Source organism: Labrus mixtus, chromosome 17, assembly GCF_963584025.1.
Source record: "Labrus mixtus chromosome 17, fLabMix1.1, whole genome shotgun sequence".
NCBI lineage: Eukaryota > Metazoa > Chordata > Actinopteri > Labriformes > Labridae > Labrus > Labrus mixtus.
Genome location: NC_083628.1, coordinates 13,070,135 through 13,131,082, shown reverse-complemented (window position 1 = coordinate 13,131,082; position 60,948 = coordinate 13,070,135). Strand labels below are relative to the sequence as shown.

Here is a 60,948-nt window from a genome sequence, read left to right as displayed (position 1 = left end):
AGCAATGCTTCAAATAAAATAAAATAAAGTATTTTTATATATATGTTCTTAAAATCAGCCTTAACTTTGTAAAAAAAAATGTCAATATAACAAAATATGGACATTAATGCCATGGTCAGTTTATTCAAAGTTGTGGTAACTGTCACAAACATATAAAACACTTGTGATGACTCGTCGGTGACAGCTGATCAGAAGACGTCGGACAGCCTGCGTGTCATATGATCTAAATATTCCTGTGCCGGCCGTTTCTCGCGACACCTTCCGGGTTACCCGACAGTTCGCCTGTGCTGCACTGTAGAGCCAGGACTATTTGCAAAGGTCAGTCGAGTTATCTGCCACTTACCCTTCTACTCTCACTTTTCAATGTGCAATTGTTTGGTTTTTGCAGTGAAACGCTTGTGCTGCGTGCTTTACTAAATCATACGCCGCAAAACACGCACGAAAGCAGATGTGTGTATTTTACCCGCTAGCACGCTGAGCTATCTCATTGTAGCTTCACCTCCTGCTAGTTTGTGCAGCGAGCAGAGACAGAAACAGACAAGTGTTGCCCGCTTTGTTATTAGTCCCTTTGCTGTCAGACCTTAAGAGGAGCTACGCTGAGCACTAGCTGAGTTAAAACACGCCTAATCCATAAGGATTTATGCTTCGCTTTCGTTGGATGACACAAGTGAAAATAAAGCCGCCCTAAGGAAGTCATTGATTCAAATGTTGTTGTTTTATTGGGTCATAACAAAGCCGTCAGTCAGAGGTTTATGAGAGACCTTCAAATCCTGACCCGGGTTTAGTCTGGGACATCCAGGACAAATCAACAAACTAATTATAAGAGTTAGTTTTTGCATGTTTTAAATGTATGTAGTTAACAAAATGTAGACTGAATCATTTTTTTTTTTGAGACCGCCACTTTATTTGGTGACGTGGTAGTTTCAGTTTTTCTGTGAGAGACTTGAACTCACCACCGCGAGGCTGCAGAGATAAGTGTTTATATCACGGATTGTAACGGTGTCAAAAGTCTTTCTCATAGTTTGTGTCGGTCAACAGGAAATACAACTATAATTTGAAAATGAGAAAAAAAAAATAAAAGAAGCTATTCTTAGTTTTTAGCTCTTCTAATGTAAACATTTTGCTGCATGTAGGTTTTCTTATAAATGGACTATTGTAATTTATAATGCACGTCAGCTTGGTCACGTCCTATTTAACAATTTTCTGTCAATCTAATAAATGCTGAATTCACAAATCAAAGCTATTACTGACATAACATAATACATTGTTAACCTACTGAATGCTTACACACCTGACCTTCTCTTTGTTTCTGTGTACTGATGTTTTGTACTCAGATTGTTGTCGTTGTTTAGATGCAACAATATACTGTATGTCGATGCTTTTTCTGTACTATGTTAAAGTCTACACAGAGGTCAGCTCAACATAAATGGTGTAACTGCACAAGATGTAACAGGAAGGGGCAACAGTTCATTTATAGTGACGGCAACTTAACACTTTGGACATTAATAGTAAACTGGACTATTTTCATTTTCTATGTATTTGTTAAGTCTTAAAATGTGGGTAAAAAACAAAAACATTCCCAGTTTCCCACATGTCAGTCCTGAGATTCCCATTAAAACTGAGATATGTTGTATTTCCCTTCATGTAAATAAAAAAAGAAAAGAGAAAACCATCTGAGGACTTTCCTGATTAATTGATAATCAAAATTATCATCACATTTTTTTTTTTGTAATTTGCTCATGAATTAATTGGCTCATCATTTCAGCTCTTGTTTCAGCAGAAATGGGTTGCAGGGAAGTTTAGTGAATATTAGTTAGTGTGACGAAACTGCCTCTGTGTGCGTACAGATTATCAGATTGTATTTTACTGCCAGAGATTTCTAGTTCAAACCCTACCACACCAGTCTTGCGACCGCAGCCTGTCCCAGTTTCTTTATCTCTTCTAAGTAAACCCATTTTCAGGATAGATGAAGTGGACCTCTGACAGGTAAAGCATGTGTAGTATTTTGGTACAAATAAATGTCGGGAAGTTTTTCTCAGAGAAGGTGACCTGTAGTATAAACAGAGGTCATATATATGTGTGTGTGTGTGTGTGTGTGTGTGTGCTCTATAAAGGAAAAGTGAAGGACAGGTTCGTTCATGTTATTCAAGTATAATTCAAAGCTGATAAGTATTTTTTGATATATTAACAATCTTAACTCCCTCTCAATATTTCCCTTGATATTCTTCCTTTTTCCTTTATTGGTGACATTACATGACACAATCGTTAACTAGTAACATTAAGGACAAACGTTACGAAACATAAGAAAATCTTTAAAGTGAGTCAGTAGAGAAGGGTAGCCAAGAAAAAAGAGCAAAAAATAATGAATGGATCCTATTAGATACATTGAAGAGGAAAACATCTAAATTAATTCCTGTAATAACAAGTCAAAGAAACTTAATACAGCATACTGTGTGTTGTTGGTAACGTGTGTTGTTGGTAACGTGTGTTGTGTACATGTCTGGATGCGTTTCTTTAAGGCAGAGATATCTTTTTTTGTTTGTTCTGTGATTTGGACAACTTTGTGCTCTATTCTTCTTTGCCCATAACCCCCCCTCTGTCTTCTCTCTCTCTCTGTATTCTCTCCCGCCTCTCCCTCAGGAGGGGTGTTCTCTGTCCTGTCGAGCTCCTCCTGGTGTGAGAGTGTCGGGTGTGTGTGCACCATGGCGAGTCTCCTCCGTGTTGTGGCAGCTAGCTGCTCGTCCCCGGTGTTCAGCGCAGTCTCCTGCGCGAAGCTGCAGAGCGGCCGTTCAGTCAAAGCGTCATGCGTTCGCTTCTTCAGGACCCATCAAGCTCTGGGACGATGTGCTAGTCCAGGTAAGACACGGGACATTTAAATCTGGTTTGAACATGGGCGATAGATAAACATCATTACAATGCACACTTTATATGACAGCTGAGTCGTTCTCCTCTGAAGGAGGCAAAAACCAACACAATGATGTAACAATATAGTATGACCGAAAGGTTTGAATGAAGGACTTCCACTGAGGTCACATGATCTTCAAACTGCACCGTGACAGAACACCACTAAGGACTTTCTTGGGATGTGTGCAGCATAGACGGCAGAGCGGTTGTTATGGTACCAGTGTGTTACAAGGACATTTCAACTTTTCTCAACTGTTCTAACATTTCCACCAGTCGCCTACTCTTCTCTGATCACACTTTGTATTCTGCGGTTATATTTTGAAATAAAACAAAATATCTGATACTCCATTGACTTATGTGAAAACAGCTGACACAAGTGTTAAAATAATTCCTGGCTAACATTGCATGCTTGATAGTTTTACATGATACGATAGGAAAGGCTTACATTGTTGGCTAAAGGTAAACTTGGCTAGCTAACGGTAATGTTAGCAAATGTAGCCATTCCTAGCTTACATTTATAGTATGTTAGCAAGGATTAGGTTGAAAGGTTAAACGCTAATGTTAGCTGTTATGACTTGACTTGATTTCTCAGCAATTATCAAATATGTTATTTGACCTAAAAAATCTGGCCCTATTTTTCTCCTTTTCATTTTCCTTCTCAGTCACATATCATTAAGAAGTGTTGATGTGATCAAACAATGTCAGACTTCTTAGTAATTGGCAAACCTGAAATACAACAGCACGTTATTGTAACAGGATTGAAAACTCCCTTCTTGAGCAGCATGACTCATGCTCAGAGAAAAAGAGCCTCTGTGTCGATGTGGTGAAACCTCGATCAAACCAGACTGACAAGTGTCGGTTCCACTTACGAGCTGCTGCCATTTATATTGTGCTCATTAGTCGACCGATTCACATGTGACCTGAACAGGAAAGATCAAACATAATAAACTGATTATTTAACTCATTCAATTCTCTTTAGGAACTACAGATGGAAACTAGCATTTTGGCTAACTCCTGCATTTTTTTACAGAAATGTTTATTTAAATGCACTATCCCTGTAAAATAACGTAAAAATAATAATGAAAAAATATTTTTTAAATGAGTTAAAATGATTTTGAAAGTGCTTTTTTTCAGGTTTCACCACTGATAGCAACATGAAAGCAGCACCACCTGTGGGCTCTGTTTGCCTTCTCATGTGCATGTGTATCAGGTGCGCTGTGACAGGTGGCAACATACCCATTACTTAAAAAACTCCCAGCAGAGGTTTTCAGAATAGCAGTGCTATTAGAGAGGCTAAACCGGTATTTTATTCATAATGCTGTCCTTGGTTAGCCGTGGGAACTGGTGAGACATATCTGTCTTTTGGATACAGTTTATGTTGTCATGAGGGTCAGACACATTCATTCATTTTGGTGCATCTTTAGTCACTTTTTAAGGTCATTTTAAGGTTATTCTTACAAAAAGGGATAATCCCATGTTTAGCCAAAATGTAGCTAAATAAAGAAGTAATTCAAAGTTTGTATTGAGTGTCAGTGCTGCTCCCTGCAGCTACACTCGGTCTCAAGGTCACCTGCTGCTGCCCTCAGAAAGTGTTCTCTGTTTTCCATTCTCGAACTCTGTCTCCACTAAGCAGGCAGAAAGTGTGTGTGTGTGTGTGTTTGTTGTGTGAGTGTACTGTAAAAGCCAGTACCAGCTGGATGCAGGTGCCTCACGTCACTGTGTGCTCTGTTCTGAGTTGTGCTGCAGTCTCTCTCTGTGTGTATGTGTAGGCGGGTGTTTAAGGGGTCTGTGTGACCCTGGTTCACGGTGCAGTTCAGTTAGCTCCAGAAACAGCTGGCAGCGTCTATTCTGGACACACAAGTATCAGCTGACAGGGTCACAGACGAGTAGAGGAGAGGAAGAGTTATGTTGGGACCTGTAGAGGGCCTATAGAGGGACAGTATAGACGGTTGATGCTTAGAGACTGGATCTGTGAACGATAACATGGACAGAATGACTCCCTCCTTTATGAACTGACTATGTTTGGCATTCTCATGCTTTGAGCGTTGGTGTATGTTTGTTTGTTGAATGTGTTTGACGATGTAAAATTATGCATTTCCTGCATCATCAAACGTTAACATCATTTAAATCAAACGTTGTTTACATCCATGTTTGCGTGCTAGCAGTGTCCGTCAGCCATGGCATCATATGAAACAGCAGTTTTCCCCCATCTTTACGGGTATCAAGAGTCAAACAAGCAAAACAAAATGTTTATTTATAAGGAGATATAGGAGCCTTTCACACTCTCGCTCTTTGAATATTGCAGGGTTTTTATGTAAATGGTTGCTGATTGGGTCACAAGAGAACAATCCTCAAAGCTCATCGCCCAATGTTTAACAACCTTTCAGGGAAACTTGACATTTAACCAGGAAACCAAATGAAAACACATCTAAACATTTAAATGATTAAATGTGCTCATATTGTGACTTGGAATGCCTGGACAGTAGAAAGAGCCCATTGGTGAACATTAATGGATTCTTAGCTCAGGGTTTGCCTGTTTCTGTTGGTGACTATTCCCTCTGCCAGCCATCAGGGGATGAACTCTTAGGAAGCCCAGTATGCAAGGGCTCTATTTGTGGCTCTGGTGTGGACTAGTAGCAAATCTCAGCTGATCTAAATCCATGACAAATTAAATTAATGAAATTGAACGGTTCACACGAAGCCTTGAAAGTTGTGTTCTGCAAACCAATGTTAACACTCTCCATCTTGAATCTAGATACTGAGATGTATGCGCTTATCCCGTTGTTATCTCTTCAGTGACATGTTCAGATAAGCAGGATCAGCCTAGTCACTGCTTCATTTGTATTTTTAGGATTAAGGTGGTTGGTCGTCTGTGCATGCTATACTTTCTCTGCTTCTCTGTAATATGATACCCATAGAACAGACTGCAGCCTGACTGATCTATTAAGCTGATTGGGGGACCTGAGTGCTAAATGTGTTGGCAGAAATGAATAAGAGATAATTAACATACAGTGGAATGTTGGGACTCTGAGCTTTGATTTTATGATATTGAGCCCTTAATAAAACTATTAGATGGGTCACAGGGTGCGAGGAGAAGCAGCCTGTCAGAGAAAGAGCTGCAGTGGAATTTTCCATAAGAGCCGACTCAACATGTGACCCGCCTGCTGCTCGGACACAGACCTGAAGAAGAGTGCTAAAAAACCAGGCTGAACAAACTGGCTAAAAATAATATATCCATGCTTTAGTCATACTAATACTATTGTTTTTATTAGCTTGAGTCTGTTTTTCTTTCTTTTTCAACTGCAACAACTATACATACACTCACATTACAAGCTTTCCTCTTTGTTCTCACTTTCTGCTTTGAAAGCAACACTTTGCATCTTACCGTCTGATTTCTTAGACTTGTTTGAGACTACATTACAATGTTTTGTTGCAGCCTGTGTTTATACTTGTGCCAAGTTAGCTGTGAAACTTTAAGGCCTAAGTATACTTGCTTTTAACTACGTGTACTCGAATGCATGACATCAACCTTGCATATACTGCTGTGGTTTGGAGCTTTGATTGTGCACATCCTCAGAAATAAACACACACGCGTCTGCGAGATAAGATAAGATAATCCTTTATTTATCCCACAATGGGGAAATTTACAGTGTTACAGCAGCAAAGAGCAAAGATTGCAAACAGAAAGTGAACACAGTACAATTTAAATAAAAAATAAAAATTAAGGGTAAAAAAATTGATACTAAAAAATAGATATACAAAATAAAAAATAGATCAGCTATTTGACAAAAGTGTAGTCTGTAATATTCAGTGTAACACAGACATGCACACAGTGCACATAAAGTGTAACACGTTATTGCACAAAGTGGTTTGATAAACATTAATATAACATTAATATAACATTATTATTGCACAGAGTCAGAGTGAATTGTCCAGTTGTGTGTGTGTGTTTTGTGATCTACTGGGAGCAGGCTTGGTTAAACAGTCTGACTGCAGCAGGAAGGAAGGACCTGCGGTATCTCTCCTTCTGACACTTGCGGGTGGCAAAGCCTGCCGCTGAAGGAGCTGCCCAGAGCTGTTACAGTTCCATGCAGGGGGTGGGAAATATGCAATATGCAAATCACCGCTAGAGGCAGTGTAGAGTTGTATGGTGATGAGACCGGGAATTACAACATCGGAGAAACCAGTGAGTCACTACAACAATGGCGGAAAGTTATGAAAAAATGTTAAGAGCTCAAGTCTGCAACTACCCGCACTATGATATGTAATAGCTGTTGCATAGCAACAAACATACATGCTAAAATAGCTTGCAACAGCTCATCTCTACTTCTGGATTTGACGTTGGATTTATGTGGTGCTTCCTCAAGAGGACTCCTCCTGTAACACACGTTCTACATCGGCAAATATATGAACATTTACGTTCACGACGCAGCAGCTTGTCTATGAGTACTAGTAATAAAACTATACCAAACTATAGTCTCAACTGAGCCGGCTGAAGATTGTTTTTGCTCTTAAAGGGTCATGACCTCTTCAGTCTGCATAAAGGCCATTCCATGTACAGAACAATATTTATAGTAAACACAGTTTAAAGAAAGCTCACGGTCATCTCCTTGAAAATGAAAGGGTGTCTGCATGGAACAGTATTGTACTGTGCTGATTTGATCTTATAAAAAACCCATCCTAAATGATGTTGTCTATCCTTAACTGTGTGATCCAGCTTTAAAAAAGAAAGCTGAAATAGTTGTAATGTTCCATTCAATCAACCACACAGCTGTCAGGCTATCTGTGTCTTGTTTTCTTATTGTTCTTTATGAGTTGAAATAAGCTCAGCTGGTCACGAGTCTGTCATGAATTCATTTTCATTCATTTAACTTTGAAACTTTAATGAATGAATAGAAGGGCAATCATAAATCTATCGTGTATTCTTTCTCTTCCTCTCTGCAGGTATTCCATACAAACAACTCACAGTCGGTGTACCCAAAGAAATTTTCCAGAATGAACGCCGTGTTGCGATTTCCCCCGCTGGAGTCCAGGCGCTCATCAAGCAGGGCTTCAATGTTGTGGTGGAGTCGGGAGCTGGAGAGCCTTCAAAGTTCCCTGATGAACAGTACACCGAGGCTGGAGCATCAATCAAGGACATTAAAGATGTCCTGGCATCAGATGTGCTGGTCAAGGTACAGTGGAAAAGTAAAGGTTGTGGGGAATTAAGAAGATCATTCTCTAGAGGTTCATCAAGGCCATTGAGAAGCAGGAGGAATCTCGTAATTTTGAACGATGTTAAGATTGCCATACGTGTTTTCCTGTGTTTTTCTGTCAACATGGACTGTTTTAGCAACTAAAGTAGACCTGTATGAACACTACTCCTCTCAGACACCAAGACTTTACTACTGCTGAATTAAATTTCTAAATAATGATTTCCTATTTTCCACATCAGAAACCCAGTGGACTAAAAAAATCAAGTTTTTATTTATTATAGCATGAAAAAGAATCATTTTATGAGAATTATTAGTGCAGTCGTTTTCTGGTGCCTGTATATATCGATGTAATATTGCCATAGGTCGTAGAAGGATACTATGCTTAATAAAAAGTGTTTTATCCCCACCTCTCCTTGCTTTGTGCAGAAGGAATGGAGAGTATGAATTTGACTCAAAATTAAAACAAATGATGGTCAGATAGAGGAAAAGTACTGAATGTTTTTTCTCACTGTCTTAGTCCCAGATTGAAGAGATTTAATAGAACAGAATACCTTTAGGCCACAGCATTAAGATGATATTTAGTTTTCCTTTTATTGGCTGGCTCCTTACCCAATTTCCCTTCTCTCAGGTCCGTGCTCCCATTTTCAACCCTGATTTGGGCGTCCACGAGGTGGAGTTGATGAAGGACGCCGCCACTTTGTTCAGCTTCATCTACCCAGCTCAGAACCCCGAGCTGATGGACTTGCTGTCCCAGAAGAAGGCCACCGTCGTGGCTATGGACCAGGTGCCCCGAGTCACTATCGCCCAGGGTTACGACGCTCTGAGCTCAATGGCAAACATCGCTGGGTATGTACACTCCGTTGTTTGTTCTTACGTGATCCATTTATGAGAGGCGGATAGAAACATAGCTTAGATCTCAAACCCATGAAAAGAAAAGAGGCGATAATGAATTTTCCATTTGGGTTCAATCATAACAAGATAATGTGTGTTCAAATGTATTCTTATCAATGATTTTTAATTTCCTGTTATGTGTCTCTGTCATTTCAGCTACAAGGCTGTTGTGTTGGCGGCTAACAACTTTGGTCGCTTTTTCACCGGACAGATCACAGCAGCAGGGAAAGTACCACCTGCAAAGGTGTGTAGTGTGTGTGTGTAGTGTGTGTGTGTGTGTGTGTGTGTGTGTGTTGGTGTGTGGTGTGTGGTGTGTGTGTGTGACAACAAAAGTGATGTCATCAGTGCAAATGGTTCAATGCAAAATATCTCTTTTGGTAATTCTACATTCCTTTTCATTGTTGTTTATGTGATTAGGTTCTGATCATTGGAGGAGGTGTGGCTGGATTGGCAGCAGCTGGTTCTGCCAGAGCCATGGGAGCCATTGTCAGAGGATTTGATACCAGGTTTGTGTTTATTATGATACTCTATGAAATACATTCAGGCCGAAAGATTGCATTCAAATAAAAGTGCTGAATAAAATTTGTCATAAAGGTGCATTTATTTATAAGAGGATGAAGAAAAACAGTTGTTAGACAATGAGATAAATCTGATTCCCCCCAGTGGCTTTAATCTTAATAAACAGTTTGAGAATAAAATGTAATATTTACTAGTGGTTTCTCCAAATTCAACACAAAAGGCTATTTTTAAATAGTAATTAAACCCCCAGACCATCTTTTCCAGCTGAAAACATCTGTATATTGGTATTAAGTAGTGTTGTTGATCAATTCTGGTCCAAACATTGAAGTACAAAGTATTTAAATCCTACATACATGTGAGAAATATGCATATACTGCCCCCTACAGACTGAACCACGGCTTCTTCCAACAAACAGAATTTCAGTTGTGTTGAGCTTTTTGAATTGTTCTTGTTTGATTTGTTTATTAAAAACAGCTGAACATTAATGTTGCCTATGAACCTGGTTTGCAATGGAGTTTGAATCATTTTGATTGCCACAATAAAGTAGCAACATTAAGTATAAATAGTTCAATAAAGTGACTATTAAAATGTGGTCTTGCCACTCAGTAGACTTTTAATGTGAAGGGATTAAGACTTCTTTTCTTTGTTTGTATATTTCTATTAAAGTGCTATAAAACATTTACAACAGTGTAAACACACAACAACTCTGTGACTTCTTGAAATAAAAGGCGTCGCGTGTTTTCAACTGTTTGATGGAATGCAGCAGTAGAACATTTCAGTTCAGCAGGAGCTAAATATGGTGAAAATAAAGTAAGCAGTGAACCCTGAAGCTGTTAAGAATAATATTAAAATGATCTGGATTACATCCTTGCATCTTAGGAGAAAGAAAAACCCTGATGTAATGTACTTAGAGTGCTTTAATGTCTTATTACTGTTCTTTTACTTTTAGTTATGAACGTTATGTTTTCTGGGGGCAGCATTATCTCAGTCTGTAGGGTTGTGAACCGCAGCGTCGCCGGTTTAAGTCCCGGTGCAGACCAAAATATGGAAGTTGGTCTGGTAGCTGTAGAGGTGCCAGGTCACTTCCCGAGTTCCGCCGAGATACCCTTGAGCAAGGCACTGAACAACAGCTCTGGCACGCTCCCTGTGTAGAAGCCTCACTCTGACATCTCTCCATTACTGCACATCCACAGGTCCTGTTTGTGCATGTGTGTGTATTTTGGGCCGATGTGTGTGAGAAGCAAGTCTCTCAGGAACAGAATTTCCCTCAGGGATTAATAAAGTATGTCAAAAAAAATAAAGATTTGCAACTGTACGGTACAGTTTTATGCTTTGTATCAGTTTAAAAGAAAATCAAAAATGACACTCGAATGTAAAATGTATCAATACCATGCAGCATGTGTTCCCTGTAGCAGCCTGTTCTAACAGGGACATGTTACGATTCATGAGTCACCTCTTTCTCTCTCCTGCAGAGCTGCAGCTTTGGAGCAGTTCAAATCTCTGGGTGCAGAGCCGCTGGAGGTGAACATGAAGGAGTCAGGAGAGGGCCAGGGAGGCTACGCCAAGGAAATGTCAAAGGAATTCATAGAAGAAGAAATGAAGCTGTTTGCCAGACAGTGTCGGGAAGTGGACATCGTTATCAGCACTGCTCTTATCCCTGGTATGCACAGAAGCACAGACTCATGCACAATGTATGCAGTACATAGATTTAAGATGGAAGTACTCAGGGCAGGTAGTATTGTTATGAGCTAGCACCGGCTACACATATAAATACAACAAATCGCTAGCCCTAACCTAAAGTGTGACACAGTGGTCAAGAGATGACGGGACAGAAAGGACTGGTTCTCAAGACAGGAAAACATAAGGTTAGGTCAGCTCACCTATACGCATACCTGATCGCACCGGACGGCTTTGTGATGAGCGACGAGCCCAAGCTTCGACTATGAGTTCAGTTTTGTTTGTTGTAGTTGGATCACATAAGATACGGCTGGTTTCTAAAACAGGTTCACGGGAGTGGGTCAGCTGTCAATTCACCTGAGTCCTACGTCATTTAAAGCAACACAGCACCGCTCTGTGCCTATGCTCTGTGCGCACCTCAGGAATGGTGCGTTCAAGACTATCGGACAATCCAGTAAACACAGCTTAAACCCATTCTCTATTCTCCCCATGAAAACCAGTCCAAAGTAATTTACGAAACAGACAGATGAGGAAGAAGAAGAAGAACCTTACTGTTTCCTAACAGTATAAACAACAAGGACAAATAATGGAATATTGAAGTTTTCCACAAGAAGATTTCCAAGAATATTTGTCCATTATCCTGCTTTTGAAAGATTTAGTACTTTTAATGGCCCTGAACCCATTGCATCTGTGAAGTTTCCATTTCCATTGTACCATTACAGGTAGGAGGGCGCCCATCCTGATCACCACACCCATGGTGGAGAGCATGAAAGATGGGTCTGTGGTGGTGGACTTGGCTGCTGAGGCTGGAGGAAACATTGAGACCACAGTACCTGGAGAGCTGTCAGTATACAAGGTCAGAGCAAACATTACAAACACAAAACTGTTATGTTGATTGTCTTTGAGTGTCTTTCATCTCTTCTGTCCTTTCAAACTTGTGTTTCTGTCCATATGTCTTACAGGGAGTGACCCACATCGGCTACACAGACCTGCCCAGCCGTTTGCCGACTCAGTCCAGCACTCTGTACTCCAACAACATCACTAAGTTGATGCGAGCCCTCAGCCCCGGCACGGATAACTTTTTCCTCGACGTGAAGGAAGTGTTTGACTACGGCACCATGGATCACGTGGTCAGAGGGTCTGTTGTCATGCAGGTATGATGTGTCATATGGGCAGCAGCCTAGCAAATATGCATGTCTATGCACTAAAGATATTTTGCCTAAATGTCTCTGTTAATACACAGAAAAACTGAGGATCCTTAGGAGCATTTAGAAAATGACTGCAGGTCCATTCATGGTCACTAGATGTCACCCTTATGACACGTTTCTTCTTCTTGGCCTCCTTTAAAAACATCTTCATTGTTTGTGTTGAGTATCTTCTCATTAATCACAAAACATCATCATCCATGTTTAAGTATTAACAGTGTTAAAACGCATCAACATAACAATTCTAGTAATAATAATAATTCTTATACTAAATTCCATAGTGTGTATTATGCTCTACAAGCTGCCACTCACTAACTCATTGTTCAGAAAGGAATCTGTTCCTTCTTCCTTGTTCCTTATTCCTTCTGTATAACGGGACATAAATGTTCCTGTAAATCAAATGAAGGAGTAAAAAACAACAACGTGACCGGTCAATCAATCGATCTTTATTTGTATAGCGCCAATTTATACCCAATGTTATCTCAAGACTCTTTCCAAAAAGAGCAGGTAAAAGACCTTACTCTCTCTTATACTTTTTACAAACTCACAACATGAATTCACAATGAGCACTAAGAAAGTGGCAAGAAAAAACCAAGACAGAACCAGAAAGAACCAGACTCATGTTGTGTCAATCTGATAGAGGGAGATATAGAAAGAGAGAGAGACGGATAGAGACAAACAGAGCAACAACTGCAGCAATGAATACAATAGATTAATAGCTACAATGTCAGTAATCATGATTAAAGTATGTGTGTTATTAGCAGTGACAGGTAAAAGTGATAATAGACTGATCAATCTAATATAAACATTACTAACTGTTAAGATGATGAAACGTGGAGGACTGATTGTATTAATTATAGAGGTTGAAGTTGAGCAGCTGAAAGATTTACTTTCATATTTATAATTATGATTTTAGATGTTCTGATATTAATAGTTGTAGCCCTTAAATGATTTATAAAAATAACAAACGAGAAGCACTCTCGACAGTTAAACACAGTAAAAGGTGCACGACCGCAACAAGACTAGAAAGAGACGAAAAGTCAGCACACAAATGTCCTTCAGGTTTCTTTTATCCGGGTAAGGCAGCAACAACAACAGCAATGGACGCCTTCAGTCCTTTGCGTCCGTTGCGTCCGTTGCTGCTGACGTTTGTGTGCTGACTTTTTGTCTCTTTTTAAATTATTTATCAAATATTCATCACTCAGTTAGTAATGCTTGTATAGTTTCATGATTAATAAAGCTTTTCTTAAGTAGTTCATCCAAATGTAAAACAAGTGAACAGAAAAATGGAAATGTTTTTGAACGTGTGTTGGTTTTGACTCATTTGAGGTTTGTACTTTTGTAAAAGAGAGATTATTTTAGTTCTGGAAGAGCCTTTAAAAAATGTGCAAAGCTTTGACCAGCTAAGGTGGCTACTAGTGGTCACACACTCACACACACACACATGTACGGGTGAACATTGTTAAAATAAGGAGTCTGATGTTGTCTGAGAAATAACACAGTGCAACCAGGAGCAGCTGCCAGTCCAGCTCCTTTCTGTTCCTTTTGCCTTAAGCACCTGCATTTGTGCCAATATTTAGCATATTAAGTTCCTCATGTTTGGCATCGAAAGGCTCTTTCGAATTTAGAAGCAGCGTAGCGAAAGGCTTTACAACTACTAAACTGTAGGAACACTAATATAAATATTTGTTTTCCTTTCATGTATTCATGTTAACAAACATTATATTAAGTACAGACTGTAAAAGTTTCACACTGCAGCGAGCCACTGTAGATTTGGCTGTAGTCATTCGTCCTCCATGTGTTTCTTAGTAAGGTGAACCAATAAGATTGATATCGATACGAAGCCTAAACCATTACTTTTATCTTGTTAGACTTATAAATGATGCTGAAATGCAGATACTTCTTACTGTACCTGCTGGTCATTAGTTTGCTTACTTTCATCTTGACATCAGGGTCTAATGTTTCACATATTTAGCAAGGTAACAGAGTTCATTGTGCAGCAGCAGGTAATAAGATCAGAGAATAAAGCAGACATCAAATCAGCTCTTAACAACTGTCATTTGATATTGTTAACTTTCACAATTACTCTCATTTCCACCATGTTTTTTTTTGCTGTTGTTCCTTTCCTGGGAAGTGTAGATAACTACAAGTTGTGTAATGAATACAGCTGTTAGGGAAGATTGATTCAACTCTCTGATTGTCTTTTTCTGCGATATTATTCTCTGTCGTCTACAGAATGGAAAGAATCTGTTCCCCGCTCCTCAGCCCAACAACGTGCCAGTCGCAGCTCCTCCTAAACCCAAGAGCATCCAGGAGCTGGAGAAGGAGAAGGCTGCACAAGTCTCCCCCTTTAAGGCCACACTTACCACCGCTGGCATTTACACAGGAGGTCAGTGGATGTTAAATTGTGATCTTCCAGCTAAGAAGAGAAATCTGAACGATGCTATTCCACATCATATAGCAAATATAGCAAATCATATCATCATTTCCAACATTTACTCTTTTTCCATCGCCCCCTAAGGGGTCTGAAGGCAGGTCGAGGTCTGCCCTGAGGTGAAGGGAGGGTTAATAATCCGCCTTAAAGGTCACCGCTGGAATGTGCACAGGAGGCGTGAAGCGACACACACACAGACACCCTGTTAGTGTCAGGAAGTGTGCATTGTAAAAACAGCGTCCCACTGAGAGTGTGTTTGATGTATCGCTTAGAGCGGGTGTTTCCCATGGTGTCACACAGCACCCAGTGTAGGTGCACCTCATGCAGTTAATGTGGTTTCACACATTGTTTAGGGGCTGGAGTAGTTTCCTACTTAACACCACCACACAGCTGCTGATTTGAGCCACTCTTTTCATTCAAGAGTGAGACGCTGCTTTATGCTGGTGACATGCTGATTATTAGTGTGGAACATAAAGTAGACGTTTTCATGCTTACTTAGTTTTATCACAGCTTCGTGAGCTCACCTGAAAGAGAGAGAGTTTGGCAAATGTTGCCACACCTGCAAAGTTAACCAACAGCTCTCTGACTGAACAGTTCACCTTGTCTGTTGAAGTAGCAGGAAGTAAGGACACGTGGGTGGTCAATGACCGACCACATCTCACAGCTGACCAAAAGAGCAACAAGCTTGGAGGGATTTAATGAATCCACACTTTAAGTATACTGTTTAAACTGCTATCTAGATAACTGGATTGGGAAGTGGATCAAACATTTTGCCCGACTCACCTCCTTTTCTTTTCTTATGTGGGAAAAAAAAGTTAAAATACTCAGAGCAATTTCGCTTATATAATATAATCTGTTACTTTAATTTACACTTAATTCACTTAGTTCACTTCATTTGGCTGTCTACTCGCCGTTATATTGTATAGTTTCTGCTGATAATATGTCTACACTCATGCACTTTAACTTATGTCAATACTGTCCATTTACAACTCTGTTTTTGCACATTTACATTTAATCTTCCTATTTAAGACTAGTAATGCTTAGTTAAATCCTGGTTGTATATATTCACATTCTTAGTTTTGATATCTTTTAGTACTTATTTACTTTGTATTTAATATTATATTGTGTTTAGATTTGCTAACATTGTGTTTTTTACTCATATTGTGTGTTGGATAACCTGCTGCTGTAACGCCACAATTTCCCAGTTTGGGATCAATAAAGTAATTCTATTCTATTCTATTGATGATATCTTCTCGATTCTGTGGTGATGACTCAATCCGAAATGTCCCTTGATGGTCTATTAAAGCCGTCTCTAGTTGTAATCCAAGCCCCTCTCTGTTTTTTTTTAAACTTTGTGTGCTCCAGGCGCTGCCACCCTGCTGAGTCTGGGTCTGTCGGCTCCCAACGCCGCCTTCACTCAGATCGTCACAACCTTCGGTCTGGCCGGCATCGTGGGATACCACACCGTGTGGGGAGTCACTCCCGCTCTGCACTCTCCTCTTATGTCCGTCACCAACGCCATCTCAGGTTGGTTGTGTTCAGTGTGTCCTAGTTGTCAGAGACAGACTTCCAGTTAGTGAAGACATTTTTTTTCCCAGTGCATAAGAATGCTGTTACATTCACCCTTTGAGTAAAATGGTTAAAAAAAAGAAAGAAAAATATACCATAGCAGTTAGTCCCAGGCCCAAAAATAACACTATGATCTGAATCAAGACAAAGGATGACATTAATTTTCAAGATTCAATGTGTTGGTATATATTTAATTACATCAGCACTTACTTTAATGCTTACTTTAAATATTTATCTGGATTCATTATAATCTGATCATTTTACATTTCTGGACATACAGTATGAACTGACCTTTGACACCCATGACCATCACATGTGTGAAAAAAGTAGATGTAGATGATAAGATTTCTAATATTGGTTGCTCCCTAAATATGATTCATCATTCAGCTAACTACAGTTAATATTCTTAAGGGAGAAATATTTCATTTATTATACTGGAACGACTCAAAGTAACATTACATGAGTAACAGTTAAACGAGCCTGGCTCAGTTCAAACTGGTTTACAGCAGGTTCCTGTTCTGCAGCACAAAACAAAGATCACATCAGACAAATGACACAAGCAACAATCAGACTAAACGGGGGAATAACTGAAATCAACACATATTAGTTCAATCAATGGTTGCAAGTTTGTCCATTCATCAGGAGATGTTTATGTGCCTGCTTGAAATGCCGAACTGAGGTCGTTGTTGTCCTGATTTAATGTGGGACCTCATTCCAGACTTAAGTGTACGTATGAAAGAAAGACCTCTGACCAAAGCTGTTTTTGTGAGCTGGTACAGGGATCAATGCTTGTGAGAGTGATCTAGTGATGCGTTCCTGACTCGTGTTGGATCTTGGACTGGTCTTGCACTTAGCAAGATGTAATAAGGAGAATGCAACTTTCTCTTCCAGCAGTAGCAAGTAGACAAGTCGCAAATAGAAAAGAAACGAGGAAAAAAAAAAAAGGCTTAACATAAAGAGTGAGCTAGCGAATCAAAGCGATCATGTTCTCGGTCGATTAGCTCCCTGCAGCTACGCTGTTTCTGCACTCAGTCCAAATAAAAACCTTACAGATTGTGTCCTCATTGTCTGCTGCTGCTTAACACAGAGGGGTTAAAGGGTTAGAGAGGTAAGTGCATGTGTGTGTTCTCACCGCTTTGATCACTCTTGAGACCCTCACCGTGGTAGGAAGTAACACTCCCTCTGTGATCTTTGAGGGTCACGGGAGGCCTCTGATCCTTTAGTGTTGCACCCAGACGGACTTTAGAGCTCGACTTCCGAGCTCAGCAATTCAGTAAGTTAAGATAGAAAGTTTGAACTTCCTTTTGAAACTTTATAAGTTACCATCTTCACAGTGTCTTTGTTCCTGTCTTTCACTATAACAGTGTTACAGTGAGTCAAATACTTCTATTGAATTCAAGTATTTGAACATTTCCTCCTAAATCTGTTCTTATTCAGGATCAGTCCAAAAGGCACAAGTTTACAGGATTATCAGTAAATATCTGGAGAATTTAAAAACCACAAAAGAAATTTGTTCCTGAAAAAGTTTCTCCTTTCCTCGGTCTGTCCCTATCCTCCCTGTCCAGGTATTTTCCCTTCAAGCCTGGCGTAGCCTTTATAACCTTTTTTTTTTTTAAATATCTGTCAATGACGGTCTGTAGCTATGGAAACAGTGAGAGCATAATTCTGTTGTTGTTTCGCCAGGTATCGTAAAGACACACTCACAGACACACACACAATCAGTCACAGACATTAGGGAATCATGATGGAATTTAGGGTCAGTTGTATTCTTCACGAGCAGATTATAGAGTTACAGGGAGCATTGACTCTGACTGGTGAGAGATTTTCAATTCTTCAGACGCTGCTCTTATATCAAGTGTCTTTATATATCTGGTGTCTATTAGCAATGCTTTAATCTACCTGAGAGCTCGCTGCCTGTAGCCTGGCGACTACTGTTTGTCACAGAGACGCACCTACAGGACGCCGGCCCACCCACTAAATAGTTGTGTGTGTGTGTGTGAGTGTGTGTGTCTGTGTGTGTGTGTGTCTGTGTCCACTAACACCTGTTGGCTTTCTTTCTGGATAATCTATTAGCTGTGATAGTGAGCGTCCTTTGATCTCCACTTAATGGTGTATCAGCATACTTTTTCATTTAGTTCATGAAAAGAAAGTGTGCCAGATTTGTAAGGTCTCCTCTTAATGTCTGTGTCTCAGATTTATATTTAAGTAAAAAAACAAGCAGATCAGACCTGAGTCATGTGTATCTTGAATTATCTGTAGTTTGTTTTATCTGTGCTCGAGCTTCAGTGATCAGTTATTCAGTCAAATTATTAACTGACTATTTAAACAATCAGATGTTGGCTTATTGAATTTTTCTGGCATAAGTAAAGGTATTGTCCGCTTTTTGTGACATTTAAGGCAGTAAATGAGGAGTTTTTTTCGTTTGAAACTGTTGTTTGGACAAAATCAATTTTGTGAAATTGTGATGATATACAGTTTATTCAGGTGTGAATGAAATAAAAGCATGGGTGGCGCCGGTAGCCAAGTGGTTAGTGCGCATGCCGCCATGTACAGAGGCTGAAGTCCTTAAAAGCGTACGGCCCGGGTTCGAATCTGACTTTTGGCTCCTTTCCCTCATGTCCTTCCTTTTGATTTCTAACTCTATCCACTCTCCTGACTCTGAATAAAACTCTAAAAAAAAAATCTTGGAGAAAAAAAAAGAAATGAAGGGTTGCCTAGTATAGATGAAGCAAGCACACAAGCAGCTACCAGAGAGGCAATACATTCAGGCAGCTCCTAACACAAAAACATGACAACACTAATCCACAAGCCCCTTAAAAAGTTTTTCCAAAGGCAACGACAGGTTCTGTGTAAAGTTAGTCATTAAATTAGTTCAGACATATCTACAGTATAAATCCAACAGAGAGAAACTTTTCCAAAAGTTCAGCTTCATCATGAATATAGAGATTGAATTGCTAACAAACAGGCTAACCTGATGTATCTGTATCATTAAGGCTTTGTCCTTATTGTTGCAGCTTGGGCTGTCTGTAAATCATTCCCTCTCTCTCTCTCTCTCTCTCTCTCTCTCTTTCTCCAACATGTTTTCTGAGTCACTTCAACTTGCACTGTTAAACAATTGCAAAATTCCCACAGGAAAACTATCTAAAACAGAAACCAACACTAGTGTCATTGCAAAGAAACATCAGCTAAGGCTTATGACACTGGCAAAGGATTAACAAGGATTTGTCCATGTTTTTTTTTACATTTTGAAATATTTTCTAAGCATGTAGAAAGGTCTAGGATTTGATTTTAAACACAGTGTGAAGTAAATATTGTGTGAAGCTATTTTCTAGAAATGGGGGGAACAAAAGGAAAGTTACAGAGGTTGTTCTTTGCCTCCTTGAAAAAAAACTTTTTCCTTCACACATACATCCAAACTGTATACCTGTTAGTTCTCCTTTAAGAACACAGCTCTGTGTGAATGAAGGTGACTGGGATGCTGTAAGACATTACATGGCTGATGTTATCAAGGTTTCCTGATCCTCTTTTGATACACCAAATCTCTCTCTTTCACTCTGCTTCCATTTTATCCCTAAAATCTTATTTACAGTCTCGGAAGGAAACAATGTTTTCTGAATTTAAGAAGAGACTTTAAAATGTATGTAGTTATGCATTTGAAACAGGGATCAAAATGAGCTTTTTCATGACTTTTTAAAAAAGATTTTGTATCGTTTATGTGATCACCAAAAGTTTGAACGTCCTGTATAATTGGTTGGGATAGTTAATAATTACTGTTACTTGTTGTTTCGCAGGACTGACAGCTGTGGGTGGTCTGTCCCTGATGGGTGGTGGCTACACCCCGAACACCACCGCTGAGTCTCTGGCTCTGCTGGCTGCCTTCATCTCCTCGGTCAACATTGCCGGTGAGTCACCTGATCAGACACCTCACCACCATCCCTGCCAGTCACAGCAGCCTTCAGCCAAAAAATACCAAATTAGGCTGAAGCGTTGCATGTTTTTTTTTTAATGGATTTTACCAAAATTTGCCTTTGAAACCAAGTGCTGCAGCTGCCCCTTCTACCCACCAGCTTGGACCACACACACAATTCCCATTATACAAACAGAGTGTTCCTGGAGTCATTAGAAAACTCATTATTCTCTTATAGACTTTCAAAACAGTGTTCCTCCAGGCTGAGCCATTAATGTGTTTTAATTTATCCCATTAGCTCACATTTAACACCAGGGGAGATTTTGAGTTTTAACGTGCATATTGGAACATTTCAGCCTCTCTGTTAGAAACGCACCACATCTCTTGTGAGTTTTAAATTAGAGACATGCAGGATACCACAAGGACTCGACTTGAAGGAAAGCCTGTGAGTCTTGACATTAATCCTGGTCTTTCTAGGCTCTGTGGCATTAGTCCTCAAACCACCTGGTAGTCTTTTTCAGCTCTGCGTTAACTTTACCCCCAACAAAAGCATGTTGAAACACCACAGCCTCCATTGACATACCTAATTCCTTAAAAAAAAAAAAATCATTTTTGATGTTTGTCTTGGTTTCGTTTCCACACTAAGTGGTTCACCACATTACCCATAAACCCCTGGGAACAGGGAAAAAAAACATTCCATGGAAAGGGAAGAATCACAATATTGAAATTTAGCTCCTATTAAACAGACCCTGACATTTTTGTGTCTGCGCTGAGGAACAGGTCCGTGGCCGAAGCTTTTTGTTCCCTTTAAGTCGTACAGTCGTTAGATGTGGGAACGAATGGAAAACACCAGGGTCTGCTGAACATTTTGAGCTCAAAATGTTCCGTTTCTCACAACCTCACAAGCTACCAGGTTAAATCAGACTCCATATGTTTGATTGTTTCTGTTGTCTTTCCGCATCAGTGTACATCATGTGGTTTATAAATCACATGTCCTGACTATTCTTCATATGGGGGATTAGTTTTTACATATTTGGTTTTTATGTTTGCGCCCTCTATCTGCACATAAAGCCTATAGTTTTCCATCCATATAGTCTGAGAACTTCCAAGTCTATAACCAATCAAGTCATTTAAAACGTTGATACTGCTACCTACCAGGCGTCCATTGTGCAGTGTTGATTTTCATTTGCTAAATAGCCGCTTAACTAGAGAGCCATTACAAATTGAACTGCTCAAAAAAAGTCATGAAATATGAATTAACATCAGTAAAGATATCTTTGTGTCTCCGCCAGTAGACTAGCAGAGGCTTAAGTCCTTGAGAGTTTTCGACCCGGGTCTGACCTGTGGCTTCTTTCCGCATGTCATTCCCCACTGACCACCATTTGACCACAATAAAGCAGGTTATTAAGATTTGAGCGGGACGTTGTAGGTTAAACATTGATGGCAGTGTTTAATGTAATTTCCCAACGTGAGCATGCTAAAAAAACTGAATTAAGATGAATAACATAAACTCAACATCAGTATTCAAACACTGACAATGTAAGCATGTTAGCCCTTTGATTTAAGCATTGACCTCATTGTGCTAGCATGACTGTAGAGTCTTACTATAGCTTTGTGTTGCAGATTAGCCTCCGTTCCTGCCAGATTTCTAAATACAGTATCATGAGAAACCATTCAGACTAAAGAAAAGGAAAACAGCTTAAAACAATACGTGGATACCAACTTTGTTTAAATATGAACATTCCTCCATGTTGATTTATCGACGCAGATTGGTCTGCAATAATAGAAGTCAGATTATTATTATTATTACATGTTTAAGTAGGAGAGTCCACAGCTAACATTACATGAACTGAAGCGAAACAGGTGCTAGCCTCTGATTCACCCTCGTATGTACACCCTGTGTGTGTGTGTGTGTGTGCACGTGGCTAACATCATGCCAGAGGGAGGAAAGACACACACACAGTAATGTTATCTCCTCCTGTAAAGTGTGAGACACCGTCTGGTCCTGCTCCGACACTTTTGAGGTTTTCTTCTTGAAATATTTACACTAGGATAAAATAGACTCATTAAATTCCTAACATTGGTTATTGGACTTGGCTTAAAAACACCTGTTGCCTAAAAATAAGCCTTTTACATGGACTTGTGGCGCCTCAACTCCCTTCCTTTTAACCTGCCTCAGTATTAAAAACCACATTAATGCATTAAAGCAGCTTAAACCTGAGTTTTGTTTTAGGTCCAGTATTCATTTTTCTCTCTCCCCCAAAGGTGGTTTCCTTGTGACAAAGAAGATGTTGGACATGTTCAAGCGTTCCACCGATCCCCCAGAGCACAACTACCTTTATCTTCTCCCTGGTGGGGTCTTTGTCGGAGGTTACGCCGCCGCCCTGCATTCTGGGTACAACATTGAACAGGTGAGGGAGGCTGTTTTGAGCCGTGTCCACATGCTAAGATCAGGATTCAAATTGTGGTTACCTACCAAAGCTTTCCAAATCCCCGAGCGCAGCCTATTGCTATCATAGTCAGCTTATCATCATCCAAATGTATTCTTTGTTTGCCCAGATGTTATAAAAGACCTCCCAAGAAAATCAATCTGCCATGCTTCTCATTCTGCGGTTCTTCGATCCAAGTCTATAACCCCTTGTTTCCCATGCTTTCTCTTTTTATAACCAGATGATGTACTTGGGCTCCGGTCTGTGCTGTGTCGGTGCCCTGGCCGGTCTTTCCAACCAGAAGACTGCCCGTCTGGGTAACGCTTTGGGTATGATGGGAGTTGCTGGGGGTGTCATTGCCACTTTGGGGGCCCTCAAGCCAAGTCCTGAACTCCTGGCGCAGATGAGCGCAGCCATGGCTGTTGGTGGTACTGCTGGTGAGTCTATGTGTATTTATGTACTACGTAGGAGACAGCAGAAAAATTCAAAATACTTGCAGAATTGTGATGCAGTAGATGCAAGTTTTTGGGGATTCGGATGCCTTCATATTTTCCAAGCTTGGCAAGATTAAGCAGCAGGTGTGCAGAGCGCAGTGACTCTGTGATGTTTACATCAAACACAACATGACTCACTCGCCGCCAGACCCAGGTGGTCTGATGAGACGGTCAGCATCATGTGTTGCTCACTCAGGACAGTTTGATCATTTAAATGCTAATTGTTCCAGTAACAAAGCTGAATCCTAGACTAAACTGTCCGGGCAGACAATAACGCTCCTTTCCAGATACAGCCAGGTTTCCTGTAGGAACGAACACACTGATACACACACACACACACACACACACACACACACACACACACACACACACACACACACACACACACACACACACACACTGACAGACAGGAAGTGTAGACCCGCTCACAAACAAGGGATTTCCCAGAATAGGCCTCATAAGCAACACCTGGTCCCTCACACCGACCCACTTCCCAGCAACCCTCTTCAGTGTGTGTGCACATGCTTGTAATTTGCATATTATTATTTATTTGTTATCTCTCTCTCTCTCTCTCTCTCTCTCTATTTAGGCCTGGCCATAGCTAAGAGGATCCAGATCACTGACTTGCCCCAGCTTGTGGCAGCCTTCCACAGCCTGGTGGGGATGGCTGCCGTGCTCACCTGTGTAGCTGAATACATGATCGAATACCCCCACTTTGCCACAGACCCCGCAGCTAACCTCACCAAGATAGTCGCCTACCTCGGCACCTTCATCGGCGGTGTCACTTTCAGTGGCTCTTTGATTGCATACGGCAAACTGCAAGGTGAGAGACGCACAGTCATGCATTCTGAAGATTTGGATGGACATCAGTGGAAAAAAAAAAAGACAAAAGTACAAACTCACCATAGGTCAGACGTGAGTCAGCTGCACCTTCAGCTGCAGTTATCTGACATCTTTGCTCACAGCATCACCAGTTTACGGACGGTTGAATCAATAAACCATTGGCTATTTTTATGGCTGGAGGTGTCACATCACGTGCACAGGTGTGTGAGACGTGAGTCAGTAATATCCAGTCTATTGCAGAAGTGATGTGAGATTGCTATGAGATCCCTACAAGTTCATATTTAATGTCAAAGGTTGGTGAAAAGAAGACCCATACTGCATCTATATTTGACAGTGACCTATTGGCTTTTTGACACTTTATAGATGTTATTTTGCTCGCACCAGAAAACAAGTGAATGGTGGACAGAACCTCTCAATGTATAATGGAATAGTTTGACATAAGGTGAAAACAAGCTAGTTTGGCTTTTATGTTTTGTTCAGTCTTCAAATCACTCAAATTAGATTTATAATGTTGGTCCCCCCCCCCTCTGTCTTAATGCGAAGCTACGCTAACCGGTTCCTGGCTCTAGACTTTCACACTCTTGCAGCTGTTTTTACTCACCCCTGTAACTTGATGTACCAAACAGTCTGTTTATGTTATTTCAAAATAAAAGCCTGATTTTTTTTTTTTATCTAAAAAAGAATAAAAACAAATTAACATAACATCATAACAGTAGTATAAGGCAACTTACAATTGTTTACACCATTCTTCGTCCACTACAAACAGCCAACCTATAATCTGGAGAATGAGAAGGATCATGTCAATCAGCATTAGAGCAGTGATATTTCACCTTAGCTGTACTCTAGTTGTCAACAAGAAAGGGTCTTTAGACTTGCTTCATACCAACTGCAGCTTGTGGGGTGGGGGGGGGGGGGGGGGGTGGAGAGTTCATTGGGTTCATGTGCTGGCACTAGTCCTGAAAGTTACACTGTAATTGCCATGTAGGCTTCAACAGTTTCAAAAGGGCAAATTATGCATGAACATGACATTCAGCTAATGACAAGTATCAAGTTACGGCTGTTGAAAGATAAATCCAATGAAAATGTCTACATTTGCATGGCTATATAGACCTGCCTGTGTTTATACTCTGTTGATATATAAATGTCTCTATCTGCAGTTTTTAGGGAGTATCCTCATGTATTTTTTCCATCTGTCATCATGTCCCCCTTTCTTTTCCCTCCATACAGGTGTTCTGAACAGCTCTCCCCTCATGCTCCCCGGTCGTCACGCTCTGAACGCTTCTCTCATGGCCGCCAGTGTTGGTGGGATGATTCCCTACATGATGGACCCGAGTTACATCACAGGCATCACCTGTCTCGGATCGGTCTCTGCTCTCTCTGCTGTCATGGTATGTCATGTTTGTGTGTGCATGTTTGCATCCTAATTTATTTAATGACCTAGGTGGAGGCCTAAGAAAGGTGAAACATGCACTTCAATACTGTAGATTGGATTTTTTTTATGCTGACTTTAAAAAGGAATTTTTTGAGTCATCTTTATAATAACAGTCATCTTTATAAAGGAAAAAAAAATGTTTGTGGTAAAAGAAAGCAAAGGTGAAAAAAGAAGGAAGCTTCTTGCACAGGTAATGGTAACTGCCCAAACATCTGAGTTGAGGAGAGAGCTGATAACGGTGTGGCAGCCATAGTTACACACAGACTTGAATTGTAAAACTGCCAAACTCCTACTTTGACTCAATGCTTACATGCTTAACTTCTGAAGAGGTAACAGAAATTGTCAGAGACAGAGATGTCCAGGGTCAACAACACCATATAGATCATTTTTACTTGACATATCTCAATAAGCATGTTGCAGATCAACCTCCTGCACGAGTTGCAAATATCTAAGTATAAAAGAAACTGATGAACTGATGTGGACCTCTGGAGACAGTTAGTATATTATTGGGGGAATTAAGTTTTGAGATTCGTTAATTTTCTGCTGTAGGTACTTGCTCTTAAATTCTGCAGAAAGAGCATTTAATTTACACAAAGAAGTTGAACAGCCTTTTGTCAACCAATGAAACAGATCAGATATTGATACCTTTTCTGGAAATAGGTTCAAACTGTCTTTAGAGGTACTCAGTTGCTTTTTACAAATGTACCAGAAAATAGATGATAATCAGGTGATCCCTGCCCTTTGCACAGTAATGTGACTCTGCTGTTAAAAGAGAGTCATGTATTATACTGATCACAAATATGAATGATGTGTTGCAATGTTTGTGTCTTCGCTTTCCATGCATACTTTTTTCAGGAAAAATCAGTGTGTGATAACTAGCTGTATTAATGGAGGGAAGTGAATTCAGTTTCAGTTATAAATGAATATGTTTCAAACAAATGATCTGTAATCAGCGTTTCAAGTACAGTATAATATATCCTCCAACAGACCAATTGATGATGTGCACCTGTGCAAACTGAAATAAAGTCAAACATTCCTGCTGCTAAGATAACCACAGCTGGCTCTTGTTCAAAACAATACAGATGATAGAGGGACAGAGAATTACAAAATCTGATTGTGAAAAATGTAAGTGAAGCTAAAAAGACAGGTTCCCCTCTAATGGAAGATAAATGTTTTTTTTTTTTTGTTGTTTTTAAGATATCATATTAGTCAGCAAGTCTCTCTCTGTTCTTATGTTGAGAGAATTTGTTCAGACTTTGCATTTGCTGTTGCATTCATTGAATCTTTTGACCAGTCTGGTTAAAACTTCTCCTCTTTCATTTAGGGTGTAACTCTGACAGCAGCTATTGGCGGCGCTGACATGCCCGTGGTCATCACCGTATTGAACAGTTACTCCGGGTGGGCCCTATGCGCTGAGGGCTTCCTGCTCAATAACAACCTGCTGACCATTGTCGGAGCTCTCATTGGATCGTCTGGAGCCATCCTGTCTTACATTATGTGTGTGGTGAGTGGAAACCGTCTCGATCTAAAGAAGAACTTAATATCAGAGTGTTTACCAGAGAAGCACTGCATTTGATGGCCTTATCGTTGTTCCTCTCCCATCCACCAGGGGGTACTCTAACTTTACCAGAGTAGAGACACTGTTTTAAATCTAATTTCAGTTTACAAATAGTTTTTTTTTAAGGAAGGATCCTTGTCATTTTTCTCTAAATGCTGCACTTTGTTGTACAGATAAAATTAATTTCAACAAAACTTAAATAATCATTTACAATAAAAATAAAAAAACAAGAAATCTCTCCCTCTTATTAGGCCATGAACCGTTCTCTGGCTAATGTGATCCTGGGAGGCTACGGCACGTCCTCCACCGGCACAGGAAAGCCCATGGAGATCACAGGGACACACACCGAGGTCAACGTGGATCAGACTGTCGACATGATTAAAGACGCCCAGAGCATAATCATCACTCCAGGTAAGACACAAATACAAGCACACACACACACACACACACACACACACACACACACACACACTCCTACACACACTTCAGAGGTCTTGTACATGAGTGGAAAAACATGGTACTTTGACTCTGCCAGTGTCTTTTTTTTTTTCTTCAGCATTAGCCAAGTTCTGTTTATTTAACCTTTTCTTGACCCAGGTTACATCACCATCTTGCTAGCCTAATTGACAAGTCCTGCTGGAGTGGCCACACACACACACACACACACACACACACACACACACACAATCACACATATACTCTTGGGTTTCTGTGTGGTCGTCAGTCCCTGGTAAATAGACATTCTACAGTGCAGCGTATATATACGCAAGGTCAAGGGAAAATTAGATGGAAAGAGGGTATGCTGGCTTTTTGTTGACAATTCCAATACTACGTCCAAAATTGGCTTCTAGCTCCTTTTTCAGTGTTACAACATTGTGTCCAGCCTTTGTTCAAGCAACATGCCTTTCTTCTTTTCACATGTTTTCAATATCAGACCATAAATATGTGTGAGCCTCCCACTTGGTCAATTACGCTGGATCCTGCCGTCATAAACTCGTCATTGTGTGGCCCACTGACTTCTCAGTCCCCTCTCCAGATTGTTGGGAACTAGTTCCAAAGAGTTGTTTTACTCACGTGGGTACATGTAAACACAGACCAAAGGCATCCATCCTGCAAATTGGCGATTACGGTCATAGCGCTGAGAGCCCATATACAAAAAAACCAACTCTTCTGAGGAAACCTCTGCAATTTACAAGAATTGCGAAATGAAAGCGTTCACATGGTTGAGAAGAAATGGAGCAACATCCAGCGTAGATTAAAACGTCTTTATTTTTCGTTCGTACTTTTCTATCACAAACACTGGAACCAAAACTAGGTTGAGAAAAATGAAAGAGCGGTAATTAAAATGTTTTGGGTTTTTTTTTGCCCCCACAATGTTCTGCAAACATACCACACCGAGTCAAGACGCATAGTAAGATGCCAGACATTTCTGTGAGGAATTATTGAGAAATAGAAACCACTGAAATACAGATAATTACATCACGGGTAAATGCATCAAAACTCAACAGCAAATAGCTAATAACATCAGGTTCAGAAAGTGTACTATTCAAATATATAACTCTTATCTCTGCCCAAGTGTTCAGCCGTCAAACTGGTATTGTTACCTCGAGCCGGCTTTCACTCAGTGCCTTGTTTCCATTTTTACCATTCTCCCTAATTGGAGCCGTCACAGTCACTTTGCCTGATTGACATCTGTGGAAATGGTTAAGACTCTGCCTGATAAACATAAGTGTTTTCCTGGCTTAGTCTGGCCCATCTCCGCATGGTCTGGACCCACTTGTTTTTCTTGTAGGAGAAACTCCAGAGAGAACATTGAAAGCACAGGCAATGACAGAGCTGGTGGTGATCGAGAGGGAAATAAGTGAAAACTATTAAATTGTTGAGCCAAACTGTAGACAGTCAGCCGTGTTTCTCAAAGAGAATTTTTCTTCTCCTCTGTATGCACGGTCTGAAAGCATGTAATTTTTGACTGGGTCATCGTAACAAAACGGTTTCTGACTGGTTGTTGTGACAAGGATAGTAAACACCACTGGACCGTTTGACATGTGTTTGTGTGTGTGACTGTGTGATAAAAATCAAGTACCACACACCAGCATTATAAAACATGAAGGAGGTCCCGGGCTTGGCGTAACGAAAACATATACTGGTACTGTGCAGAAATAAGTGCCAGCTGAGTGCTGAAAGCAAATCAACAGAATTTTTAAAATCTCTAATCTCAAGGTTTAAAAGCGCAGATACGAGGAACTCTTGATATTTTGATTTCCCTCGGCCCTTGTGGACGGAAGCTTTACCCTGATGCTGTAAAGATCTTGATCTGACTAGCTTGAGTATCTGTTAGTATGACAAAAATAAAAGTCGTTACTTTTATATACTTTAAAAAATGTTTTTATTGTGAGCAAATCTGATAACACGTCTAGTGATAGACACTACAGAACTTATAAAACATGGTGGACAATGAAGAGAGTAACAAAGTAATCAGACACATAAAAGCAGAAATCAAATAAACACAAACACAATTTTTTTTACTCAGATTTTACATAATGCATCACAATGAAATAATGTGCATGTGCTCTATATAAGAACTACATCTCTAACATTAGTTCTTTTCAGCATCTGACTTAATTTCTTGAAAGCGTTACACACAGATGTCACAATCACATACAATAATCCCTCTGTAGTTGTTAACAGTACATTCCACTTCTGTGTTAAAAGTAACTTCAATTCTCTACAGCTTTTCCAGCAAAAAACTTCTGATCAAGTTGTCTCTGTATTGTCTCCTTCCTCTGCTTCTCCTGCATCATTATTTCAGCTGTTAAACACCCCATGAAGTTACATGTTCACATTCTTCTGGCTGTTCATCTGTACTGACCTTAGAGTAATTAATTGTGTTGAGACACAAGTCTGCACTGTGCTTTGATATGAGCTCATTACTTACAGCTGTTGTTATTTACAAAAACCTCTTTCAGGTTATGGACTTTGCGCTGCAAAGGCCCAGTACCCCATCGCTGAGCTGGTGAAGATGCTTCATGAAGCTGGCAAAGATGTCAGGTAAATGGCTGAACTAAACAGATTTAGTTAAACTGTAAATGAACCAGGAGGGACAGAACCTTCACCGTAGGTTCCCCCCCTCCCTCGAAACTCACACCCCACACACATTCAAGACTGCACTGACACATCTTCTTTCAAATCACAGCTCAGGACTCACCTCATTCAACAAGCTTTAAGTGTGTGTTTGTATGTTGTTGTTTACAAGACCTGTGTGTAATGTTGCTATGATTGTTAGTTTGTTCCTACTGTGTTGTTTTGATCTGTCTATTTTTTTTTAACTAGCGTACATTGTCTTTGAGTACTTGAAAAGTGCTTTATAAATACATTTTATTGTTTTTGTTCAGAAAACCCGGTTACTTCTGTGTCTTATGCAAGCAGATTTGGAAGAAAAAGTAGTTAAAGTATGAGATATCTTCAAGAACAGGCAGTATGTATCCTTTGGGATTAACATGAGAGTAGATGAAAGTATGTGTAGAATAAGGAAGGTACCATTTACAAGACATAGAGGACAGAGAAGAAGAGGCTGAGGTTCTGGGCTTGATGACAAAAAGATGGGACAGGGCAGATAGGAAGACCTGTGTGTGTGAAGAAAGAATGAGTAAAAGGAAACCAGAAGAGAGGAGACGGAGGACAAGGTGGAGCGGAAGCTTGTGTAATTGCCCTGCCTCAGTTGTTTGATCCTGACTGTTGCAGCTGCTGCTACTTAGAGCATTTGTGCCTGATTAGAGGAAAGTGGGTGGTCAGAAAAAAAAAAAAACCTTTACCCTGATCTCTTCTGCTCCTATTTGTTCTCTTTTCTATGTTCTTTATGCTAATCCACTCTCCTGATTCATCACTTGTCTTCTACTTCTTAAAATGTGTCTTATGGGATTCTTCTAAACCTCTTTCTCACTCTTAATGTCCCACATGTCGCTCTGGATACCACAGTATCAAGGTTTTAAAGCAAAACACACTTTTCCTCCCCTCAAGTTAAAATCCTCTGCGTCGTACCACTGTCCGCTAATGCATGTGGACTGTACGGAATTAAACTAAAGGCAGAAACTGACGCTTTCAATCAGCAGCCGGTGTCTCTAATACATCCCAGAACTGGCAGGCCGTCCTCTCTCTGTATCTGCCTAAACTCGCCAAACAAATAGAAGATAAATCTCCGAACGGAGCTCGGTCACATAGCGAGGCGGCTGGAGCGCTGCATCCGCCAGACTTCAGTAGCTTCTGTTCATTTCCTACCTTGATTACATGACATGGCTAATTGAGTTTGAGAGATATGTGTACACCCAGTGACACATGCCCACACACGACAAATGATGTAAGGTGGAGGAGTGCAGCGGGTGATGTGTGTAACCACACCAAAGCCACCGACATCCCTCCACTCCGAGCCTCCATCTTATTGCCTCTATTTCTGTCCAGCTCCATTTACTTTGACTTCTTATCCCTGATCCATGTCTTTGTCTGGTTTTAAGAAAGCCGCGTTACAGTAAATGATGATCAATAAACAGGTTTGTAGACTGGGGACTCTGCTAAGGTTTTTTTTTTTGGTCCCCACAGGTTTGGAATTCACCCTGTGGCTGGCCGCATGCCTGGTCAACTCAATGTGCTGCTGGCTGAAGCTGGTGTCCCGTATGATATCGTCCTGGAAATGGAGGAGATTAATGAGGACTTCGCTGGTAAGATCCAGTCTGTCATTCTGCCTTTTATACACTTTATTTGCCATACATTTAATGCAGTATTGTTGTGTGTTAAATTTTGCGGCACCTTTTCAGAGAGTTGCCATCAAGGGGAGTATGTGTTAAAAAAAATAAGGTGTTAAAGGAGATGTTTGACAATTTGGGAAACGGACTTATTTGCTTTCTTTTCCAAGTGATGGGGGAGAAGATCAACGCTATTTTAAGTTGTTCTACACTATACAAGAATAGACCCAGAAGACAGCTAGCTTAGCGCCAAAGTGGCTAACGAGGGAAAGGCAGTGAGAATGATTTCTTCTAAGCTTTGGAAGTGTATTCTGATTGGCTTGTTGTCACAGCTTGAAACCCTGGAAAAAGGGGAGCCATCAGGCTAAGCTAACTGTGTCATCTTAGTCTTGGCAAGAAAATAAGTAGAAGTATTTCCCGAAGAGTAAATAATTCCTGGAAGAATATGCAACATTTTACATATAATTACAGAAGAAATCAAGTATATCATCTGCAAATGTCTCTGATTCATGACTAGCTACAATGAGTGAGAAGCGTGAGTCCCGCTAGCTGTACTGGTGTCGGCCTGTGTTTACATGATGTTTACAAAGACTGTTTTAGTCAAGGACTAGAGAAAAGAAGAATAACATACTCACTGCTTATTGGGATGTCACATAAGTGTGTTTAGATCACGGTCATTCAATGCCAATTTATGTGCAATGTGAAGCTACGAGCTAATTAAAGGGTGCTAACATTAGCCTGCTAACACAACAATGCAGGCCTCAGGCTTTTGCAGCTCGAACTGAGGACAATTTTGTCCGCCGCTTGGGCTTAATGGTGCGTTCTAATTGATAAGTCCTTTGTGCAAACACGTGTGTCACCGGAGGAGAGCGGAGGCTTCAGAATAGCTCAGGTGTCGCCAAACAGCAGTTTGTTGTTGGTGTATGTTTGTGCTCAAGGGCGACATCTACTGGATCAAAAAGACGCACAGTCTTCCTTTAAAACAAAGCTCCAAAATAAAAAAAAATATGGTATACATTTTTTGCTCAACAAAAGTTGATTTCACAAATAGAAATGGAGTAATAATCGTGTTATTGCTTATTAAGTAGAAACCATGTGTTGCATTCTTGATACTTCATACAGTTATATTTGTATTAATTTATTTCTTGGTAAAATTTTTATCTGTTGCATTTCTCTACTTGAAATAACACAATGTTGGGTTTCACACCAAAAAAAAGTTACTGCATGAACTTTTTTCCCACAATATTGATCCCATCTTCTCCAAATGTGTCATGCACCGTCTCCAAATAAATGAGCCATGAACTCGTAAACCATATGTCCAATTTACTAAATCCGGATCAACTTAATGAGATGCTTGATGTGAACTTGTTGTTTGTCTTGGCAGAGACCGACCTTACCCTTGTGATCGGTGCCAATGACACTGTCAACTCAGCCGCTCAGGAAGACCCTAACTCCATCATTGCTGGTATGCCCGTGCTGGAGGTTTGGAAGTCTAAGCAGGTGAGACATCTGGTAAACGTATGTTTGATAATGAGGCTGTCCTGAAGCCCGAAAAAGATAAAGAGGAATGGAGGATTTTACTGGACTGCTTTTTATCGCCACAACTGAATGTTGGAGTCTACACAACAGCAGAGGGGCCTCAATCTGAAGACACACACACACACACACACACACACACGCACACACACACACATATATACAGGCAGACATAAAAAATGCAAACTCACGCTCACACACACATGTTCTAAGGCTCTCATAAACACAGAGACAGATTGTTACAGTTCCAGGTGCGGTCCCATCCTGATCCCATTAGTGGTGACTGTGTCGCTGTGGAATGACGAGATTCGGAGCATCCCACTGGCACTGCTCCGAGATCTGGGATTTATAAAGCGCTCCTGCTAGTTTCCACACACTTTCCCTACGGGGGGAAATCAAAGAGGACAGTCTGTTTAACCACACACACTCATGCAGATGCACACAGAGACACACAGGCAGGTGTATAGCTGAAAACACAGAACTCTTTATGGCTATTTTTTAGTTTCAGTTTCTTATGTAGGCCTATTTATTTTACATTTGAAACACCGACATACGTTTTAGACTAGGCAGAATTGAATTTAAAGCTTCTTCAGCATTAGTGTCTGTAATTTTTTTCATTAAAGGCTTAGCATAACAAGAGTTTGTATGTGACTGTTTCTCCTCCCCCTCTAGGTGGTTGTGATGAAGCGTTCCTTGGGAGTGGGTTACGCTGCAGTAGATAACCCCATCTTCTACAAGCCCAACACTGCAATGTTGCTAGGCGATGCCAAGAAGACCTGTGATGCCCTGCAAGCAAAGGTCCGCGAGTCCCAGAACCAGTAAGGTGGGCCGAAGGACTCTCCGATAACAGCACACATGGATTAGGGAGGATGACGAGTCGGATCACAGCATTAAGATCCTCACTGTTCAACTTGAATGACAAAAATTGAGCAGTGATGATCAATAAAACAAAACAGTTGTTGGCACACCCTTCCTGTCATCTAGGAATAAAAGAAACAGTAACGTTGTTGTAAAAAAAACGTGTGCAGTAGGAGCCAAACAATGCAAATACAGTGAGTTTTAGTGCCGCCACATTGACAATATTCTTCCAGATTGTGTTTCTCTTTGTCAGATCTTTTATTCCTAGATCATAAAGAAGGGTAACCATGTGCATGTGGTCTGTAATCTGGAGAGCAGCTGACATAAAAGTCCTTTTAATTTTAGACACCTGTATTAATGTAAAACAATCGGAGCTGTAGGTACAGTAACATGTTAGATATGTTTAATTCACTTTTAGGATATAGTCAATAGTTGAGGGAAAATGTAAGATGCGTTGGAATAACAAAAGGAAAAATATAAAATGGTGAACCAGCAGAGGAAGAGGGATAAGACGCTTAAGCTCTTGATGTTTTCCCTCATTGTAAAGACTGTTCTATTCCTTCTTTTTCTCCAGAGATTTCTTTTGTTAGAGGAATTCGATGTTCCCTTTGATTGATATGTTTGCTTTAATCGTTATGTCACACTTTCTTCTTCTTTACAAGAAAAAGAAAAAAAGCATAATAGTTCAACATTGTTGTAAAGTTCTTTCAGTTTCAGATTTGTACTGTATTGAGAGATTTTTTGTATTCGGACTAATAATTAACTAAGAACATGCCTACATGATCACTATGCCAACTGTTGGAAGCTATTCATGCCATTTTTTTCTTTTTCTCTTTTTACCTGACTCTTGTGTCTTGTGACCTCCACCTTTGCCTTTTGTGCAGAAACCACACGTGGATTCAGAAACAGTTAAAAAAAATCCATTCAAACGTCGCCTATCGGGCATTCAATGCAATAAAACCAAATTGATCTGGTCTTTAATAAGTATGAGACCACAGCTGTCCTGTAACTCTTGTAAAGATGAAACAAACACTCTCAGAGATCTGATAGCCGAATGGATTTTATGATGTTTTTGAACCAGGTGTGTCTCGTCCTCTTGTGTGGTTCTGATATTACAGTACATGTGACGGTAGCCTTTGTGGTAAAAGAGGTTGTTTTGTTTTTTTCAAGTGAATGTGGCTCATACACTCCAATATGTGTTTCCTCATTATTGCTCTAGAGGGTAATGAAGGATCACTGTTTGTAAAGTACAGCCAGATGGTATCATTACTGATGTGTAGAGTCTAAAGCAACAAAGCCGTTAATTAGCTTGTTGATACATGTCAGAATACAGGATTTGTTTGAAGATATTATTAAGTGTGCATTTCCCAATTCTTTAGTTAAAGCTTATCATTTTGCCATAAACTTAAACTTGTGCCCCCCCCCCCCCCCCCCCCCCCCCCCCCCAATTTTTAAGATCTAACGGCACAAATATAGATGAATTGGTTGTTGTATAACCACTTGATTAAAGATCCCTGACATATTGACAGTAGTTCCCATTCTACACCTGACTTTACATAGCAGAGCCAATTGAACTAGACCACCAGAATTAAGAAGACACCAGAAGTCAATCAATGTTAGACATTCAGTTAACAGCAGATGAACTTGTAAGCAGTTTAAGGAACAATAGCTCCTGAAGTGACAGGCTGGTAGTTTTTGTTGTATTGAAATGTAAATGGAAGTACTGTTGGAGGTTGGTTATTATACTTTCACCCTGGGACCCGATACATCGTCAACTCTCCTACCTCTCCATAAAATGACCAATAACTTTCCATATGACCTTCATCAGACCAATATCCTTTAACTAACTAATGGACCAGTGATATTTCAGCCACCAACCTTAAATCAGCCATGCCTCTGTTATCCTAAACCTGACCAATTGCCTTCTGTTTTGTGTTCACATTGTGTTTATTTTTAACCATCAGACCTCAGTTTCCTGCTGGCTAGTTTTACTGTATGTTATGCAAGTGTAGAGCTGCAGATGTCATCGCTGCTCATGAAGGGTTAATATTTTTGCACGTCAATTTACACAAGAAATTGCTGTCTTTAATGACTGTTAGATGGGACATTTTTCTTACTATTTGTAGCTTGTTGCCACTTTTTCTATTGTATAGGTTTTGATGAAATTAAGGGAGAGGAAAAATCATAAATTCTTAAATGGCCAATATGCCCCCAAATGCCCTTATCGTTTGCCTTCTTGAGTATTTTTGTAAGGAAGCTATTTGTGTAGAGCAACAATTGGGCTTATGAAGTTGTACGATGTTACAGTGCACCATGTAAGGAAGATGAAATGTACTGTGAATGTTTTCCCTCTTGTTTATCATGGAACATTTTCATCCCTAATAAAACCTGTATTTACACTAGATGTTGGCTGAAGCTGTCCCTGACACGCTCTTAAAGGTGTTTGATTTCACTAATAATAAACAAGTTGATCTGCACGGTTTCCCCCCGAGGTCTTCCACAGCTAGATGGTAATCTTACCTGCCAACGTTTGCACAGTGAGGTTAAACACTCAAATATTTGCAGAAATTACCTGGATGATGGGCTGGCATCCACACTTGCAAATATAATTTAAAATGCTACATTCATGCTTCTTTTGGATAGACTAAATTAATGTAAATAATACATGCAGATTTACTTGAATGTTGTTCACAATTTGGAAAGCAGAACTTTCATTGGTAATTTTTAAAGCAAGATAAAGCAGTTCAGCTAATAAAAAAAATGTAATCTGAAGGTTCCTTGACAAGAAAAACAAGTAAAAAATATATTATTTAATTTAATGTACTCCACATTCTTCAGGGGAACACACTGCCACCCTTTAAATGAAACACAGATGCATAGTATAAGATAGAAATTAGGTTGCAAGATACATTTTTTTATATATATATTTATTTTACATCTCTAGGATTCATTGGGATGCATAATCAGTGAAGTTCCTTGGGTCATTGGGGGCTTCATCAGACCTCTGATGTTGAAATAGGATAGTGGTATACCTACAAATTGTGTAAAAGATACTGAGCCTTTTTATTTAAAAAACAGTCAAGATGTTGACACACATCTGGGATGGCGTATCTTTTTAAAAACGATAGCAACAATAGTCATGTATCTCCCCCAAAAAAACAAAGTTATGAGATGACCACAACAGTTCTGCCTAGATGAGGGATTAAAGGGAGAAGATGCCACCTATCTAACCTCAAAGTGTCCCTGTGCAAACACAACAGGATCGCATGCGTCCATGCTGAGGGCTGTGATAATAACTGAAATGTAAATATCAGTTTGTGTTACATTTTCACCTACAAGCGCCACTTGATTGCTATTCATCAGTGCAGAAGTGAACTGGAGGTACTTAGAAAGGGGAGTGGTGCCCACAGAGATGCAGCAGATTAGAATGTAGATAGATTTATGAGGATGGGGATCGCATGTGTGCACGATGAGGGTGACTTCATCCTGTAACAAGTGGCACTCAGACAGGCTGTTATCTGCGCCCAAGCTTGAGGAGATCTGAAGGGAACTGTCACTCCCACAGCAGAGGAGAGATGCAGCGATAGTGATTAAGGAATAAGTTGAGATATGACTTTTTTTGTGTGCATAATATGTCTTAAATGTTAGCTTTTTTAGAGACAGTGTAAATATTTATTTTAATCTAATTTACCTACTGGGGCTTTTATTTCTGATGAATTAAGAATCTGCAGATTCTAAGAGTCTAAGGTGTGTGTTTATGTCCAAAACAGCGAAAAGTAGAAGACACAGCATGAAGATCCAAGGTATGATAAAAGCTGAGGTGACAGTCTTCTCAACTCAAGCTGGCCTATTGTCACACAGCCAGCATGTTCCAGCCACAATAAGCCTCCATCCCTCCTCCCTACATGGATATTCTGTCCTTCCTGAAAAAAAGACAGGGGTTGTTTTGCCTGGCCTTGCATGCAATTTGACGTAGAGGGTATTTGGTTATTTATAACAGGTGTGTATGTCTTGGTGGATCCTTCCAATGATGACATGTAGTAAGGGGTTTCCTTGTTTGATAAGGTCAGTGAGCATGCATGGACTTGTGAGGGAGGAAAATATGTGTGTTGCTGACAAAGTGTTCAGACTACTCTTACTTATTTTTCAAGGAAACTGTAGGTTCAGAAATACAAATACACATACTTCAAGTCATGTGTGGATTAATTAGACAAATGGCCCTTATTCGGGTTCCTATTTACACCTTGTATCTCCTTACGGTATTTATAGAAACGTACCATGTACATTAAAACACCAAGAGCTTGGTAGACAAATTACAATACCTTACAGTCCACATGTATAACTTTACATATGCTTTTATTTATGTTACTGTGTATTCCCAGACAGTTTCCATCTAAATATTTATAAGAAATCAACTGCCACACAATGCTTTAGCATTTCCTGAGGCTCTGGGGTCCTTTGCCAGTTCCCATCTACTCCCAGTTTGTAACCCCAAGTTACAGTAGGAAGTGTTTTTCTAATGCACTCACATGTTTCATGAATTAGATTTTATATCTGTCAGTATTTCCACCTATAAAAATGTGTTGTATTTTATAAACTGATAGCATGCTTTCCTTTGGAAAATCCAACAAAACTTTTTCTCTGGAATGAGGTAATTACAATAAAATGAAATACTCAAATACAAGTAGCCTATCAGTGAAATATACAAAGCAGCATTACATTAGTAACCCTGCTAACATGTTTTGATTTAGGCATGTTGTGGCATGTGGTGCAACACAGTGATTCTAATAATGTTCGTTAAATGTACCACAAAAAGACAAAATAAACAACAAATAACGAAACCTGTAATAAATATGACCCGACTATGACCTAAGGACAAATTGGACTGGCTGTACTGATAACTAAATCAAACGCACCCTCTCGTCCTTCTAGTGTTAATTTAAGCCTTCATTGCTCCGCCCACTTTTTCTTTGATCTCGGTAGTAATGAATTGCGCCCTTAGGTAGCAGCTAGCATCAAAAGTTAGCTAGATATTTAGTTTCAGACCTCGGAAAATACCACACGCTGATTTATATGGAAGCTAGCCCGGGAGTTGAGATGTATTGCACGATAAAAGAGGTTTGTGTTTACGAAAAATATTAACTTTTCCTGGTGTACTTTACTGGGTTTGGGGCTCAAATGACGCTTCAAGTCCGTCATCAAGTGCGCCTCGTCCTGGTTTGATTTTGATTTATCTGCTCCTCCTGAAAAACTTCGTTGAGGACCAAGCTTCACTTCATCAAGCGAAGTAAGTAGCATAAAAAGCATCTTGCAGAATGTGACAACAATGTTTTTGCTTTGTACACTGTCCCTCTGCTGGCTGCCAGAGCTTATTTGGTGTATTGGTTTGCTATTAAGTGACGTAATCGTTTTCTTTGGTTGCCTTTTGAGGTTTGAATTATTTTGGCTGAATTGGTTTGAGCACAGAGATTATTACTGTTTTAGGTGGTTTCTAAATGGTTTAGCATTATGGAGATCATGGCAGTGATGGCGTAGTTGATTGACATCTCCCACTTTCCATTTACATCATAATTAAAGCAAATTTTCCATGGTGTTTTCAGATTAATATTAGTTTTTTATTGAGCTTTGGTGAAATCAGCTTGTGGATATATGTGTTTATCCTTCCCGTGGATCAATATATTTTTCATATTAAGCTTACCTATTGTTTTTTCTGTGCTACTTCTTTACACAGTCCAATCAGAGTGTCAGTGCAATCATACAGTAATAATAATTAATGGTAATAGCTCAAGTGGAGCTCCAAATCCAGCAGCATAGGCTCATAATGATCAATTACAATAGTTATCAAATAATTGTGTAACGTTTGTACTTAATTAAAAAAAAAAAAAAAAAAAAAAGTGATAGCCCCAACTGTCTCATGTATCAGCCACTGGGGTTATTGCTTCTTTCACAATCCCGCCATCTGTGAATGTCTTCTTGAAAGGGGTGAACTGATTCTAGGGCTTCTAGGGATATAGTTCAACCATCACAATTTTAGCAGCTACGTGCACCTGAAGCACACACGATGACGCATCATAAGTTACAATCACTGTGCTGGTCATGCAAATTAAACATATGAACTTCGTTAAAAATTGTTAATGACATACAAGTAACATACAGGTAAAGAACAATTTAACAGTGATAATAAATCATCATCAGCGGCCGGCTTGTGCAGTGTTTCCCACACATAGACGACACCTGGCTGGCCCACCCAAGTATATTTCCAACCAGTTTTTACTAAGAATGTGAGAACAGACACTGGATCCTATTTCTCTTCTAAACACATTTCTAATGAAAAAGTGCATCATTTTACGGAGGAACTTTTTTTGTCTTTTAAAAACCTTGAGAAAACAAAAGAACAGTTACTGTACTGTTTCTAAGGAAATTAGGCACAGCAGAATACAAAAGAATATAAAAAGGCACCTTTAGGGTGGTTTTTTTTCTTCCAATTACGATCATACTACTATTAATGGCAGATTTTCTTTTCACACCCAAGAACATCTCTGCCTTGTCACCATGTAGTCTGTTTCTTCTCTCATCTACCACGTTTCCAGCCAAGCTGAACAAGCGCTCACTGTCAAAAACTTGTACACGGGACAGAGAGTAACCTTCAGGCCGGAGGAGCAAGTGCTGCGAAACGGTCTTTGTAGCTCGATGCTTTTTCACCTCTGCTGATGGCCACCTCAGACAGTTAACTGTTAACCTGCATGAAGGACTGTTAAGCAGTTGCTCCCCCTCAGATTTCTCCTTCAGTATTTTTTCATGTGCAGAAAGCAGAAGGCTGTAGATGTTTTTTAACAGGAGGCATTTCTGTGGCAGGTGCGTGCTGTGGGTTTTTATTCAATAGGTTCTTCTGGCCAGGATCAAGAGCAGTGGCGAAAGTGTGCAGTAGCTATTTCTCGATGTTGTTGAACCTTCTCTGAACGTCTTCCAACAATGTGGTTTTTGCGGCTGTTGTTGAGCTCATTTGCTTTTTTGAGGTCCTCAAAAGCTGCTAGGATGTTTACCACATTACCAGTTAGCCCCCACTGATGGGTGTTGAGTGTGGCTGGCAGCTCATAGTCAGCTGGGTATGCCCCTGGAGCATGTCTCTTATCCAGCAGTAATTGCAGTTAAATGCTTTTCCATCTATTGGGAACTTTTTGCTGCAGTTATTTTTTGGGCTGATCCAGCTGTGTTGTGTTTTGTTTTGTTTATTAGGATCCCCATTAGCTGCTATTCTTCCTGAGGTCCACCACAACAACCATTACAGTCTGGATGTCATAAAGTCTTGAGTAGGCAGGTAGCGAGTGTTTAAAATCTCTGATAATCTTCCATCCAGCTGCCATTGTGTCAATGATGCTGTGCTGGGGAAGCAGACCCTTATCCCCCCCTTATGTTAGCTTATGTTAGCTCAACATGACATCAGACTTATAACATTAGGGCTGTGCTCAAAATATCGATATGGCAATATATTGTTATGTGCAAATACATAAATGCAGATGTTACAGAATCGATATGGCTGCGATAGTGCAAGACATGTAGAAAAACGCTACACTGTCAAAAAACCCTCCAGTAAGTTACAAACATCTGAACAGTATCAATTACGATAGAGTTGCTCGTGTGACTTCCACCAGCCCAGTGGATCTTCTGTGAGTGCCAGTGGTGTGACTTCCTGGTATTTTTTCACCTCCTGGTGACCTGGCAGATAATGATTTTGGTAAGGCTCCAACATCACTATAAGTCTGACCAAGCATGTCTGCTAGTCCACATGCCTTCCTCATCTTGGCTGGTATGACAGGGGGTCCTCGATCCTCTTCAGTTGGTTTCTTCCTAGTGTTCCTGGGCTTCTCTCTCAGGGATGGTCGTCTGCCTGATTTCTTCCATGTAGAATACGCACAGGGAGAGGGAATAGATATTAGGGCTGAGAATCTTTGGGTGTCTCACGATTTGATTCGATTTTGATTCTTGGGATCACGATTCGATGCTGAATTGATTTTCGATTCAAGAATATTCTGGATTCATTGACGCATGGATTCAAAGTCTATTTATGAATTAGTACATACTTAAGGATCTTCTCCTGTCATCTGTGAGACTGGATGCATTTCTTGTTGCTCTATTTGGCATTCTACTGAGTTAAAGAGCTAGCCTTCGCACTCAACAGGGAGTGACTGATCAGCCCAAAAAATAATAATAATGATCGATTTTTAGAAGTTATGAATCGATTTTAAAACTTAGAAGAGAAGAAGAAGGGTGTTGTTCAGGCAAGCCGTCCATCAAAGATCCTGTGGGGAGGGGGGTCGTTGTTCTGGCAGGCTGTCAACCAACGATCTCGAGGAGCCTAAGAGAGCTCAAGAGCTCCTAGGAAAATAGGTGGTTAGTGACTGAGATTTACAGATAGATACATGCAGTAATATGATGTACTGTATGCACAATGAGAGAGAGAGAGAGAGAGGTGCCAGTTCCCCCAGTGGTCTAAGCCTATAGCAGCATAATTAGGAGCTGGTCTGCACCAGCTCCAGCCCTAACAATAGGATTTATCAAAAAGGAAAGTTTTAAGTCTATTCTTAAAAATACAGACTGTGTCTGCCTCCCAGACTAATAGGATTTGATGGTCAATAGTGACAAAAGCAGCACGAAGATCCAACAAGACGAGCACAGAGAGAAGTCCCCTGTCTGAAGCTAGAAGTAGGTCGTTTGTAACTTTAACTAGTGCAGTCTCAGTGCTATGGTGGACTCTAAATCCTGACTGAAACTCCTCAAATAAACTGTTGTCATGGAGAAAGTCACACAGCTGATTAGCTACCACTTTCTCCAGGATCTTTGAGCTATAAGGAAGGTTGGATATAGGCCTATAGTTGGCTAAAGTTGCTGAATCTAGAGTAGGCTTTTTAAGTAGATGTTTGATTACTGCTACTTTAAATGACTGTGGTACATAGCCTGCCAGTAAAGACATATTGATCATATCTAATATAGAGTTGCTAACTAAGGGAAAGACTTCCTTAAACAGCTTGGTTGGGATTGGGTCTAAAAGACAGGTTGGCGGTTTCGACGCAGAAATAATTGAATTTAGTTCTGAAAGGTCGATTGGAGAAAAACAGTCAAGGTTAATATCAGGTCCTGGAACTGTTTCTGCCATATCAGAGGTATCTGCACCAGGTAAGGGCAGGAGGTTACCAATTTTGTCTCTGATGTCTAGAATTTTGTTGTTAAAAAAGCTCATGAAATCATTACTGCTGAGTTCTAAAGGAATACAAGGCTCAATGGAGCTATGACTCTCTGTCAGCCTGGCTACAGTGCTGAAAAGGTATCTAGGATTGCTTTCCTCGATTAGAGAGGAGTAGTAGGCAGCTCGAGCGTGACGTAGAGCCTTCATATATTTATTATGACTATCCTGCCAGAATAAACGAGATTCTACCGTTTTGGTAGAGTGCCATATTCTTTCAAAATTTTGCGACGTTTGTTTTAGAGTACGGGTTTCTGAGTTGAACTATGGAGCTAGTCTCTGCATTTGATTACCTTCTGTTTTAGGGGAGCAATCGAATGAAGAGTAACTTTCAGCGAATCCACTGCACTATCAACAAACTGATCCAGCTGAGAGGGACTTAAGCTATTATAAGACTTTCCAACTGGGTTAAAAGACGGTACTGAATCAAAAGCAGCTGAAATAGCTTCCTTAAATTTAGCTACAGCACTATCAGATAAACTTCTAGAGAGCACATTTTTATTAAGCAGAGATAATTCTGGTAAGACAAAGTCAAAAGTAATAAGGAAATGGTCTGATAGAAGAGGATTTTCTAGGAAAACTGTAAGGTTATGGATTTCGATGCCATAAGCTAAAACAAGATCCAGGGTGTGGTTAAAACGATGAGTAGGTTTGTTTACACCCTGGGTGAAACCAATAGAGTCTAATAATGACATGAAAGCTGTGCTAAGGCTATCATTATCAACATCCACATGGATATTGAAGTCACCTACAACAATTATTCTATCACTGCTAAGGGCTACATTTGATAAAAATTCTACAAATTCAGATAGAAATTCAGAATATGGGCCAGGAGGGCGGTAAACTACAACAACTAGAACTGGCTGAAAGGTTCTTGAGACTGGATGTGAAAGACTAAGAACAAGGCTTTCAAAAGAAGAAAATTTCAGCTTTGGTCGAGGGTTAACTAGAAGACTAGAGTTAAAAATAGCTGCTACTCCACCACCTCGTCCAGTGTCTCAAGGTATGACTATTAAAATGAGGAGTGGATTCTAAAAACTAACATATTCATCTTGACACAGCCAGGTTTCAGTCAAACAAAGTAAATCAACATGCTGATCTGACATCAGATCATTCACTAAAAGAGATTTGGATGCTAAGGACCTAATGTTTAAAAGTCTGCAATGAATTTTCAGATCTTTTTGCAAAATTGTATTCGTAGTTTTAATTCTAATGAGATTTTGACGATTTACGCCTTTTTTTTCTACGTTTGGATGACTTATAAAAACGGGTCTGGGCCGGGGGACAGACACAGTATGTATAGTATTATAATTACATTTAGATTTAGAGTTACAGCTATAGTGACTGGGAGACTGATCTAAGGGAGGCGCAGAGAAGTGTGTAAGACTGCAGCTCTGCCTCCTGGTCTGAACTCTGTGTTGTTGTCAAGGTTTTGGACAAATAACCTCTGCTATTTTTCTAGATAATAGAGCTGCACCGTTCAAAGTGGGATGGATGCCGTCTCTAGCTAGCAGACCAGGTTTTCCCCAAAAAGACTGCCAGTTATCTATGAAGCCCACATTGTTTGCTGGACACCACCTAGACAGCCAGCGGTTGAGTGATGACATGTGGCTATACATGTCATCACCGGTCTGATTTGGGAGGGGTCCAGAGAACACTACGGAGTCCGACATCGTCTTAGCAAAAGTACACACCGAGTCCACATTAACCTTTGTGACTTCCGACTGGTGTAGTCGGGAGTCATTAGTTTCGACATGAATTACGATTGTGTCAAATCTACCTTTAGTCTTTGTCAGCAACTTTAAATTAGATGCGATGTCGCCCGCTCTGGCCCCGGGTATACACCTAACTATGCCCGCTGACTTCGCTAGCTTCACGTTTCTGACTATGGAGTCTCCAATAATCAGAGTTTTATTCTCAGTGGGTGTGTTGCTGAGTGGGGAAAATTTGTTTGAAACATGAAGTGGTTGGTGGGGAACCGTGTGCTTCGATTTTCGACTATGCTTCCCTCGGACAGTAACCCAGCCACAGCCTCCTGGCTGGGGGGAAGCAAAGCTATGTCGACCCGCACCGGCTACAGGTGGCTGGCTAACTACTTCTGCATACGATGGCTCTGACTAAGTGGTGCGGAGCCGTCTCTCTAACTCAGACACCCTCGCCTCCAAAGTTAAAAATAACGTAAACGTAAAAAGTAACTTAACATCTGACACGTAGAGCAGGAGAGAGCAGGAGAGGGAGAGACAGAAAAAGAAGCCATTGTAAATAAAGCTAACTGCTAAGCTAGGCTAAGAGTAGGTAGCTAAAATAAACAAAAATGTTTAGCAGGTTTGTCGCTAGAGAGAAAGAGTGCTGTGTTGGAAACAACAGTCGTAAGTCGTAAGAAACTAGGCAAAATTAACAATTAAGCTTTTAGCTTTAACTATCAGCACTGAACAACACAGTACAGCGGAACACAGAACAGGAAATGATGCAATACGCTCACCCGTAGTACATGGCTGCTGTCTCTGTCTGGCCATGTCATAAGCACTATTCCATCTCGTGCTGACATCAGTCTGGAGTTTGTGGGTTGGGGGCTGTAACAGTTTCTGTTTTGTCTCCAAAGCGTGGTTTGCCACCGTGCTTCTGCCAGTAATACGCTGCTCTCTCCCCATGAGCCTGCCTACTGCAGGCAGATTTAACACCTGCCACTTGACATGCATGTAACCTGCTAATTGAATGGCAATATTCATATTAGCAGCGTTGTCAGTAACGACCACCAGATTTTTGTCTGCAATCCCCATTCTTGTTCTGCAATTTGCAGGAGGTGTGCAATGTTTGTGACTTTCATGTACAGCTCTAGTCTGGAGAACCTGAAACAGCAGCTTCCAGTTATCAGTCACAAAATGGGGTGTTATAGTCACATATGAATCCACTGCCTGCGAAGTTCACATATCACAAGTTAACGCAACCCTTTCTGCTGTTCTCAAACTTTCCTCAACTTTAAGCTTCACTGCTCTTTATTGCTTCAGTACGGCTGTGTCCGTGAAATGACGTCGCCATGGAGTCACATACCTTGGTTCCAGTGTTTTTAGCATGTAGCTAAAATCCTAATTTTCCACAATGTTATGTGGCCTCAAGTCTTTGCACTTGAAGAATGTAATGGATTGTGTTGTTTTCTTTTCACACTCTGAATTGGGAGGCAGCTTTGTCTGGCTCAGTGAGTCCGGTGTCAGCTGGTTTTTTAGTAGCGCTGATTTAGTAGCGCTGAGAGTAAAAAAAACAAGAACATTGAGCAGGACAGCTCTACTTCTGATTCTCAGCCCAGATCGTCTCCTCAGAGAGTGCAGCCTAAAAATAGTACGTCTGATCAGAGGATGGAGGGTTTAAAACGCTGAGGGCAGCAGGGACACGTAAACACAACGCTGAGAGGGTATCGATACGATCACGGTCATAGAGTTGGGGGCAGAATTACCACCTTATCTGGACATTTTTCTACTCAAACATTTCACTCCAAGGACAACCAAGCTGACACAAACGAGGGAAGAAGTTGTATCCAAGTACAAAAAGAGCTTGGGACTGGATAAATTTGACACCGGCCATGCCGCCACTCACCTCACCTCACCTTCTGAATGCGTCAGCTGTCTCTGCCTAAGCCAGAAAATATCAGAGCTGGAAGGAAGAATATCCATTTTGTACCAGTTGAAAGATGAAGAAAAGGTCATCGACTCCTTGGTTACATTGGGCCCAGTTGCCTCCTCCTCTGGAGAACTTGACACTACTGTTCAGTGTGTGGACATCACTGCGGCTCATGCTATGGGCTACTGGTCAAGGCTAGGAGCTAAGCCAAAAGCCCCTGTCAGCTCCACGCCAAGCAAGAAGGAGCCATGGACTACTGCCCTTAAAGGTAAACAAAGTAGGAAGCCCCCGGCTCCCCAACCTGTGGCTCTCCAGCTGTCCAACAAGTTTTCCATCCTGGACGAGGAGGATTTTCCCCCTCTTGCCGTCCACTGCACCCCACGATCTTCCCCGGACTCTGATGAGCCCATGTTCCCGCAGCTACTCTTCTCGGTGGTGTCCAAGCTGTCCTCATCCCCTAACCGGCGTCACTCACACCAGCGGACCTTGTTTGCACACCCCGGCTGTATACATTTTACCCCACACCCTGTACCAAACAGGCCAGTCCAGGCTACCGAGTCGATGAAGGCTCACCCTGGGCCGCGACTCCCCGCCCATTCTCCACGGTACAGCTACAAACGCACCTCTAAGGTGCCCTCTCCGGTGTGGGCTTTGCACTCCCCAAATCCTACTACACTCATTATCGGTGATTCTATTGTCAGACACATAAGATCCAAAATGGCTGCAATGTACTGCTTTCCTGGAGCCAAGGTTTTGGACCTGGTTCCGCAGATCCCGTCTCTGCTGAATAAACATTCTGACGCCAAAAATGTTGTGATCCATGTTGGCACCAATGATATATCCAACCGCCAGTCTGAAGCACTTAAACAGGATTTTAACAATCTTTAGTTGTACTCAAGGACAGCAAAAAATCCATCTGTATCTCTGGACCCACCCCCTCCTTCCATTGAGGTGTAGAGCACTTTAGCAGGCTGCTCAGTCTCAACACTTGGCTTCAGTCAGTATGTCCCTCTCACGGCTTAATTTTTATTGATCATTTTAATCTCTTCTGAGAGCGTGCTTCATTTTTTGGCTGAGATAGCATTCACCCCAGTCCACTTGGCACTAAAGCCCTTGCTGCAAACATATTCCATTCCTCTTCTACTGCCAGACGCACTTGACTTATCACCGATGCCGCACTAGACAAAGTTGCGGTCACGGTGCGGTCAGCCCCCTCACTGAGTCTGTCACTCACTACTTTTCCCGCTAGCTCCACCTATAGGTGTAGACAACCAACTACCTCGAGCATTGCCTCACCTACTCCTGTGATTATAACGCGAAGGCTTATTTGACAGACAGGGGCATACCACATAGAAATCTAAATAATCTTTTAGAAATCCAGACACACATATCAACCACAACACCAAGCAAAAATGCACTTAAACTAGCACTTTTCAACGTGAGATCTCTGTCTAGCAAAACATTTATTTTAAATGATTTTATTTCTTCTGATAACTCAGATTTCATGTTTCTAACGGAAACTTGGCTACAACCTAATGACTACAGCCAGCTTATTGAATTGTGCCCCAAACACTATGACTATTTCAACCAACCCAGGGTCAGTGGTCGTGGTGATGGTATAGCGTATAGAAAGAGTTTTATATGCCAGCAAATCACTTGTACTGAACTCTTTTCTTTTGAAGTTCTCACCTTTAAACTGTGTGGTCCTCACCCAATTCTATTTGTATTATCTATCGTCCTCCAAAACCAACAGGCAGGTTTTAGCAGAACTCCCTGAATTTCTATCCACCTTAGTTTTAAACAATGACAGAATTGTTTTATGCGGTGATTTTAATATCCATGATGATGACCTAAATAGTATTCAAGCAGCAGACTTTTTAACCATCACCACCTCTTTCAATTTTCATTTTGTTTTTACCCTTGGTGTGGAAATATCTTCTGTTGAATTATGTGATTTTACTATATCTGATCACAAATGTATAATTTTTGACTGTGAATCACCAGTCATGGATACTGTCCCTCCCAGACCCCTGTGCACTCACATCTTTAATGAGCAAAGTACCTCAAAGTTCTGTCAAGTGTTTGAATGCCAAAGTCAGCAACTACCTGAATATTCCAATACTAATGATCTAACTGACCACTATGTGTCTGTCCTCACTGAATGTTATTGCACCTGTTAAAGTGAGGTCTAAAAACGTCAAAAGTAAAGCAGCCTTGGATTAATGAAAATATTCGCAGCTGTAAAAAGGACTGTAGGAAAGCAGAACGCAAGTGGAAAGAACTGGTCTACAAATACACAACAATATCATGAAGGACTTTTTAACACAATACAACAGAATGGTTAAGAATGCAAGAACACAATATTTTTCTGAACTAATCTCCTCCAATCAACACAACCCAAGAATCTTATTCAAGACAATCAACCAACTGGTAAATCCAGATCCTCCAAGTGCTTCAGTTTACAGTAACTTGGAGCGTGAAAAGTTTTTTATCTTATTTTACTGATAAAGTGGAGTCAATCAGAGCCTCAATTACCCCAAATTTTAGCTGCTCTGACTCCCTTCACCCTCAAGATAGTTTCAGTTTTATTCACTTTAATCAATTTAACCAGTTTTATGCAGTTACTTTAGCTGAACTTTTAGAAATAGTATCACATATGAGAGTGTCTTCTAGCCCTCTCGATGTGATTCCAACCAAGTTCTTATTCAAAGTAATGGACTCTATCGGGCCCTGGCTGCTTTCAATTTTTAACAGTTCCTTGTCCAAGGGTTGTGTCCCTGACTATTTTAAAACTGCCTGTTTACATCCACTGCTGAAAAAACCTGGACTAGACCCCTCCCTGCCTCAGAACTGCAGGCCAATTTCCAAATTGCCTTTTATTTCCAAGATTTTAGAAAAGATTGTGTCAAAACAAATTCTGGCTGTACTGGAAAATAATAGTATCTTTTCTGATTGCCTTGCTTAAGGTAACAAATGACCTTTTAATTGCCGCTGATCAAGGTATTCGCTCAGTCCTGGTACTCCTTGATCTTAGCGCAGCCTTCGACACAATTATTCACAACATCCTGTTAAACAGACTAAGGCACTGGGTCGGGGTTTCTGTTACAGCCTTAGACTGGTTTAAATTGTATCTGTCCAATAGAAGGTGCTGTGTGTCTGTTGATAACTTTACCTCAGCCTTCTCTTGTGTGAAATATGGTGTGCCGCAGGGGTCGGTCTTGGGGCCCATTTTATTCTGCCTATACATGCTCCCCTTAGGGCATATCATGAATAAACACGGGTGTGTTATTTCATTTTTATGCTGATGATACGCAGTTGTACCTGCCTGTTAAATCGTTAGAGCAAGGTATGCTGAGTTCTGTGAAAAACTGCCTGTCTGAGATTAAGAGCTGGATGTCAAGTAACTTTTTGTAATTAAATTCCAGCAAGACTGAGATCATTTTAATTGGACCACAGCACATGCTGGTACCCTAGTAAACCACATCAAACCTGCTGCAAAAAATCTCGATTTTACATGCTTTTATCTCATCATGTCTTGACTATTGTAGCAGCCTTTTTACTTGCCTGAACAAAAAATCTATCGATCGACTGCAGTTGGTACAGAACTCAGCTGCCAGGCTTTTAACTAGAACCAGAAAGCATGACCACACCGCTCCTGTTTTAGCATCTCTACACTGGCTCCCTGTGTGTTTTAGAATTGATTTTAAGATTTTACTGATTACTTTTAAAGCTCTCCATGGCCTTTCCCCCAGCTATTTATCAGACCTTTTACTACCTTACAAACCCACACGCACATTTAGATCCTAGGGCAGAGGTCTCCTGGTGGTTCCAAATGCAAAATTAAAAACAAAAGGGGATGGAGCATTCTCCGTGAGGGCTCCAAGACTATGGAACGACCTACCCGAGGAGATCAGATCGGCAGTATCAGTCATCTCTTTTACAGTATTCAAGTCCCTTCTTAAGACACACTTTTTCTGGCGAGGCTTTCCTGATTTTTGTTGATTTTAAATTGTTACTATTTTCACTTTTTAGAATTCCTTTAAAATAATTGTATGTATTTTACAGTTCTTTTAAAAGGGATTTTATATCTTAAAGTGATTGTTATTCCTTAATCTTGCCTTGTTTATTATTCTATGACCTGCCTGTTTTTATATTTGCTGTCCTTGTAAAACACTTTGTAACTTGTTTTTGAAAAGTGCTCTGTAAATAAAGATTATTATTATTATTATTAACACTGGCTTTGGTGGCGATTGAGATGAGACTGCAAGTTTGTCGTTTTACCCTAGTACTTTATTTTCATTCGGGCACTCCTTGCAAACTCCATGTCTCCATATCTGGCATTACACACATTGCAAGTTGCCGTCTTGCTAGTTCATGTGTTGAGAGTAAAATATCTCCAAACTAAAGACATGTTGAGTTAGCTAACGCTCCTAGCTAACTGCCAATCTACCCTTGTGCCATCAGCTCACTCAGACTGTCTCATGTTACCGTGCATTGAATTCACGGCCCAGCGGAAACTCTGGAAAATTGATCGGTGACGTGGAATCGGTGCTGTCCGAGAAAAAAAATACGTCAACATCGGAGCCGATGCCGATATTGGATGGGATCGGTCCCATCTCTTGTAACTTATTAGTAGGGCATAGGGGCATAAATGGGATTGCAGAGAATCTCCCAGGCAGCCCTATAGTGGCCGCCTTAACAACTAACACCCTCCGCCTTAACTACCATAGTAGAAAACAAAAACAAATGGATTAAAAACTTCCTGTGTCTCTGTGTGAGATCCAACAGCAACTCTGGGTGCTGTTTGATGCTGCATTTGGATCACTGCCCATGATTCAGCCTGCGTGTGATCTGTGTAACTTTTTAGTGGGCTTTCACATAATTACACAATATGTAAATACACATGCTTAGTAGCCCCCCCCCCCCCCCACCCACCCACAGCAAATTTCCTGTTGGTGACACTGAAGATCACTTCTAGATCTACACATAGGGTAATGGTGGTTTGTCAGTCTGGGGTAAGAATCCTCTCATGTGCAGAGGAATCTCTTTTATCCTTGATCTTCAGCATGTTCCCTCTTTTAATGTCTAATCTGATTGTCCTAACAGCTTGTTTGGGGAGACTGTGTTATTGAGCGCTGTCTTGAAAGCCCTGGGACGGAGGCCTCTTGGATACATCGTCCCATGGACACACACAAACATACACAAAGTCTGCCCCAGACTGTCCTGAAGTCGTTTTGAATGTGACAGCCAGGAGATAAATGTGGACACACTAACCTGGACAGCAAGCACAAAACCAGTCTCTTTACTGTTCTGTTTCATTGCTGCTTAAGGTTAGGTAACATAAACATTGTGGGTATGTGTCCTTTTAAGCAGCTTTTATTGTCCAGCTGTTGAGGGGGTTAGGAAGGAAGGATGGAAGAGGAAGGGAATAAGGTAGGGGTGAAAGAGGTGAGGGGATGGTTAATGTAGCAGTAAGCACAGTTGGATGTTCTCTGAAGTAAGGAAGGCATTTTTCTGTGTGTGTTTGTGCTTTTGTGCCATTAAAAGCTCAGAAACACAATATGTTTATTGAAACATCTTCTAATAGCACTTAGCATTGGTCTGTTATTGTCTCGCGGGTAGTAAAGACTGATACAGGCATAAAGAACTGAAAAAGAAAACAAACGGTATTTACACTGAATTGTTGGGAAACCCAACCTATGCCAATTGAGAGTGGAGTCACACTACAAGGCCCCTCGTAAATTCTTTAAAATCAGGAGATTATGAAACATAAAGGGGGATTCAACAGAAAATAATGCTGATGCCCTTGCGTGACCCACAAAAGCTATCAAGACCATCAGGAGATTATTGGTTATGCTTTTCATCACTTACAAAGGATCAGCGTCATTTGAAAAAGATTCGATGTACCGTTTCATTTGCAGGGGTCGCCAAAATTCACTCAAAATTAAAGTTGCTCACTGTAGCCAGAACTTTGATCTACTTAGTTAAGTTTTTGTGTCCAATTGCAATTCTCTCTCTTCCTTTTCTGAGCCAGTAAGTCTGATACTTTCATTTTCACTGCTACACCTCAGATCAATATTAGACTTTGAAATAATTGTGACTGAAAAAGCTTCCATTAGGCCGAGTTAACGCTTGACTTCTTTCAACTGCCAGCGCCTTTTTTACATACAACCCTATGGGAAAAGGAAAAGGGATGACGCCTTTTTAAAAAGCGGATGCCTTTTTAAAAAGTGTTGCGCCTGATGCCTTTTTCAGTTGAATTGTTTTAACTTCTCAGAAAAGTGCCGTGTGATGTCAAAAGCCTTTCTGACAGCTGACAGTTTACAGATTCACTCGCGACAACTTGAGATAATCTGATGTACGTGGTAAAAAACGATATATAAACCATATTAAACACATAAACAAACACACAAACGGTCGTTTTTCTGAACCGTCAAAACGGAGTGTTTTATTCTGAAAATAAACCGGATGTTTTAAAGCAGTGATTCTCAAAGTGGGGTCCCAGGACCCCCAGGGGTCCGCGAACCATAGCTTGGGGGTCCGCGGAATAATTTACAAACAATTGTAAAAGTGTGCTATATCATTGAAAAAGCATATCTACCAACTGTAGAAAATCAGCTATTTTGTCCAATACACCCGCCCACTTTAGTTTTGTGCCAATAGATCAACTATGATATGATCGTGACATGTCTGTCACTTCATAGTGCGCAACGATAGAAAACACACCCTGGAGCCAACATTTTCTCAAAGTTTATAAAATGAATTACTTGGAAAGTATGAATGTAGCCTAATTCTATCGTTGCAAAGTACTGCATAGTACATTTATTACATAGTATTAATATATGCTTATCAATGTTACGATAATGAGGGGGTCCTTGGAAAAATTTCTCACCGGAAAGGGGTCTAAGGTCTAAAAAAGTTTGAGAACCCCTGTTTTAAAGTATCGGTGTCTGACTTCCCGTCCCGCTGGTTCTTTTCTGTGCTTGCTCTGGCACAGTTGCGCCGCAGGCTTTATCCCGTTGTTAAGGTTACAGAACACTCGCGCAGAAGTTCTCAAAAGGCGCTGAAGGCAGCGCTTTTTTCCTAAAAAAAGAAGTCAAGTGTGAACACGGCCTTAGGGGCTGCAAACTCACTTGTCAGTGGGGTTTCGCCTTTTATTTTTTTCTTGTCTGTTATCTGTTCATGGCAAGATCAGCTGTCTCTCTACTGGGAGCGCTGGGAGTGCAGTGACAGAGTTTGCTACAATGTTGCTACAATATTTGATAATCTGGGGGTATCTCAGGGGTATCGGTTCTAAGTTCAGCTCAGTCTGGCTCTTAATGAGTCGTCATAAATTCCAGTACAGAGATACTAACACCATGTCTCTCACATGCAGAGGCTTAAGCCTGCCTGGACTACGGGTGCTAAAGCATTTCAGTGAAAGGGTGAACAGGAGAAATGATGAAAACAAGTGGCAGGAATGAGTGGGGGTTGGGGAAGGGGGGTACATACAGATGGAGGTAGATGGGACAAGACAAGAAGGATATCTGTCCCTCCATTCTACCACTCTTGTTTCCCTCCCTTTCCCCCTGTTGACACTGATGTCAGTGTTTCCTGACACTTCTCCTGAGGTATCTTTTGTGGACTGATGTATCTATCTGTGTTAGGATGGCAGAGAGATGACTAAAAGACTCAGGGAACAAAGACGAAAGGAAGAAAGCGACAGAGGCTTGTGTGCAAGAAGACAAAAAGAAAGAGGATAGTGGATGTGTGCATGTTAATGTGTGCGAGTGTGTTTGAGAGAAAAAAGGCCCTTCAATGGGAGTCAAGTATCAGCTGCATAACCTCTTAAGGGGGCCTCATCAGCAGCACACAAAAGCGCAACTCTCACAAAGAAAAAGAGAATGAAAGAGGGATGGGGTTTCAGAGCTGGGGCAGATAAAAGAAAACATCATTCTCTCCCCTCTCTTTCTTGCTGTCTCACTCGCTGTCTTTTTTTTTGGGGTGTTTGTAAAACTACAAAGGGAGAAACACCTGAGCCCCTAGTTTGGGCAGCACTATGTCATAGAAGGAATGTGCCACTTGTGTGAGGTTGTGTGTGCGTGTCTGTTTAGATTCTAAGGATGAGAGGGAAACAGCCGGAGCCAGCATACCTCACTTGCCTACCTACCTGAGAGCCTTTGAACACTCCCCAGCTGTATGGTGGCCCATTCAGCGATCAGTGACTCTCCATAAAGTGTTTGATCACAAAGTCTGAGTGGGTATCTGATCTGTTGCAACACTAGCTCCTAATTCTGTCTAACCAAATACTTTGATATAGTAATTCTACATCAGTATGGTTTGAATCACTAAACAAATATGGCCTGTTACAGGATATTGTCAACCCAATGGTCTCCTGTATTGTATGTGTGTGGTGTTTCATACTGTCAAACAGGATATGTGCTCAACATTGTGGCACATTGGTTAAAAAATCCTGTTTATTTTTTCTTCTTCGACTTCTTTTTTATTTTATCTTTTACAATCTTTTGAAAATTGAAGTCACAAAATGCAAAACAATGCAGGTCCATTTTGAAATGTCAGCTGCACATCAGAAGGTCTGTCAATCAAAGCAAATGATTGCCGTTTGTTTGGAATTATATCTTCAGTTTTCGGAGCGTACACAGAGCTCTGGAACAGAGTTTGTTTTGCCAATGTAACAGGCTGTTACTACTGTTACTAACGTTAAGTTTCCGATTGATGATATATGCGACCAACAGCTGAAACATGCATGATACAGACACGGTAAATATTGAACGGAGAACAGGCGAAGCAGCGTTAGAACAAAGTGACCATACACATTTAAATATCAACATTTAATCTCTCTTTCATACTTTTGAAGTGGATATCCATGGCGTCCACACAATAATTAAAACGCTGTATTATTTTCACTGAGACTCTGTTTTTCCACTAGTAGCCACTTAGACATTTTAATTGTGGCAAGGGAATCTTCCAGTTCAACATTAGACTTTTATACATGGCTTCTGCTATGCATATTTGTAATGACATTGCAAGACAGTTTTCACCTTTTCACCTCCCGTCACAGGAGATCTTGCCACACCCCTACTTAGGAACAATCTTATAAAGGTTTATTGTTAATAATTTTTTAAGAATGCTGTTGCTTTTTCTGCTGCAGGTCCAAATGTCTTCTGTGAAAAAGGACCATTATGAGTTATATGTCATAGAATATTTGGTGTATGGGGTACCAAGGAAAATTTTCAATGAGGTGCAGAAATAGATATACATGCTCTGACATGCTAAAAAGATGTTCATCCAAACTCTTCTTCTTGTTCTCTGTCAGATGTGTTGAATGGGGTCATTGGTTAAACCGTTGAACTCTAATGAAACCCACATCATTGTTTTATCATGCAGATGTTTTTTTAAAAGCACTGGCTGTGTTAGTGGCTGTTTCATGTCCCTGTGGGGGATGTAAATAGATATTAAATAGAACACCTCGCTGATCCAGGCTCTGTGGTACAATCATGTTTAAAGACTGCCACAATTATACCAGTGCCTAAAAAATCCACAATCTCCTCACTCATGACTACCGCCCCATAGCACTAACCCCCATTATGATGAAGTGCTTTGAGAGGCTGGTAAAGGACCACATTGTCTCCACATTCGACCAGTACCAGTTTGCTTACCGCCCTAACCGCTCCACAGAGGATGCCATCTCCTCTGCACTCCACCTGGGCTTAGAACATCTGGAAGAGAAGGACACACATGTGCGGATGTTGTTTCTGGACTTCAGCTCGGCGTTCAATACAGTCATCCCGCAGCATCTGCTGAGCAAACTGGCCCCCCTTGGTTTCAGCACCCCCCTATGTAACTGGCTGCTTGACTTCCTCACAAACAGACCCCAGTCTGTGCGGGTGGGCAACAACACCTCCAGTGTCATCTCCCTGAGCACCGGCTCCCCTCAGGGCTGCGTCCTGAGTCCGCTGCTGTTCACCCTGATGACCCATGACTGCTGCGCCAGGACCACTACGAACCACATCGTGAAGTTCGCAGACGACACAACAGTAGTGGGCCTCATCCGTGATAACAACGACATGGACTACAGAGAGGAGGTGAAACATCTGGTTGACTGGTGCAGAACCAACAACCTGGCCCTGAACGTCGAGAGAAATCATCGTCGACTTCAGGAGGCGCCAGCCCAGCCACACACCACTCCTCATCAACGGCACAGCAGTGGAGAGAGTAAGCAGCACAAAGTTCCTGGGGGTGCAGATAACAGACACTCTGACCTGGTCCCTTCACACTGGAGCTCTTGTAAAAAAAAAAAAAGCGCAGCAGCGCACTTTCTGTGTCGGATCAAGAAAGCACACCTCCACCCTCCTTTTCTCACCACCTTTTACAGAGGCACTATAGAGAGCATCATAACAAACGGCATCTCTGTCTGGTCCGGAGCCTGCAGTGCCTCCGACTGGAAGTCCCTGCAGAGAGTGGTGAGGACGGCGGAAAAGATCATTCAGACTCCACTTCCTCCCATCCAGGAGATCGCAAAAATCCGCTGCCTGACCAGGGCTCAGAAAATCAGCAGAGACACCTCCCACCCCCACCAAGGACTGTTTTCGCTGCTGGACTCTAGAAAGAGGTTCTGCAGCCTCCGAAGCAGAACTTCCAGGTTCTGTAACAGCTTCTTCCCACAGGCCATAAGACTTTTGAACACAAAAAAATAATCCCTCCATTCCCCCTCAAACCCCCACACTGGACTGTAAAATACAATATAACATACATCACAAACGTGCAATATATTTATCTGTATAGTAATTTTATACATAGCTTTTCTTTTTATATCTATTTATATCTGCAAAATATAAGGAATCACACAACACCTTCCACCATTATGCTAACTGATGAAAATCTTCCACATACTGTGATAAGTACAATAATCACATTGTCAAGGTAATAACAAGACAGTCAGTGTTTCAATCTATCTGAGTCTCTTTTGTTTCCATTTTATCCATGTCTCACACACGTTATCGGCGAAAACATCGTAACCATCTGGGATTTATTGAATGAGAGTATTAGAAATCGCTGACAGTAAATATGCCACTATGAGCTCCAGTCCATACAGATTGAAGAGATTTAATTTTGGCATCATAGCTCCATTTTGAACTGCATTTCTCGCTGTGAGGTTGTATAGGCTGCAGCAGCAACAAAGACTAAAAGACGTTTGACAGCTTCACTCATATAGACAGAACACCAGCTAAACCACAGCACAGTGCTTTAATTAGGTTGGCAGACTTCATTTCACATGACATTGCCCCACATTAATTATCAAACAGACAAGGGCTGATTTAGTCAGTGTATAAATAAAATCCTTTGACAGCTAAGACTGACTGCAACCAGACAGTAATGACAGAGAGCATCACTGCCCTGCCAACTGAACAGACATGAATAATATACGACAGACTTTGGCACAATGAACAGATTACAGGCAGAGAAGAATAACAGTGGTTACATGGGTGCCAAGAGAGCAACTAATTTCCAATCAATCATTTAGACAAGAAAGATGCTGTGCCCTGCAAATGTTGATAGTTATTTTTTGCAAAAGGGCCTGGTAGCAGATACAAACCAGTCCCTTTCATGAATTGTTGTTGGTTGATCAATTAAAAAAATCCTTAAACAAGTCGCATTTCTGCTCTGCTATATTGTAAGTTCTCACCATAGACTGTGTAAATAGTGCAAGCAGCCCTTTGGGCACATCAAATCACCCATTGGTTTGTTGATTTTCAAGTTAGGCGTCTGTGCTCCCGCCAGGATAGTTTTTCTAGAGCCTGAAGTGACCTTATTTTTTTCCCTTTTCGGATTGCGATTTCACAACAGTGCCATAACAAAGCTCTCATCATTGCAGAAGCAGGCTGTGTAAAGAAGATGCTTGGACTTCACATACAGGGCTGTACGTGAACTTTTTTTGCCCATAGCACTGGTGCCACAAAGGTGGATAGTCTTGTAGCACGATATATGAAATGTCTGTTACATCTCTAAAACCCCCGAGCAAAACCTTTTGAGCACATACAGCCCATCATGATAAACACTGACACTTGCTCTGACAGTGTGCAGTACCTTCCGGCTCTGCTCATAAAGTCAGAGTGGAACAAGCAGAAGACCATTCTGTCAATAACAAAATCTGTTCAGGCAGACATTTACACCTCCCTAGCATGGCTAAAATGTTTAGCCCACCACATGCAAATAAGCTAAAGACAAGGTGTGACTGTAACACTTGTAATGTTACAGGGAATACGTTACCTTATTGACTTCCTGCATAATCTCTTCCAGGCTTGATACATGGCCGAAGACCTGCCTCTATCGCTCTACTCGGACCGCTTCCCTAAGATGTTTTGCGTTGTTTATTTTTATGCCACTTCCACTTGATTACTGAGAGGACAGTTGCTCTGTTCTCAGCAAGTCACATGACATCAAACGGCAAGCCTGGCGTTGATGGGGCATTTCAACAAGTTCCGTTGCTGCTGTTTCCTGGTGAAGACAGTTTCACTTTGTTTGTGAATCAAAATAAATTGTTACATTGTGTTGTGCTGAAAGAATTCAAGAAGGTGAAGAGGAGGATGATGACTAAGAGAAAGGACAGCTCACAGATACACACCAGCATACAGAAATAAACAGAGACAGAGGGGAAAAATGGATAGAACAAGGGGAACCCCGATTAGCAGTCTGATGAGTCACCGCTTGGTTTGGAAATCAAACTTTGATTTTGAGAGTTTTTAGTGAAACTCTTATGTGTTTGTACAGTCGGGCAACACACTTCAGCACACAGTTCCACTAGTAGGGAAGTAACGATTAGGGGTGTAAAGGTACACGTACTCGGACCAGACCGTTTCGGTACAGGGCGCGGACCGATCCGAGTACGTGCAGAACAGAAGTGCTTTAATCTCTGTTCCCACACGGACCGCAAAGCGGAAGCACACGGGGTGGAGGAAGGCTGCGGCCGCTGGTATGGGACACAGCTTTTAGTTAGTAACTTGTAAAAAAGTTCAAACATAAACTGTGCAAACTTTGCAGATTACTAGTTCCTCGAGCCCTGTCGGTTTGGACAGTTTCATATAACCAGGATGGAGTTCTTTTTACGGACTTACTCTTAAGTTTCGTTTTCATTTTCAGCGATGATCCCGCTCCAGCAGCGCTGCGGCGCAAAAGGGGAGGGTGAGACGTGTGAGAATGAACACCCTCCCTCCCCAACAGACAGCCTTTTGCTAGTAATTCTGAATGGGCCAAAGCCATAACAAATGCCATTGAAGTTCTTATATCAACAGAGGGAAATATTAATAGTTCTCTGCAATGAAACTATACTGTCCCAGATGATTAAGTTTATTATGTGCTCAAAGGGCATTCAAAAAAGTGTTGCCTTCCTAAACTAAAAGGTGTCACTGTAATTTAAAAGAAATATTTTTTCATATAGGCTATATTAATTACTTAATTTAATTCTAAAATCTTTTATTTATTGGAGACTCTTTTGGTTGAAGGATGCAGCATAAGTTCATTATTTTTATTTTTACAATGTTTAATTTAAAATGTTATTAAAAAGTAACCTGAGCAGGTGTCCAAGTCTGAACTGTCGATGCTGCACTTAGCCCAATGTGTAAAAGGGAAATTCTAAGTGTTCCTAATAAAGGAAAAAAAAGTGTTGTATCAGGTCCCTTTACTGTACCGAACTGAAGCATCAAAACTGAGAACCGTACCAAACCGAATTTTTTCTGTACCGTTACACCCCTTTTTAACGATTAGGGGTGAAGGTTGTTCCGTTTTGTAGTTATTAAAAGAATAATCATCTAAAATTCCAAAATATAGGAAAACATCTAGTTATGCTGCTCTGTCCTGGATGATCAAGCGTCATTGGTTTGGCGGGGTAAAGCAGTAATCGCAGAG

General features: G+C 40.8%; 2 protein-coding genes across 2 annotated transcripts; one reads left to right on the top strand and one right to left on the bottom strand.

Annotated features, from left to right (window-relative positions):
- The first annotated feature begins 231 nt into the window (after positions 1 to 231).
- nnt (nicotinamide nucleotide transhydrogenase) lies at positions 232 to 36,591 on the top strand. Its single transcript, XM_061061665.1, has 22 exons — positions 232 to 318; positions 2,641 to 2,856; positions 7,849 to 8,078; positions 8,728 to 8,945; positions 9,147 to 9,234; positions 9,408 to 9,496; positions 10,982 to 11,169; positions 11,909 to 12,042; positions 12,149 to 12,340; positions 14,627 to 14,780; positions 16,191 to 16,352; positions 20,186 to 20,296; positions 22,567 to 22,712; positions 22,972 to 23,167; positions 23,814 to 24,047; positions 25,295 to 25,455; positions 26,824 to 27,003; positions 27,309 to 27,468; positions 30,024 to 30,105; positions 31,651 to 31,769; positions 33,178 to 33,293; positions 34,002 to 36,591. Exons 2-22 carry the CDS (start codon positions 2,703 to 2,705, stop codon positions 34,149 to 34,151), a joined length of 3,264 nt encoding a protein of 1,087 aa, XP_060917648.1. The 5' UTR covers positions 232 to 318; positions 2,641 to 2,702; the 3' UTR covers positions 34,152 to 36,591.
- An 8,303-nt stretch (positions 36,592 to 44,894) lies between these two features.
- Positions 44,895 to 47,217, bottom strand: LOC132992620 (uncharacterized; the record flags this gene model as incomplete). Its single annotated transcript, XM_061062053.1, has 2 exons — positions 47,104 to 47,217; positions 44,895 to 45,467 (listed from the first exon to the last, which is right to left on the bottom strand). Coding segments are annotated over exons 1-2 (687 nt in total), but the record flags the coding sequence as incomplete, so codon positions are not given.
- Positions 47,218 to 60,948: the final 13,731 nt, after the last annotated feature.

Bases quoted from the DNA above. Each gene is read 5' to 3' on its own strand.
- nnt (XM_061061665.1), top strand. From the start codon at position 2,703: ATGGCGAGTCTCCTCCGTGTTGTGGCAGCTAGCTGCTCGTCCCCGGTG. The intron at 8,946-9,146 runs GTATGTACACTC...CTGTCATTTCAG, and splicing joins TCAATGGCAAACATCGCTGG to CTACAAGGCTGTTGTGTTGG. The intron at 14,781-16,190 runs GTCAGTGGATGT...TGTGTGCTCCAG, and splicing joins CGCTGGCATTTACACAGGAG to GCGCTGCCACCCTGCTGAGT.